A 72089-nucleotide genomic window follows, 5' to 3' on the forward strand; every position below is an offset into this window, starting at 1 on the left:
GAAAACTCAAGGGAAAAAAAACAGGTCAGTAAAAAGTAATTGACAAAAGTCAGCAAGAAGCCTCTCAAAGAACAAGCTAAGGTATATCTAAGGAAGCTTATCTGAGGTCAAGGTAAGCTTATCTGACCAAAGACGAAGACTAAGGTCAGACACCAGGAAGCACTCCCTGAGAACTGCCCAGTCCCTCTAGGAAGGTATGCACTCTCTTAGCTGGAAATCTGTTTGAAATGAGTGGAGCATTCTATTTCTCAGACACAAGAATGCAAGTCTTTACAGAGGTAGGTGGCCTCTCAGAAAATCCATCCTTCTCAATGATTCCGAATCCTCAGCTCCAGCCCCTAATCATGAAGTGTGAGCCCAGTGTAACTTATAAATTATTTTTTTTAAGTTGCAGAGTCTTCACAGAATCAAATTAGTCAGAGCTGCAGTGGGCCTAAGAGGTCACCTAGTCCTGTCCACTCATCACACAGGTAAAGGACAGACAGTTTTTGAGACAGTCCCATGATCCTGCTTCACTTCTCTCATACCAATTCAAATGCACCACACATTCTGAATTAAGATATGGACACACGCAGGCAGCACCCAGGACTAAAAATGAAGTTCATGCATTCAAAAAAAAAAAAAACAAAACACCTGCCTCACAAGTACCATCTCACATTATAATCCTAGTATGTATTCCCTAGCTAGCACCTGCCCAGCCTCCTACAAGGTGTTGGTGAGCAGGAAAGACGAGGAATACAAAGGTGAAAACCACACACAGTTCCTGCCCTCCTAGCTTATCTCTCTAGTTGGCAAGGTAATAGGTTAACACATGAAAAATTAAAATCATATTATCAGAGAAAAATATAAGTTCAGGGCAACAACAGAGGTTGTATGAAGGCTCTACATGACAGGTTGTTCGCAAAAGAAACTGAGAAGAGAGCAGGGTTAGAAGCCGTGAGGTCCAACTGGGCTGGACCCAGAGAAAGCTTCCTCCAAGTAGGTAGGGCAGCAGCCTGCCCTGGAAGGTGATTGGATGAGATGTGCATCTTCAAGGAAGTGGTAGTTCATACACACAGAGCCTCACGGCAGGTAGAACAGTGCTGACATCTGAGTTCCCTCCCTTGGGGAGAAATGCTACTCAACATTTTGACCTTATCTCTTGGATAGCAGAATAAGGGAGTGGAAAAATTCTTTTTTGCTTCCTAACAGGAGGTTAATCAGCCATCAGTAATGCCTTCATTCGGTTGACACTGGCCCATCCCACTACCTTCTACTATCCCATCCACCTAAATGCAACCATGTTTTTCTTGACATTTCTCATTTGTGTGTGTGAGGTGGGGGGGGGTGTGCATGATGTGTGTGCACATACGTGTACAGACCATACTGGGCATGCATGGTTCCATCCACAACTCTTAAGGTTTACTTTCCAACTTCTGGGCATCAGTTACAATTACAATGCAGTCAGAGGCAGAAAAGAGATAGGCTAATTAGTCATTGTCAATACTGGTCCCTACTTTCCAGATGAGTTTTTTAACAGCATAGCTGAGAATAATTTGTATAAGATTGTATTTCCTTGTTTTGTGTCACTGAGAAGATTTATTTGGCATCATGGTCACTGTACATAAATATCCTAGAAGCGATGAGGGGTATAACTGAATGGCACAGATTCATTCATTAGTATTCGTCAAATTACGTACTGAACATCTATACCAGTATGTAAACTGCACTGAACTCAAAATATTAAGTTTCTGGGGCTCTTTAATAACTTCCATAGTGCCCTAAACTTGGCCAGGACTTTTCTGGTCACCTGCACATAAACAGAATGCATAGTTTCACTTCTAGAGACTACAACTGGAAAATTCAACATTATCTAATTCCTTGAAATTCCACTGGTCAGGTGGCTTTCTAATGGCAACCCAGAGCTCTGTGTTTACTCAGACGGATGGTTCACCCAAAGGGACTCTGCATTCATGAGCTGATAAATCACAGCCACTGGCTGGGATTAATCTTTATGACACCAGAATGTGTCTCTGCTAGAGTCACTAGTCTGCCTGCTGTAGGAAGGCCTCCATTTGCCTCAGAAAGGGCAGTGATTTTCAAACACTCAGAAATGTAAGGAATCATCAAGAGACAAAGGGATGCTTGGTCACAGCTATGCATAGCCCTCCTGGAGGCCCTGTTGTGTGCTTTTCCTCAGCCTCATTTCCTATTTTTGTTCTATTAATCCCTGATTCTGTATACATCTTAGTTAACTAGTTCAGTAGGTATGCTACAAATATACTTCCACTTTAATACACATTAATAAATAAGTCACTCTTTTTTTTTTCTTTTGGCCAGGCATCATGCTATCAGTGCAATTATTTACATAATTGTTTCATTTACTTCTCTCAAAATTCCTAGAAGGAACGTAGATATTTTAATCCTATTTTAGGGATGACTTAACAGAGTCACTTGCCCAAGGTTACAAACTTCACAAGAAAGCTAGGACTCAATCTCTGGACTTACTGAGTCTAATGCACTGTTTTCCTTCCTATCAGCTGACCTTTCTGGACCAGCATCTTTTCTGTTCATGAGTACAGTTTATACCATAAGACTTCCTGAATCCTAATTCCAGCTGAGGTCTCCACAAAAACTAGCAGATATCCTTTGAAACTTAGAACTTGTTAAGGAGAGGGAACTGAGAAATGTTTTACCCAAAGGAAGGAATGGGGTGATATCTGTGATCACAATGAATGCTGCGTTTTCAAATAGCTTTTGACAAAAGATCTGCATGAATTTGTAACTTAAGAAAAATCTACATATGAATCCTCCTAGTATTGCTGCCTGTGTAGTCAAGTCAACTCGATGATTCAACATTTGCTTGATGATGCTTGTGCACTGGACCCTGTCAGAGGATGAAGCCCCGCCCAGGGTGACTTTCCAAAGGAAATGAGGGAAATAAAGAAGTTGACCCCCCATGTTTTCAAGTCTTGGGCTTCCTTCTTTGGAGAGGATGACAGCTCAGAAGCATCTAAACACCGCACGATTTTTCTCTGCATCCAAGATACCAGACCCATTTTTGATTCCCAAATCACAAAACTGATGTGGTCTGTGGACACTGACAGTAGTACACTGACTTCATCTCTCACCTCCTTTTGGTTCTTAAGACCTAAAAATTTCACCCATCCTCTTTAAAGTGAAAACCCACTTCCAGAAATACTAACACCAGCTCCTGGTGGAAGGTCAGTCACAAAACAGTTCTGATCAAATGCTCAGAGAAATGGGGTTGGGGACGGATCCTTTCTCCAGACTTTCCACAATTCGGAGGTGCAGGCAGGGCCAGCTGAGACTTTTAACCATATTAACAGAGCACAGATGCAAAGCAGCTGACCCCTGCAGGGAGTTTAGCTGCCCAAGGAGTTCCTGGCTAAGACAACAAAACACGAATGAGGAGAAATGTGGCCCCGAGTGCTGGGGACAACAAGGCAAACGTTGTTGTTCCAGAAGGAACCCTTCTGGAACCATCCTTCTCACCAGCAGAAGACCTCAACACTTCACAAGTAGTTGTTCCACTTGAATGTACACAAGCGCCAGCTCGCCACCATGAGCGCTAGCCTGAGCAGCACATGCTCATGCATCCAGTAGTCCCCTGTCGGGCCTTGGTGCTCAGGCCCCTCACTCTCACCCCCGCCCTGCACCCGTACAGCAGTTACACCCCACGCACTTTCACACTCCTGACAGTCTACCTGCAGTTCTCAGCAGCAGTCGCCTGTCCGTGCATCTCGTCACCCCAGGCAGACTGGAGGTGCCTTGTGGACAGGCCAGTCTCAGTCGTCGGTCCATCCCCCCACTATGCCAGCCCATCCACCCCGCTTTAGGATGGCTTCTGGGTCAGTACAGCCAGTGCTGCTGAGTAGCCATGCGGTGCAGCATTCCCCACAGCTGGGAGAGGAAGCGCACCTTGGCCAACGTCTCCTGTGGGAAGAAGGGAAGGATGTGTGGAGAAGGCTCTGGGGTGTGTACGGGCAACACGCCCTGTCCATCCACCCCCCGGCCTCTCCTCACTGGAGAGGAAACTCAGGAGCTGGTGCATGTAGGGAAAAGCCTCCTCTCCTCAATTTTCCAAGAAGATGGTGGGGGTGGGGCAGGAGAGTGTTGGTGGGGTGGGCACCTCACAGGGTTTCTCCAAGATTTGGGCACTTGACGCTTGCTGTGAATGAGACCAGGTTCCTCAGAACACCCAGTCAGTCGCTCACCAGGCCTCCTTCCCCTCTTCCTCTGCTCCCTCTCAGTGGGCTGAATCCCAGGCAGGTGATGCACAGCCACAGTACTCATGAACATTAGGGGCACCCTGCCAGGGCAAAGTCCACCAAAATGAAAAAGAAAGGAAAACGTCCCAACCAAGAGTCTGTTACGGACTGGCTCTGGAAATAGCTACAAAATCAGAGCAGGGGCAGGGAGCAGGGGTGGGCTCTGTCCACGTGCCCGGTCATCTCCTGAAGTCCCCACTGGGCCGGAGCAGGCCTCTCAGGCGCCAAGCACCCCCGCCCCAGGGCCCCACTCTAAGCAGGCCGGAATAGAGGCCTGCCGTGGCCCTGGCTGGGTCTGGGCTCAGGCCCCCGGCCGGCCCCTCCTGGAGCTCAGAGGCCAGGCGAGCCCGGTGTGCAAAAGCAAACAGGCCCTGCTGCCCTTTGGACCTTTTGCAATTCGCCGGCGCGCTCCGAAGCCAGGGCGAGCGGGCGGGAGGGCGGAAAGGTAAATGGGCCGGGAGATGGAGAGATCCTAGTCGGTGAGGGGAGGAGGACTGAGGGGGCCCGTCCCTGAGGAGCAAGAGAACGCCCGCCGGACACGCGAGGCGAAGCGAGGGAGCCGCCACCGTCGGCATGGGCCCCCCGAGGCCCGCGCTGCTGCTGCTGCTGTGCTGGCGGCCGCCGGCGCCTGGGCGCGTGAGTGGGGCGGGCCGGCGTGCGGGCGCGCGGGGCTGCGTCCTCGGGGAGGGGGCCGGGGGCGCAGGGGACCCGAAAAAGGGCCGGCGGGGCCTCATCCTCGCGCAGCACGGTGGGGGGCGGGGAGAGCACGGGCTGGGGAGCGGGTTCTCCAGAAGCCGCTTCTCCTCTAAAAGCTGGAAGACCCCTGCGGTGCCCCTCCCGGTGAGACGCTGGGGCCCATCATCAGAAGACGGAGAGACCACCAATGTCTTTCTCCTTTTTTTACAGAAGACGAGGTGCTGGAAAACGTCAGCCCCGGCTGCCCAAGTAAGGCGCTTCCCCACTGGGCAGGGAAGGGCACCCCCACCCCCCAGCCCACCCTGCTGCACGCCAGCTCACTAAAATGCTGGGATGCTGGGATGGATGTGCACTGCTCTGAGCCCCAGGAAGCCAGTTCCTGGGGCCTCTGCGCACCTCCAAAGGAGCTCAATTCTCTTCTCCTTGCTGTTCTATTCTGTCCCAAAAGCATGGCCTAGGGCACGGTGGGGAAGGAACTGCCACGCTGTGGGCCCGTGGACACTTTAAAGAGACATCACCATCTGTTTATCGGTGGCTAATCATTAATTCGAAACATATGAGGGTGAGGAAATGCTGACTTTAACCTTTGTGCAGAAGCCAGCCCCCCAGTCCTTCATATTTACCTGACCTCTCGGGGTCAAAGGAGCTGGCCTTGCGGTGGTACTCAGTGTTTTCCTGAGAGCGGGAGGCTGGCGTCCGGTGGGCAGCACTGCCATCTTGTGTCCATCTCGCGTCACTGCATCTGTGCTCATGCCCCAAATGTCCTTTTTCTCAAATTGTTAGGCAAATTCCTCTCCAGCACAACGGAAACCTCCAGATATTCCTCCCTTGAGGTTTTCTTAAGGACAGATACTCCTAAAACTTAATGAACTCTGCCTCATGGATTTGTGAGAACCAAAAAAAGAGCCACAGAATTGTGGTATTTTCAAGCTGAAAAGGTATTAGATGGTATTTGCTGGTCTCTTGTAGACTTTCTGAGCCCCATTGTTTAACATTCCCCTCCTTGCACCTCAGAGGATACATCCAAAATACCATCAAATGTAAACATTATCCTCAATGAAACACAGTGGGGAAGTTAAATCTGTAAAGGGAAAGTAAGGATAATGCAGTCAATTAAAAATAATTTGAGGTCTAGGGGTACCTGGGTGGCTCAGTTGGTTGAGTCTATGACTCTTGATTCAGCTCAGGCCATGATCTCATGGTTCCTGAGTCCTGCTTGGGATTCTCTCTCTCTCTGCCCCTGCCCTCCCCACCTTTCTGTCTCCTCTCTCGCTCTCAAAATAAATAAATAAACTTGAAAATAATAATTTTAGTTTAATACCATTTTTTATGATCTGGGCCACTGCCCCTCTCTTCCCAGAGTTGACTATCCTTGGGAAGTTATCTGCTATGTAGTTGACCTATTTCTCCCCATTTTAGAAGGAGCAACTCGATTCAAGCACCTCCGGAAGTATGTGTACAACTATGAGGCTGAGAGTTCCAGTGGTGTTCCTGGGGCCGCTGATGCAAGAATACACCAGGATCAACCTGTAAGGTATGGAGGGAGAGGAGGAGCCCCAGAGGCACGGAGTCCACGGCTGAGCAAACCCAGCTTATGCTAGGACTGCTGTGACCTCAAAGTGCAGGGACTGGCCCTCAGTTTGAAAGTCAGCCGCTTTGCTGAGTTGTCTGCCACAGAAAATTTGCCAACCAGATTTATTTTTCCATTCGTTTGCAAGATGCCATTGGAATACATATCTAGAATATCAGCATTGCAGGACAGTAGATTTAACATGATGAGAGAAGCCCAGTGGGTGAGCCAAGGGAGGTGGGCATCTCAGGAAAGCATTCTGGAGTGCAGTTTTGATACTCTAAGCCAAACAGTGTCCTTTGCTAAAAGGAAAAAGAAAAAAAGAAAAATTAAACATGCAGTTTGTTCTTGAATAAAATTTTACCTGCGGTTCAGATGACTTTATTCATGCCCTGTTGATATGGAATGGATCTAAGGGCCACTATTGGGATTTGTGTTGGGGAAAGAAAAGTCAGGCTGAGACATTGACCTCTCCTTTCTAGGGCCCCGTAGTCCTGTGCTGTCAACTAAGGTAGCCATTAGCCACATATGGCTATTTAAATTGAGGTAAAACTTAAAATTCAGTTTCTTAGTTACCCTAGCCACATTCAAGTGCCCATGGCTAGCAGCTTTTATGTCAGACAGCACAAATATAGAACATTTCCTCATTGCAGAAAATTCTTTAACAGTGCTAGATGACAACTAGGGATCTCCATAAACGCCAGCTCTACGAGAAGCTCTGAAGAGGCCCTAATAGATAGATACAAACAATGGGGTCTGGGGCCGGAGGGGGGAGGTGGTGATATTAAGGAAACATTTGGTGTTGAAACCAATGATAGCCTGCTTCCTGCTTCCTGTTGGTCTTCCTCTTGCTCCCAGGCTTCATTCCCTCTAACCAGTCATGCCTCTTTAGAACCAATACAAAAATAAGTCCTTCTTACATGCACAGGGGCAGACTTAAAAAACTTGGTACCTCAGAATGCAAAAAAGACTCAAAATCGGACTAAGTCTGTTGATTCATGGGGGACCCAGAAGGCATGTTAAAAACCACGTGGCGTGGGGAGCAGGTATCACAGTCCCCAGTGTATTTCCCGTAGTGTCCTGATTAAAGAGTAAGGTCTGGGCTGTGGACGGGCTCACATTCTTGGTGGAGAGTCTTCAGGTGCTGCTATCCTCTTCCCAGGTTGAACTGGAGGTGCCCCCAACTGTGTAGCTTCATCCTCAAGACGAGCCAGTGCGCGCTGAAGGAGGGGTATGGCTTCAACGCTAGGGGGAAGCCGTTGCTGCACAAGACCAGCAACTCTGAGGAGTTTGCTGCTGCCATGTCCCAAGTAAGGCACGGGCTTGTGTAAACTTCTGACTCTGGGAGTCGCTGCATGTATCGTGCATACACGTGTGTGTGTTGCATGTGTGTGTGTGGTGTATGTGTGTGTCCAGCGAGGGATGAATCTATGTGTTTATAGGAGGCATGTGTGTGAGAATAAGTATTTTATGTATTCACCCCGGATCAGGGAATTGCTAAGTTGTCACAAAAATCAGAAAGAGGAAGCATTACTTACCCTCCCCTAGTGAAGTTCCCCTAATTATCATTTAACTGTGTTTCTCAAATAATCTCGTGCTTTAAAACTCCTTGAGACGATAAGGCTGAGATGGTTGATTTAAGTAAGTGAATTTTTGTTTAAAGAATTAAACGAGACAGGAACCTAGTGCTCTTCGTTGGGGAAGAGGGGGTCCAGCAGGATTTGTTGGTGTGGCTACTCATGGTGGTGCGGGGTCTGTTCAGCACGGAGACCAAGCCCAGCCTCCAGTCTAGAGCGTTCTGCTGGTGCACGCTGACCAGGCCATTCCTGGTGTTTACAGCTGGCGTGTCTTCTGACTGATCAATGTCTATGTGACACCAGTTGTTAAATATTTTGAACAGCACCCCTGCCTCCAGTCCAAATCACAGCTGATGGTGTCCTAAGTGTGTGCAAATAAATACAAGCAGTGATAGAGTTTCGTTGATCTGGTAGCACCAGGAGCTCTCTGCCCATCTTTGATTTCATGAAATCATGAAAGCCAGTCCTTCCTCTGCAGAGTAAGCCTTGAGGCTTCTGACTCCCACCAATAGTTTTTCTAAGACCTAAATGTGTATGAGGGAGAGGGATGCAGTGACAGGAGGGACTAGGAGTTACTTTTTGGTGCTTATCTTTCTCCGAACAAAAGGGACTCCTGCTCTTGATCACCACAAGGCTTTCCAAGCCCACACGGCTGTGTCTGAAACTGTCAGTGAGGATGTCGAGCTGTAGGAGATGTGCCTGGCCCCCTTCTCTTCCTGCTGACTTAACTAGAAAAGGTGCAGCCCTGAATCCCCAAAAGGGAGTCCCCAGAGGGAAGTCCCTAAGATCATAGTTGACATGGGCTTCAGACACGATCTGAGACCACATACGAGTGACTATCCAACAAACGTATGAGTAGAAGCTCAAATTCGCTAGTAGTCAGGAAGTGTAATTAAGGTAACAACAAGGTATTTATCACCTTATGCCCATAAGACTACAGAAATTTAAAACAGCTACAGCACTTGTTGCTGGCAGGCCTCCGAGGAAAAGTGTACATATGCATTGGTGGTAGAAATGAGAGCCGATAGTCAATAGCTATTATAATTAAAAATACTTACTGCCTTTGACACAGCAATTTCAAAACTCTGGGATTCTAGCCTGTGAAAAGAAAAGCAGTAGTATATGCATAAGGATGTTTATTTCAGTGTTGTTCGTGTGGGGAAAAAAAGATCCAGAAATAAAGTGAATGCCACTAAGTAGGAGAATGTCTGAATAAATTATATATAACCATAAAATGGGAATGCTCTATAGCTTTTTAAAAAAAAATCTGTTAGAGCTTTACCAAACGAGTCAAAGGATTTCTATGGAGTATAATTGAGAAAAGTAAGAAAGAGAAAAATGTGGAAAACACAATGTCGTTTGTATAAGACAAGCAATGAAAAAAATCTTTATGTACAAATGCTTCCACCCCCACACCTCTGTATGGGATTGCCTGCGTGTGGAGATAGAAATGAAATACCCAGTGGGTTGTTCCGCGAAGAGCACGTCAGCAGAGACTGATGTGGGTGGCAAACAGATAACGGATGCGTGAGTCAAGCGAAAACAGGTAAAGAAGTAAAAGAATGCCAAAAATATACACATATTTCTATACTTTTTGAAAGATGTGTATATGTGTAGGTACATTTGTAAAGAAAAGATGCAAAATGAAAAAAACGGTAAAAAAAAAAAAAAAAAAAAAAAAAGGCTGCAAAGTGATCCAGCTTACGTCCAACAGGCTCACAGTGGAGAAAAGACACTTCCGTGACCACACTCTCTCTGGAACAGGTACGAACTCAGGCTGGCCATTCCTGAAGGGAAGCAAGTTTTACTTTACCCAGAGAAGGAGGAGCCTAAACATATCCTGAACATCAAAAGGGGCATCATTTCTGCCCTCCTGGTTCCTCCAGAGACAGAAGAGGATGAGCAAGTGTTGTTTCTGGTGAGAGCTCAGAGAGTGGATAATACCGGCCCTTTGAACTCCTCTTCACATATTTCAGCCGGGTCCCACTGTGTATATAGAGTGGGTTATTCATGTGGCTCCATGGCTTGCTACACAGTACCCAAGGCTCCCCCTCTCTCCTGGGCTCACTGGTGGATCCTCGTGAACAGGCTGAGCAAGTTGGCTTCATTTGAAAGCAGTATTTGAGGAGTCCTGGCCTCCCTACTCTTTTGTTTGATTTTTTTCTATCCCCACCTGGTGTCACAAAGTAAAGCCTGTGTGTGTTTTCAACACAGAAAATAATTGAATCTGTTGCCAGCCTCTCTTAAGAATTTCAAGTTTCAATCTGAGAGACAATTCAATTTACTTGAGTCCCAGGAACATTTCTGAGCCCTTACTGAGTTCTAAGTTCTATGCTATACCACACTTGGAGAATACAGAGATGTATCCTGCAGAAGCCTTTCCTCAGGGAGTTCTCGCGGTCTGGGGAGAAAACCAAGATACATTAAATACAAGGCAGATTGGAATACATGCCGTAAATGAGCAATAGAGAAAATGCTCTGAGAGCACAGAATAAAAAGTCAGAGTTAGCTGGGTCCTGGGAGGCCAGGCTGGAGTGCATCAGAACCAGAACCATTCTTAACTGGCTTTCTTACTCTGCCTCTGGCCAGCCAGGCAGCAGCAATGCCCGCACTCTGCCTAAGAGGAAGAAAGTCCCCTCCCTGTCCATATGGCTCCTGCCTTTTCTCCAAGGCTCCTTTCCCACCCCCTCTGACGCACCTAAGGCTGCTTTTGCACATCCATCGGATAAACCTGTTGTCTCTTCTGCTCCCATAGGATACTGTGTATGGAAACTGTTCCAGTGACTTAACTGTTAAAACAAAGAAGGCAAATGTGGCAACAGGAATCTCCATCGAAAGAAACCTGGAGAAGTGTGATCGCTTCAAGCCCATTAGCACAGGAGTTAGCCCACTTGCTCTCATCAAAGGCACGGTAAGTTTCACACCCACATCGCTCCTTGCACTGAGCACAGTCCTCTTGGTTATTAAAATTCTGGAATGTTAGAGCAGGTACGAACCTCAGAGAAGATCCAACCCAGCCTCATCTTCATATAGATTTCAGCAGGAAACTGAGGACCAAACCAGGAAAGGACTGATAGAGGCCACATGGCCTGTTATTAATTAAGTCAAGACAAGAATCAGGTTCCTGACTCTCAGCCCAGAGCTCTGTCTTTCTTGCCGTTATTCTGTCACTGGCACCAAACCTTCTGCCATCGGTGGAGAATAATGACTGTCCATCCATGAGAAGGTTCTAGGGCTTAATGTAGGGCAGCAAAGCCACTTGCCACTCTTTCCTGTAGGAGAACTGGATGTCCCCCCACCTCTAGGCATCTGACCTCTGAGGAAGCCCCAAGACCTGTGTTCTGCTCTCCTCTCCCTCACTCCCATGGAGTGACATTACCAAGACCATTCTAGTGTCATTTCCTTTCATCCCATATACAACCCTGATCAATACCTGGCCCCTCTGCTTCTTGTCTAGGCCACCCCCTTAGTATTAACCTTCTCTGCTGTCACCTCAACAGGGCTCATGCAGCACCACATTACCAGAGCTTGCCCAATGCCTTGTAATATCTTGCGGGACGTGAATCACAGCCTATCTCAGTAAATTGGAAGGTCTTGAGCAATCACTGCCATGCTTGGCAGTGTTCCTGGTCATTGTCCTTGGGGCCAAAAATAGGGCATCTGATGACAACAAGGGCCACAATCAAAAGAGGCCAAGACACTGGCTTATCTTGAGCACCTGCTGTATGCTCAGACTTACTCTAGGCAGCACTGAGGGTCAGAGACAGCGGCAGATGAACCATGGATTTTCCCCTCAGGGTACTTACAGTCTAATACAGGAACAAGATTCCTACACACGCCAATAAAGGACAAGAAATGGCATACTTGATAAAGTTATACACTGAGCAGTACAGACAAGCAATCCTAACTCCAACCAGGAAGGAGAAGCAACTATTCAAACAGCTCACTGGGCAGAGCTGTTGGTAGATCCACTTAGAAGAAATGGTGGGCAAGCATCAATCAGTCTAGACCCAAAGATTCGTAGAGGATGTGGAGCATGAACCTGAAAGATACAAAGGATGTAAAAGTGCAAGAGAGCCTTAAGGACGGGCTTCTAGGCAAAGAAAACTTAAGAAGCAGTAGTTTGTCGAGTGTTAATGTGCAGTGGGTGAGTATGCATACAATACCAGGTTATATACACTTTGTACAGGATGAGAGGTCCATTGGGGTGGAATAAGAAGAGTACAGCTTGACTCAGCTTGGCGTATGCCAAGTTGCTGCATCCTTTTGTCTCAATGTCAAGTACCAAGTTCCCTTCTTTCACTGAGTTTATCTAGTGGTGCAGAACTCCCATCTCCCATCTTCCTCGAAGGTAAATGTCCCTTGCAGAAGAATCAGGTTCAAGCCTCAGGAACTGATCAAAATGCTTTTCCCGATCCCATTCACAGATCGGCCCCTTGTCAACTCTGATTAGCAGCAACCAGTCCTGCCAGTACACTCTGGACCCCAAGAAGAAGCATGTGTCAGAAGCCATCTGTAAGGAGCAACACGTGTTCCTGCCTTTTTCCTACAAGTAGGTTACCTTCTGCACCCTGATTCATCACTTATGGAGTTGGTGTGAGATGAGTGCTTGCCGGGTGCCCTGTTGTAGGTGAGGCTGTGCCTGGAGGAAGCTATGAGGAGCTACAGAGCACAGCCCATCCCTGTCGCCATTTGCAAGCAAACAGACAATTCAGCAGGAAAATCTTAGGCACGCAAAATAATTTCATATCAACAAAACGTATCTGAGACCCAGACTTTAAGAGTTAGAACATTTTATGGAGGATTTGAGATGGGGACCAGAGACTTGGATATACTAATCCATTTTGAAACCTGATCCATCAACTTGTATTTACTGAGTAATTGCTTTATTCTTGGCATTGTGCTGAGGGTAATACACAGGAATTTCAAGGCACAAATTAGTCCCTATACTCTGGGCACTCCAGACTGGTGACAGGTGTAAGGTACAGATGTCCTTCTGAAAGAAAGACAGCTAGCATGTCCAGGTGGAGGTAGGTGGTGTTCATTGGCAGGTGAGGGGATCAAAGAGGCTGAATTTAATGGTTTGAAAAACAGGCAGGATTTGGGTAGAAATGAGACGGGGGAAACACTCAACATGAAAAGAATAGTGCGCTCTGAGGAGCTGACCATCCATGAGATGATGTACTTCCTTTGTTACCAGGAATAAGTATGGGATGATGGCACAGGTTACACAGACATTGAAACTTGAAGAAACACCTAAGATCAACAGCCGCTTCTTTGATGAAGGTAAGATTTTAGGTGCACGCAGTTGCCAGGGCTGGGAAGTCTGCCCAAGAAACACCATGTATCATGGCTTAGCTTCTTGCTGGGTCCTAGGAAGTGTCTGCTGACTAATGAGTCCAGTGGGCTTTGGTGTTCTGGCTCTGGGCCACTCTAGTGAGCAAGCATGTTCCTTTCAGTGGAACATGTTCAGTGGAACATGTCAAGTGGTGATGGAACAAAAGAAAAGGAGAAGTGTCCCAAAGCTACCCAGATTTTCAGAAATAGGAAATTGGCCTCCTAAGTCTACCTTTGGTAGATCTGACAACTTTATACACCCAGTAATTAGGCCTGGAACCTGGATGAGGTAGGGAAGTGGGAGAGAGCGTTTGGGGTCAGGAATCCGTCTTTAGAGTAGGAAGGAACCTTAGCGATCTCTAGTCCAACTCTAGCCCTGCATTTGTCTTGTATTTAAATCTGTCTTATGCATTCCCTCATTGTTCTCAATGAGGGAATGCATAACCTATGGTAGTAGCTATGTGGACTTTCATACCCACTCTACAGAGGGGAAAATGGCACATGGAGAGGTTTGTGATGTACTCAAGGTCTCTGAATATTAGAAGTGATGCAAAATGAGCCCCCAGGTCTAGTCTAAGTCAGAACTCTTTCCATGGTACCACATTTCCCTTGTTATTCCCCCACATTTCCCACATTAACACATATGCTGGCATGGGTCAGAGCAGGGTGATGGAGGAGACACAGAGGGTCATCCCCCCATAAGCTGATCCCTCTGGAAAAGATGGCAGGTGAGCACCAGTGGGTCTAGCCTCAGCCGTAGCACCTCCTCTGCTTCCTTCCAGTAAAGAGGTAATCTGATATCAAATTCAGACAAGCTGGGATTCAATTACGGCTCTGCCTCTTACACTCAGAGAGGTCTTAGGCAAGGTGAGTTGCTCATCTATGGATCTTAGTTTCCTTATCTTTATATTGAAGAATAATAGCAATCCATATGGATAGTATGATGAGCAAATGCATTAAAGTAAAAGACATTGAAGTCAGATACCTAGCACAGAGACAGATACATAATAGGCATCGAGTACAGTATAGTTTTCTTTTCTTCTTTACTGATACCTCCCTACTTTCTAGTTTCTAGTAGACCAAGAGGTGGTTGAAATGTAGATAAGCAGGAATCCCTTTGACGCTTTCCTCCTCCCAGGTACCGAGGAGGTGGGTCTGGCCTTTGAGATCACCAAATCCACATCACCCCCAAAGCAGGCCGAGGCCATTGTGAAGACTCTCCAGGAACTGCAAACATTACACGTCTCTGACCAGAATGCCCAGAGAGCTAACCTCTTCAATAAACTGGTTACTGAGCTGAGAGGCCTCAACAATGAGGCAATCACATCCCTCTTGCCAAAGCTGATCCAGGTGTCCAGGTATTTCTTTAATGGTTGCAACCATATCTTTCGTATGACCTATGGTATCTGGCTGAACTTGCAAACGTTGGCCAAGCAGAAAACCTCAGGGGCCATTAAAATATCAATCCAGCTAATCAACTAGTCAATCAGTTAATGTTTGCTGGATAGAGAAATATCAGCTAACATGCTTAGACTTCCATGGGCCACACACACACACACACACACACACACACACACACACACTGCATTCAAGGCAGATATGCATTTGTGTGTTAATATAGGAGGGAAATACTTCGCACATTTTGATGGATATCTACTAATCTAATCCCTCATTCTATGGTGAGCACCTTGGAAAGTTTGAGAGAAAAAGCCCTCTGGAAGCCTAGGCTAGTGGAGAGAGAATTCAGGCAAACAAAGTAATACCGTGATTTCTCTATACTTCAAGGCACTGGCTCTAAGTGCTGGGAATGTCAGAGGAGGGACTGAGGACCAAAATGAGGCCATGCCAGTGTCTGCCTGGCATGTTCTATGTTCTGAACGAAGGACGGGGATAACTGTCCTCTTTTGGTGATAAATCTGGGGTCCTTCTTCAGACTTTCCTCCATGGTGCTTCCCCAGGGGATAGTGCTTATAGGGAAGGCTTCCTGGTTCCTAGGATACAAGTTGGATTTCGGAAGATGGTCAGATTTGGAGAGTGAATACGGGAGATCAGGGCACTCCTGACAGAGGAGCATCATGAGCCAAGGATAATGGAGCTGCCTAAAGGTGATCTACGTAATCCTCTGCTCTTTCTTTCTCAGCCCCGTCACCTTACAAGCTTTGATTCAGTGCGGACAGCCCCAGTGTTACACTCACATCCTCCAGTGGCTGAGAAGTGAGAAGGCCAACCCCCTTCTGACAGATGTTGTGACCTACCTGGTGGCCCTGATGCCAGAGCCCTCGGCCGAGAGGCTGCAGGAGATCTTCAGCACAGCAAAGGAGCAGCAGAGCCGGACCACTTTATATGCTCTGGGTCACGTGGTCAACAAGTGAGTTTCACACTGGCCCTCCTCGCAGGAGTTGAGGAAGACCCTACATCTCTGTACTAAGGTCATACCCTACCCTCCACTTCCAGACTGTTATGCGTACACTGTTTTTCCACTGGCCGTTTTGAGAGTAAAGCCCCGAAATAAGAAATCTGCACACACAAGTTTGTTAAGGTAAACCTAGCTATGCTTGCTGAGTCCTAACTCTTATTCCGTAGCTATCATGAGACAAACCCTGTGGTGACCCAGGCCCTGCTAGACATTGCTGATTACCTGTTGGAACAGATTCGCAATGATTGCACTGGGAACGAAGATCACACCTACTTGATTCTGAGGGTACTTTTGGTCTTTTGTATAATATACATCATTTCAGAAGCATTTTCCTGGATACCCCCTACTTCTCTTTCTGCACCCTGATTCCCCCTCATTTCTTTTCAATGCAGGTCATTGGAAATACTGGCAGAACCATGGAGACAGTATCCCCAAGACTCACGTCTTCGATCCTGAAATGTATCCAAAGTTCAGAGCCATCACTGCTGATTCAGAAGGCTGCCATCCAGGCCCTGCGGAAAATGGAACTTAAAGATGAGGTTAAGTCCACAGAGGATGTCTAAACGTAAAAAGTTTATTCAGATTAACAAGGACTTGGAATGAGATTCTAAATCTCATCATTCAGCTTACTTTATTTTACTGCTTTCCAGTTGCCAATTTCAGCAAGCCTACTGACCTGACTGTGGACAAGAGAGAAATATTGGACCATGCTGCTACTCTAGCACTCAGAATATGAGACTTTAGCTCCATGCTTCCCCCCTACCAGATCAACCGTCACTCATCTTAGGAAAACATGCCTGATTTCCCCAGTCTTCCCAAACTAGGATTGTCGACCTGGCCCTACTTTGGGTGGAAATGACTCCAGAGTTTTGGAAAATGCCTTATTTATTTACCCCACACTCTCACTACCCCTTCCCACCTTTATTCCCACACTGAAATAATTTGTGTTAAAACAACTTTACTTTCACCTAGTAGCATCCCTTCATCAAGTCACAACTTGAGTATGTTAATATAGTTGAATGCAACATGCATTTGACACGAGTCTTCTGAGACCCTTCCTTGGAGCTTGTTGTTCTGAGGGATACTGGTGAGAAGATTCAGTACCAGCATTTGAAAAGTTATTAGAAAGAAATTCGACTTGCACGTAATAAACCGCTAGCAGACCCCACCAGTGTTTGCCAGGCATGTTCTGTGTTCTGACCAAAGGACAGTGGTAATAGTCTCCTTTTTTGGCTACAGGTCCGGGAAGTCCTTCTTCAGGTTTTCCTCAGTGATGCCTCTCCAGGGGATAAGCGACTGGCTGCCTATCTCATGCTGATGAGGAGCCCTTCCCAGTCAGATATTAATCAAATTGTCCAGTTTCTCCCACGGGAACAGAATGAACAAGTGAAGAACTTTGTGGCTTCCCACATCACCAACATCTTAAACTCAGAAGAACTGTATATCAAAGAGTAAGTAAGCGTAATGTTCCCCCATCTGAAACAAAGTGCTAGAATTCTAAACCTCATTCCGAAGGCCACTGCCTACCCTTATGGAGTGTTCTTTCTCCTGGGCAACATTCATGCAAAAGTGCATCAGACCTGAGCCAAGCTCTTGAGCAAATGAAACCCAAATCTTTTAGTAGCAATTGGCAATCCCTATTTCCTTGGGGTGGGACAGACAATGGATTAGTAATATGACATGTAAGCTAAAAATAACACTCCTTCTTTCCATCTAGCTTGAAAAGCTTAGTGGAAGATGCTTTGAAAGGATCTCAACTCCCAACCATCATGGACTTCACAAAATTTTCCCGGAACTACCACCTCTCCAAATCTGTTTCCCTTCCGTCACTTGACCCGGTCTCAGCCAAAATTGAAGGAAATCTTATATTTGATCCAAATAATTACCTTCCTAAAGAAAGCATGCTGAAAACAACCCTCACTGTCTTTGGATTTGCTCCAACGGACCTCTTTGAGGTATGTGTGATACTAAGAAGAGGCTTACGTCTTCTCTCCTGTTGTATACAACACCACAAATAGGAAATTGAGGGAGCCGTGAGGCAGCCTGGGGAGGAATTATATTCAGGCAGTTCATTCATACCAACTGTTTGAGGGCTTCTTCTTTCCCACCTCCCTTGCCCCGCCCCTGCCTTCCAGCTAGAGGTCACCTGAGGCATGACTCTGTAGTATTAACGGAAATGCAGATGTCTCAGAGAAGTCCTTAGAACCAAAACCCAAGAAAACGCATGGGCTGTGTAATCAGACTAATCTAGCTCAAACCCCAAATTCATTCTCACTCCGAATCTTTTGTTTAATTATTTATCCTCTCTGAACTTTAGCTGCCTCTTCTGGAAAAGGGCAAATAATAAGTTCTGCCTTTCAAGATTCTAGTAAGAATTAAATACCACAACTCCTGTGGAGTGCTAAGTTCAGCTCCTACCCTGTAGTATTCATTAAATACTTGTTTAATTAAATGGACATAAAGAGAGGAATTAGAGGCTGACATACAACAAAGAAACCTGATGGCATTTTCTTGCCTGATTTTCTTTCTCAGATTGGTTTGGAAGGAAAAGGCTTTGAGCCAACATTGGAAGCTCTTTTTGGAAAGCAAGGATTTTTCCCAGACAGTGTCAACAAGGCTTTGTACTGGGTTGATGGCCAAGTTCCTGATCATGTCTCCAAGGTCTTGGTGGACCATTTTGGCTATACCAAAGATGATAAACGTGAGCAGGTATGTTTTTGTTAAGTACTCCCTCAAGGAAGGCTTGCGGTCTCAATGTGAAAACATTTTATCCAAGCCTAGAAGTCATCAAGGAACTGTCTAGCTGAAGTGACAGTTACGACTGTTATTAACCAGTCCTATGGGGATAAGGACTATGTCCTCTGTAATTATAAGCCTCCTGGATATTCAATGTGCCCAGCGGCCAGACTCATTAGAGGAGCTCTCACATGATGATTAAGAGTGTAAACTCGGGGGCATGGGTTTGAATTCTCACCACACTGTCTTCAAACTGCATACCTAGAAAAGCTGTTTGATATTATGTCTGTTTCTACATCCCCAGAGTGTGCTAATAATCCATGCCTCCCAGGGTGATTTAAAAACTAAATGAAGTAAAGTATGTAAAATGCTAAGCAGAGTGCCTGACTGGTACTGATTGATCAATAAGCAGATACTATTACAATTTTTGAACTCATATTTTCATAATTAACTGCTTTTTTTGGCTCTTACTCATATCAGTGTACTAGCTAGTGGGAGCAAACCACTTTGAAGCCAGCATAAGACCCCACTTAAGGAGTAGAAAGCAGATTGAATAACCTGGAGTTTCTTATTCTTTAATTTTTTGCCTTACCCAAAGTGTGGTTCAGGCAATTGCATCACATCAGAATGTGTTAGAAATGCAGGTTCTGAGGCCTCACCAGGATCTACTGAATCTGAACCTACATCTTAAGGACATTCCCTAGGTGACATGTATGCACATTTCAGTTTGAAAGACAGGGCAATAATTTACTCCTAGATGTTCACAGATGGCCCCACCTCCACCTTGTAATTTGACTACCTCCACCTGAGGCTGAGGCTCTTTGCTGTGTTCTGGGTCTATCAACACTCTCTTCTTTCTCAATGACTAAGCATCAATCTATAGAATTCTTCTTAACTCTAAGAAGAACTTGTCTAGGATGGTGTGTTTTTAAAGCATTTGGCCAATTTATACAGCAGCTGCATTTTCTCAAGAAACCCCTAGTATTCATCCCTTATCAGAGAAGAAAGGGGTAAGCTGGGAAGGGGTGAGGGATAGACAATCTTCTACTCCTGGTTAGCCCTATGAATCCTGACATCTTCCTATGCCTGCATTATTCAAATTAAGAACAGTGTGGAAGCATTGCTATCCGTGGTAAGATCTCACGGTCGTTGTTGTTGTTCTTCATCTCAATTTGGAGGAGCTATCTATTTTTCAGTAAAAGGTGGGAGTCTGATTTCAGTGGCTTCCCTAGATCCCCACCTTGAATACTTGTGTTTAGCCCATCATGGCAGCAGCAGATGGGCCCCACATCAGGACTCTAAATGTCTGACAATGCTGACATCTCATTAGACATTTTGTTGTTAAAATCCCAGGACATGGTCAATGGAATTATGCTCAATATTGAGAAGCTGATCAAAGATTTGAAATCCAGAGAATTCCCAGAAGCCAGAGCCTACCTCCGCATCCTGGGAGAGGAGCTTGGCTTTGTCAGGCTCCATGACCTCCAGCTCCTGGGAAAGCTGCTGCTGAATGGTGTTCGCACTCTGCAGGGGATCCCCCAGATGGTAAGTCGGCCAGGTCCCATGATAGGGCAATGAGATTAGCCAGTGCTCTTTTTAGATCTCCCAGACTCCTTACAATCCTGTCCCACAAACCAGAGAAAGTGCTGGTACTTCCTTCAAAGAAGCAATTCAATTGCCTTGAATTTCAGAGAGGAAGATTCTTAGACTGCAAATAATTGGTAACATTTAGAAACTAGGCCATTTGTAACGTTAGGTATATCTTTTAGAGCATTCATTTGTTCATCTGGAAAAAAATATTAAGTGTTACCTCCCCATATCTATGTTACAGGTTCCTTTTAATATTGAAATTATAATGATGAAGGAATGTATTTGACAAACTGTAGTCCACTATCTAAATATGAGCTATAGTTTCCACTATTATTAATTTATTAATAAGGTAGAAAATATCCAAATATATTCCCTGGTATTTGATAAATAACAATGTTGGCTTTAAGAAAACAGACCACAAGTTATTTTCTAGAAATGTCATTTAAAAAAAAAACTAATACGTACTATTATGTCTATCATGTCAATAGCTCATTGGTTTCAAAAAGAAATGGTTTTATCATAATATATTACACTTACATAAAACCTCATTTATGTTGAGACTCCAAATAACTGGAATTAAGCCATGCCATTCAAGGCTACTTAAAGCACATAAAGCTCTGAGACACGGCAATATTCTCAAGGGTCTCCAAATCACTAGTTCAAAATGACATGGTATCTTTCCAGGGAAATTTCTTATATCCCAACCTGTCAAAACTGATAATCATTAATTTTATCAAATACTCAGATAATCAAAATATGCTAGTCTGTCCCTTCTGGATAACAAACAATTATTGTGTGATATGTGGGAAGTCACATTTCACAAACCCCAGTTTGATGAGGCTTACTTGTAGTTACTGTACCCCGTTGGACCCACAGATTGGAGAGGCCATCAAGAAAGGTTTAAGGAGCGACTTGTTTCTTCACTACATCTTCATGGACAACGCCTTTGAACTCCCCACCGGACTTGGGTTACAATTGCAAATCTCCTCCTCTGGAGTCATCACTCCTGGAATCAGGGGTGGAATGAAGCTGGAAGTAGCCAAAGTAAGATCCTGTTCATTGTTTTGATTCCTTAGATCATTCTTTTCCTCAGGGGTGGGTTTCTTGTACAATTTTAAAATGTGTGTCTAGTTGAAGATGAAGTACATCATCATTGTAATCGCCCTACTCATTTTTATGAACTTTAGGATTCCACTAGGAGGCGCCACCTTGCTAGCTCCTGGCAGTAAGGAGACTGCCATTCTCTCAATAAATGAGGATTCCTGTCATCTTTTCATCCTGTTATGCTTAAAGTTAACTGGGGCACTTCCTAGTGCTGGGTATCAGTGTCTGGCTCTAGGGAACTGAGAACGTGGCTTTTCTTCCTCCAAAGAAATCACAGTAGGGGTGCCTGGATGGCTCCATTGGTTAAGCCTCTGACTCTTGATTTCAGCTCAGGTCATGATTTCACAGTTCATGGGCTCGAGCCCCGCATCAGGCTTCGTACTGACAGAAGGGGACCTGCTTGGTATTCTCTCTCCCTGTCTCTCTCTCTGCCCCTCTGGCATGTATGCATGGGCTCTCTAAACAAACAAACAAACAAACAAACATTAAAAAAAAAAAAAAGAAATCACAATAATGTTTCCTAAGGTGTGAGCTATCCAGAGATGTTAGCACATGGGTGGGGAAGGGCACTTGATCTGACGCCAGGGGCCTGAGGTGTTTAATGAACCTGAACAGGTCGTTTTCTGACTTAAAGATGCAGGCAGAGCTGATGGCAAAGCCCTCTGTGTCCGTGGAGTTTGTGACAAATATGGGCATCATCATCCCGGACTTTTCAAGGACGGGGATCCAAATGAACACCAACTTCTTCCACGAGACAGGCCTGGGTGTGCAAGTTGCCATGAAAGCCGGGCAGCTGAAGTTCACAGTTCCGTCTCCTACGAGGCCAATCAGGCTGTTCAGTGGCAGGTAATTCTCTTTCCAGCTCTGATTAGCCAGTGTAAGAGAGAAGGTTGCGGCTGGATCTGTAGGGCTTGGCTGCCCAACATAATTCAAGGCCCTGTGGCCGTGGGGGTGTGGGGGGGAGAGAATGTAGTGAATTACCTACTTTTAACCTAGCCTAGACTCATTACATAATTACAGTTTCCTCAACTGTCCACATTTTACCAAACTGAGATTTAGGACTTGCTAATTAATCACTTCTTATTAGGTGATTTTTGTTATTGTTTATTTGTTTGTTTTGAGAAGAAGAAACACAAACTCTACAAAAATCATCCTTGGGAAATGAACATTTTTTTCACAGGAAAAATACCAGAGGACATACTGATCTGTGGTAACTAGCTCAGCAGGTAGAGCAGGAAAGTCTTAATCTCATGACTATGGGAGGCAGCGTATTTGGAGAGCTCCATTTTCGATGATATCCTCAAACATTGATTTGCCTTAGTTTCTATATCTTGGACACATTAATTTGTCAATTCAAAAATAGTAAAAATGGTATTTAAGTGCCAACTCTATACGAAGCATGTTAAATGAGATACACAAGGTCCCTGACCTTCTAGCACTTAAAGTTCACAGATAGGACATGCAGGGAAGCAAACCCTAAGAATAAACGGAGGCCTGAGAGGAAGCACAGAAGGACATGAAGTTCTGTATGAGGTAGCCTGGGCCACTCAGGGAAAGCTTTCTGAAGAAATCGACATGAAGACCATGTCAGAGATATGCAGAAAAAAGAGAACGGAATAAGTGTTACCAGGCCAAGAGAAGAGAACAGCCCGAAGGAACAAGAATGTGGTTCAGGAGCTGCAAGAAACTCAAAACTCAGTGTGGTGAAGTGCACAGGGGACAGGGAGGGAGGTGACAGAGGCTGGCAAGGGTCAGCCTTCTCAGCATCTGAAGGGTGCTGGACTCTTCTGAAGGCAAAGGAGTTTAAAATGGGAGCATAAATCAAGCAAGTTTGGTGTTTTAGGAGACCTCCTCTGACTCCAGAGTGGGACAGGGATGGAAAGGAAGCATGACTGGAGTCAGAGAGACTGGCTGGAATCTGTCACACCCACGTGTGGGTGAGAACAGGTCGCAGACTGCACAAGAGTGCCAGGGAGGGTGCGGAGAGGAGTGAGCCTACTCCAGAAAGTCTCAGGAGGTGGAAACAAGAGCACTTGGTGATTGACCAGACGTGGGGTTGAGGAAAAAGAAAGAGGAAAAGGCAGTGGGGGTGTCTTTCGCTGAAACAGGGAAAGCAGCTGGTTTGGAGGAAGCTGACAAATTCAGTTTGGGATATGCTGCATTTGAAGTCCTGTGAGACAACCAGTTAGAATCTCCAGTGGCAGTGGGACCAATGGGTCTGAGCTTGGTAAGCAGGCTGGAGCTACAGATACCGATTTAGCACCTGCAGATAGAGGTTGTTGAGGTCAAACAGCGATTGGTGTAGGGTAAGACGTGAGGGACTAGCACAGAAATGTGGGAAATGTTAACGTGTGAAGTGAGAGGGGAACAGCAAAGGGTGAGAAGGAGTGGCCAGAGACAGAAGCACCAAGGCCGTAAAGGGTCATAGAAGCCCAGAAGTGGCCACCAGGGTGGATCGCCCCATTGGCAGCCAAAGCTGGCACTCAGGGCTCCGGTCCCCCAGAAAAGCTAGATTTTAGGGCACCCCTAAAAGGAGGACACAGTACTGAGGAAAGAACATGATATGTCAAAGAAAGCATCCTTGGAGAAATCGGGACATTGTTGAACTTTGTCGCACTTCCTAACGTGTTCAAATACATACTTGAGAGAAGGGTGGCTAAAGTCTTAATCTGACCAGAAGTGAGAAGCTCTACTAAATACTTCTGGGAGATCAAGGAAAATAATGCCTAAAAGTGGCTATTGGAGTTGGAAGCAAGACGGTGATTGGAGATGCTGATGGAAGCAATCCCAGATGCACGGTAACAGTTCAGTGAGAAGTGTTTTGAAAGGATGGAGACCACAAAGGCAGACAGGTTTCTTGACTGGGAGGTAGACAAGAAGGGGCTAGCAGGGAAAGAAAGGGGTGTGAGTGAGTGTGTGTGCCCAGGCGTGCATTCACTCAATGGGAGAGGTGACCTGGACAGGTTTCATGTGGGAAAGAAATGGAAAGAAGCCAGTATAGTAAGAGTTCCTTCTAGCCTTCTTTTCATGGGAAAAGACCTGAGTTTAGGTCCCAGTGATCATTATTTAACATCTCTGAGTCTCTGTTTTCTCTGTAAAAGAAGGCGCCTCCTGATGTCTGCTGTTGTAGGGATCACAGCTAACAAAAGTAAATGACTTGTACAATGTCTGTCATGGAAAAGTCACTGTGTTTGTTAGCCTTGCTGATGTTCATACTGTTAGTTGTTTCTGTAAATCAAATAATTTGGGGTGGGTATGGACAGAGAGGAGAGAGAAAGTAGGTTAAGGGGGCAAATATTAGCACTGAGAGAATCAGTGATGTTCACTTCAACTCATGACTTGAAGGTAACTAGGGTTTGTGCTTTCTTCACCAGTAACACGTTGCATTTGGTCTCTACCACCAAAACACAAGAGGTTCCACCTCTCACTGAGAACAGGCAGTCCTGGTCGACTTGCAAGCCTCTCTTTACTGGCCTGGACTACTGCACCTCGGGCTCTTACTCCAACGCCAGTTCCCCAGAAGCCACCTCCTACTGTCTGCTGCCCAGGGGCACCAGGTCAGAGATGATTGATGTCCCACCCAGCTTCTGCTCACCTCCTACGTTGTGGCCACCTGGCAGGAAAGGGGAAACCTGCTGTGTGTTCTAAGAGGCTGTGCCACCAGCTTTAGGGGTTTGCACCACCTTTTGATTAGTTACGATAGTGGTCCTCTGTCCCAACGCACATGAAGTGTACTTGTATTCCTACTAAACTTTGAGTGTAGGATGGAGTTTCTCCATAGGTGAGGAAGGGTGGGGCAGGAAGGTAAGCAGTCACAACCCCTAAGGAAGTCTCAGCTCAAAAATTAACAAAGTGATTCCATCACACTCCTTCAAGGGAGCTGTAGCATTGCCAGTGAGAGATATTCCTTTAAAAGCCTCTCTTTGTAGATGGTGTCCCCTTTTTCTCCCTTATGCATTAGATAATGGGATCACAGCACAGATTCCAATTTGCTCCTAATCCAATGTCCATGTTTCTGAGCCTCGAGACACGTTAGCACAACTTTTCCTGGAGCCCACTGGTGTGTTCAAAGCCCTGGCCATGCTTAAGGGCTCCTTGCCTTCAACTCTCGGCACTTCTACTTGTCCTCAGCTTTGCTAACACAACCGGCCAGCTCCGGCTCTGTTTGTCCAAACACCCTGGGGGTCTTCCCTAACCGTGGCTTTTGGAGGGACTGAAAGGGATCAGAAGGGTCATCATTAGTTAGGGACAAGAGCCAATGTTAAGGAAAATTTTTTTTTGTTGTTGAAATAGAGGCTAAATTGTTTGGGGGTCCTTAATCTCATTGCTGAAAGCTCTAACATTATGCACCATACACACTGTGACACCTTTAGGTTTGCTCTGGAACTGAAGCCCACTGGAGAAGTAGAACAGTATTCTGCCAGTGCAACCTACGAACTGCAGAGAGAGGGTGGAATCTTGGTGGACACCCTGAAGTTTGTAACTCAGACCGAAGGCGAGTATCTAGAAAAGGGCTCCCACATTTCTGCCTCAGCCTCAGGTCCAGGACTCACAAGGACAACTTATTTAATTTTAACGTAGTTAACAAATATTTACTGATGCCTGAAAAGTGTCAGGCTTGTCTACAAGCTGAGGCTGGAACAATAAACAGCGGTGATAAAGTCTCTGTCCTCATGCAGTTTACGGCAAGAAGCCAAACAAGTAAATGTTCAGAATGCCATATGGGTGCTATAGAAAAAAATAGAGCATAAAAGGGTGTAGGGAATGTCTGGGAGTGACAGGGAGGAAGAAGGATGGGGGAAGACGGTGCCATTTGAAATGACAAGGGAAAGTAGCACTGGTGAAAGAGAATAAAAAAGAGACTTGAAGGAAGTAAGGGGATAAGCCATATGGAAAGAGTGTTACAGGCTGGGGGTTAGCCAGTGCAAAGGCCCTGAGGCAGGTTGTGGCTGCCATGTTTGAGGAAAAGGAAGGAAGCTGGTATGACTGAAGCAGAGAGATCAGGGAGGAAAATGGTAGAAGATGAGGTCACAGAGAAAGGGGGAGGTAGGGCAGGGATGGTCTTGTAGGCCATGGTAAGGACATTGGCTTTTACTCTGAGTGAAATACAAAGCCACTAGAGAGTTTGCATGAATTGATTTATGTTTATATTGAGGAAAGACTTTAGGGGGACAGGGACAGAGAAACTAGTATTTAGGTTCTGGCAATAATCCAGGCCAGAGATGTTGGATTAGAGCAGTGGCAGAGGAGATCTAAGAAGTAGTTGGATTCTGGGCATATTGTGAAGATCAGGCTTCTCAGGATTTGCTGATGTGGTATTGACTGTAAGAGAAAAAATTGAGTTGGGATGACTCTTGAGTTTTTTGGCCTAAGCAACTGAAGAGTGGGGTTGCCATTTACTGAGATAGAAAAGGCTGGTGGAGGAGCAGGTCTTAGGGGATGGGGCGAACTTAAATGTTCGCTTTGGAAGATTTTGTAATGTAGAAATGGTATGTCACAAAATCAAGTGAGGAAAACAAAACCCACAGGAGGGGGGTGCATGCTGAAAAACATGTCATGTAACAATGTTACAGAAATGTAAAAAGAACACACCTGGGAGTTAAAGAAAACCTAGGAATCTCGTGACAAAGGAAGAAGTCTGGGAGAGGGGAAGGCGGGGCAGGGGTGGCAAGGAGCCAGGAAGACACAGGTGGAGGGTCACACAGAGATGTCATGTCTGCTGACTCAGAAGGACTCGAGCCTTTGTTGTTCTCTGACCACACCAAGTGTCTCCCATGTCAGGCAGGGCCTTTGCATTCCAGGTCCGTCCAGAACATGGCATAGCTCAGCCCTTCTCTTCATTCTGGTCTCTGCCCACATATCACCTTATTGCCACATATCACCATCTGCCATAAATAATGTGCTTCCTGACTGTCTGGACACCCCCCACCAGAATGTAAGCTCCATGAGGGCAAGGTCTCCCCAGTGCCAAGGGCAGTGCCAAGCACATGACAGGCAATCAATAAATATTTGCAGACTGAACAAATGCACGAACACCCGTAAAATCCTGAACTGTGTCCTCATTGAAGCACACTGAATGCTTAGCGTTTCTCTGCCTCTTCCTCCCCTTCCTTCCTAAACATAGCTTCTGAATGCACATGTCTTGATTCTCTTGTACACCCTTTCAGGTGTGAAGCAGTCTGAGGCTACTATGATGTTCAAATATAACCGGCAGAGTATGACTTTGTCTAGTGAAATCCAAATTCCAGACTTTGATGTTGACCTTGGGACAGTCCTCAGAGTTCGTGATGAATCTGCTATGGAAAAAAAGTCTTACAAGCTCACTTTGGACATCCAGAACAAGAAAATCACTGAGGTCACTCTTACCGGCCACATAAGGTATGAAGGCTCAGGGTGACCTGATTTGAAGTCTTGGTTCTTTCCTTTCTTCCTTTTGAGCTTTAAAACTGACCAAACCTGGGGTGTCCCCAGTCTGTGCTCCAAGGGGCAGATAGAGCCCTCAGCATTCTGACCCTCTGTACAATGTCCAGTTGGATCTTCCTACCATTCATTGGGCATTTACTATTCATCAGACACTGTGCTAAAGGAATTATCTCAGTTCTCATAATAAACTGCAACATAGGTCTGAGTTTCCCTGTTTAATAGATAAGAAAATGGTGCGCAGAGTTAAATAATATGGCCAAAGCAACAGAGCTAGTAAATGGTACAGCAGGATTCAAACAGGTTTTGAAACCTTGTCTTTCCCCATACCTTCCTGGAAAGTCCTGAATTTGTGCTGAAGTTGGCCTCAGAAGTTAATGAGTTTATTTGGCGGGGGGGGGGGGGGGGGGGGGGGGGGCATTCATGTATCTCCTTTTTATCACCACCAATGGTTCTTCTGTTTGATCCCATGTGTCTCTTTGGCATGGGTAGTCATTGACATCAAATGATTTTTTTTCCCAATAGCTACGACAGAAATGAAGAAGGCAAAATCAAAGGTGTTATTTCCATACCCCGTCTGCAAGCAGAAGCCAGAAGTGAAATCCTCACCCAGTGGTCTCCCACAAAACTACTCTTCCAAATGGACTCGTCTGCTACAGCTTATGGCTCAACAGTTTCCAAGAAGCTGGCATGGCGTTATGGTATGTCCTTCCTCTCCCCATGGGTACTTCCAGAGAGCATCTGGACATGGGTTAGGGGCTGACCTAGTACCACTGACAACTGTTTCATACGTGCATTTTCAGATGAAGAGAAGATTGAATTTGAATGGAACACAGGCACCAACGTGGATACCAAAAAAGCAGCTTCTAACTTCCCCCTGGATCTCTCTGATTATCCTAAAAGCTTGCATATGTATGCCAATAGTCTCTTGGATCACAGAGTTCCTCAAACAGACATGACTTTCCGGCACATGGGTTCCAAATTAATAGTTGTAAGTACAAATCAGTCAGTCAATAAATACATGGTTATAAGGACTAATTACATACTCAACCCTGAGTTAGGTGAAAGAGGGTATCCAGAGATGGATAAGGTATGCTTCCTACCCCAGAGAATTCCTGAGGAGCGAAGAAACACTCACGGGTGTTTAGTTACCCAGTTACACCAGGCTGTGTGTGATAAATCCCTAATGAATAGTACTAGGCAGAAGAGTTTACTATGCGTATAATATGAAAGGAAGCTTTAGGACCCTGGCTAGGAGTTTGGCTATGTTATATATTCTTTTTATAAAATACAGGAAGAGATCAATGACTAACAGCCAAAATTCACAATTTTCTGTGATTTGCTTTTCACCTTCAGTGCATCATCGTGCTTAATGATTGATGTGTCAAATATGGATTATCACCTAATGTTAATTGTACTTGGAGGCCCATCCACCCATACCCATTGCTCTAAAAACTTCTATTGTTTCATAGGCAACGAATACATGGCTTCAGAAGGCATCTGGGAGTCTTCCTTATGCCCAGAACTTGCAAGATCACCTCAGTGGCCTAAAAGAATTGTACCTCCAGAAAATGGGATTGCCAAACTTCCACATCCCAGAAAACCTCTTCTTGAAAAGGTAAAAAAAAAAAAAAAAAATTTCTTGAACCATGAAAAGTAAATGAAAGATTTCACTTAGCGTAACTTAGACTGTTTATAAATTTACATTTTTAAGGGAAATAATTTAAGCATCTTAAGGAGATTAATAACTGTAGCATAAGCACTGTGGCATTTTTGCATTATTGAACATGGGATCTGAATGTGAACACCAATCCAATCGGAAAGAACCTAAGGAAGTAACTGGGGGGTTCTGGTATATTCACCCAAAGAGGTTTTATTCGCTGCAACCTGGATTTGAAAGCCATCTAATTTTCCTCCGTTGTAAGTGAACTCCCTTTGTTCCGGATCAAGGTATGCTCGTAATTGGTTGTGGGGATTTGAGAGTGGCTAGAGAAATTGCTGACTTCAGGATGGCTGTGGAGCTCTTGAGGGTCAGAACAGCCCTGGAGCATTGCAGGAAGGCAGTGTCCCGAGGGGATATTCACTTTCGCAATATGGCCCCATCCTTGTGGGGAAGTCAGTTCCAAACTGCTTTGTCCACTTCTCTATTTCCAAAAATACGTGGGATGCTTTGCTTTATTTCATGACAGAAAAAAAAAAAAGAGCAGGAGCTAAAAACACTGTAGTCTTTTCTAGATTGACTATTCTCTGTATGATCTTCAGGGTTAAGAAAACAAGTGATCTGGGGGTGCCTGGGTGGCTCAGTTAGTTAAGCATCCAACTCTTGGTTTTAGCTCAGGTCATTATCTTATGGTTCATGAGTTTGAGCCCCGTATCAGGCTCCATGCTGTCAGTGCAGAACCTGCTTGGGATTCTCTCTCTCTCCCTCTCTCTCTGGCCCTCCTGCTTGTTCTCTCTCTCTCTCTCTCTCTCTCTCTCTCTCTCAAAATAAATAAAAACACTTTAAAAATGAAAAAAAAAGGGGGGCGCCTGGGTGGCGCAGTCGGTTAAGCGTCCGACTTCGGCCAGGTCACGATCTCGCGGTCCGTGAGTTCGAGCCCCGCGTCAGGCTCTGGGCTGATGGCTCAGAGCCTGGAGCCTGCTTCCGATTCTGTGTCTCCCTCTCTCTCTGCCCCTCCCCCGTTCATGCTCTGTCTCTCTCGTCCCAAAAATAAAAAAAAAAAAAAAAAAAAAAAAAAAAAAAAAAAAAAAAAAAAAAAAAAAATGAAAAAAAAAGGTAAGAAGTGATCTGTGTCACGTGGGCCTTTCCATAGTCTATGGCTGAGCAGCAAAATTAAATAGGCCAAGTAAGTGTAAAACAGCTGAAGTCTACCAAAGTCTACTAAAGAGGAAAAATTGTCAGCTTCAGACGACCCAGGACTCTCTTCTTTCACTGCTAGTATTTCTGACCAACAGTCTTCTTTGTGCTGTACAGAAGATAGGCCCGTGTGACCTTAGAAATGGACAAGGCTTATTAAGCATCCTCCCACTGAGGATTGGGGTCCCAGATAGGCAGTGCTAGTCCCTGTTGGAGTCATGCTATCAACAGTTCATTGCTTACAACATTTAAATTCTGCTCTTGTCCTTTATGATAACTTATAATAGTCCAGGAGCAGAGTACATATGCATATGCATAATACATAGTACATATACATATGTAGAAGCATAGTATTAAGAATATTACAAAGTGCTTTTAGGTATCTTGTGCCAGCTCTGTGAGGTCAGCAGAAAGGGTACTGTTAGCCTCACGACACAGATAACATCCCTGTGACTCAGGGAGTCAAAAACACAGATGTGTCATCACCACTCAGTGGAAGCTAAAACTGTAACCCCCTATCACTGCTTTCCACACCTGCACCTTCCACATATCCAGCTGCCTCATTTCAGTTTAGCAAATATGAAGTATCAAGCGTCACATGTGTGTAAGATACTAGAAGAGGTGCATTGAGAAGATAAAAACCAGTTAAGGTATCATCCTTCCTCCCAGAAGACACCATGTAGACACTGACAAATGAACAAATACGTACTAGCTATGTAGGCAGAATTGTGGCATGTTCTTTGAGACTGATGTAAAGGACTGACTCTTGGAAGGATTTTGAATGGATTTGAGTGTTTGATGAGCAGAGTGGTAAAAGGCACGATTCCGGGCACGGGAGTAGCAGGAAGAAAAGTACGGTATGGGATTGGGAATGGGGCACATACACCATTGTTTGGAAGGTCAGATGGCAGAGAACTTTGAATTCTTGATGCCTGACTGTTGCAGACATTGTCCTTATTGTTCATTTCAGTGATGGCCGGGTCAAATACACATTGAACAAGAATAGTGTGAAAATCGAGATTCCTTTGCCTTTTGGTGGCAAATCCTCCAAAGATCTAAAGATGTTAGAGGCTATTCGGACACCAGCCATCAACTTCAAGTCGGTGGAATTCTACCTGCCGTCTCAGGAATTCCAAGTCCCCACTTTTACCATTCCCAAGTCGTATCAACTGCGAGTACCTCTCTTGGGTGTTCTAGACCTCTCTACGAGTATCTACAGCAATTTGTACAACTGGTCCGCCTCCTACACTGGCGGCAACACCAGCACCAACCATTTGAGGCTTCAGACTCAGTACTACATGAAGGCTGACTCTGTGGTTGACTTGCTTTCCTACAGTGTGCAAGGTGAGCCGTGGTCGGGCTAATTCATCACAGGCTCTGGCGGGATAGCCTCCTCTGGGAAGGAAAAGACTTGGGCTTTCTTACAGATGTTTTCCTTGCTACTTGAGAGCCTATTTATTCATTCATCTAATAGAAGTATTTATTAAGCATATAATATGTACCAAGTATCCTACTAGGGCAGTAACAGAGAAAGCAGATAGCTAACCTGGCAATGAAAATTCAACGTAGGAGGTGCCATGATAGGGTATAGTGGATAAGTATAAGGCACAGAGAAGCCCTTGATAAGGGAACCCAACAAGATCTGCGGTGGTCAGGGAAGTCTTTTGCTTTCAGATTTTATGCTTGTGTTATCAATGGAGGAGACTTGTACAACTAACCCAGATCAGTGGAAGTTTATTTATTTTGGTTGGGGGGAGGGGGACTTTATTATTGAAAGACTCTGAACATAGAAATTGCTCTGGAAATTTTATTACTTAATGTAACTAATGTGTTTTAATTTTTATGTCAGGATCTGGAGAAACAACATTTGACCACAAGAATACATTCACATTGTCATATGATGGGTCTCTACACCACAAATTTCTGGATTCAAAGATGGTATTCAGCCACACAGAAAAAATTAGAAACAATCCAGTCTCAAAAAGCTTGCTAACATTTTATGCTTCTAGTGCCTGGGGTCCTCAGATGTCTGCTTCAGTACATGTGGACTCAAAAAGGAAACATCATTTGTATGTCAAGGAAGTCAAGATCGATGGGCAGCTCAGAGTCTCTTCATTCCATGCCAAAGGCACATATGATCTATCTTATCAGAAGGATTCTACCACTGGCCAGTTAAGTGGAGAGTCCAACCTGAGCTTTAACTCCTCCTACCTCCAGGGCACCAACCAGATAACAGGAAGATATGAGGATGGAATTGTCTCCTTAACCTCCACCTCGAATCTGCAAGGTGGCATCATTAAAAATACTGCTTCCCTAAAATATGAGAACTATGAGCTGACTATGAAATCTGACACAGATGGGAAGTACGAGGACTTTGCCACTTCTAACAAAATAGATCTCACCTTCTCTGGGCAAAATGCATTGCTACGTTCTGAGTATCAGGCTGATTACAAGTCATTGAGATTCTTCACCCTACTTTCTGGAACACTCAATTCCCATGGCCTTGAATTAAATGCTGATATTTTGGGCACTGACAAAAGTAATAGTGGTGTTCACAAAGCAACACTAAGGATTACCCGAGATGGAATGTCTACCAGTGCAACGAGTAACTTGAGGTATAGTCCACTGGTGCTGGAGAATGAGCTGAATGCAGCACTTGGCCCCTCTGGAGCATCTGTGAGACTAACAACAAATGGCCGCTTCAGGGAACACAATGCAAAATTCAGCCTAGATGGAAAAGCTGCCCTCACAGAGGTGTCCTTGGGAAGTGTTTATCAGGCCATGATTTTGGGTCTTGACAGCAAAAATATCTTTAACTTCAAAATCAGCCAGGAGGGACTTAAGCTTTCAAATGACATGATGGGCTCTTATGCTGAAATGAAGCTTGACCACACAAACAACCTGAACATCGCAGGGTTGTCACTGGACTTCTCTTCAAAACTTGACAACATTTATAGCTCTGACAAGTTTTATAAGCAAAATTTTAACTTACAGCTACAGCCCTATTCTCTTGTAACTACTTTAAACAATGACCTGAAATTCAGCGCTCTGGATCTAACCAACAGTGGGAAATTACGACTAGAGCCCCTGAAGCTGAATGTGGGTGGGAACATAAAAGGAGTCTACCAAAATAATGAAATAAAACACATCTACACCATTTCTTATGCTGACTTATCCACAAGTTATAAGACAGACACCGTAGCTAAGGTGCAGGGTACAGAGTTCAGCCATCGGCTCAACACAAACATCGCTGGGCTGGCTTCAGCCATTGACATCAGCACAAACTACAATTCTGACTCACTCCATTTCAGCAACGTTTTTCACTCTGCAATGGCGCCATTTACAATGACCATCGACGCACATACAAATGGCAATGGAAAACTGAGTTTCTGGGGAGAGCATACTGGTCAGCTGTATAGCAAATTCCTGTTGAAAGCAGAACCTCTGGCCCTTACTGTCTCTCATGATTACAAAGGATCCACAAATCACCATCTTCCATTGAAGAGCAGCATCAGTGCTTCTCTTGATCACAAAGTCAGTGCCCTGCTCACTCCGGCTGAGCAGACAGCCACCTGGAAACTCAAGACCCAGCTGAACAGAAATGAATACAGCCAGGACTTCGATGCTTACAATACGAAAGACAAAGTTGGTGTGGAGCTTAGAGGACAAGCCCTGGCTGACTTTGCCATGCTAGACTTCTCAATTCAAGTGCCGTTTTTCCTCAGTGAACCCACCAACATAATCGATGCTTTAGGGATGAGGGATGCTACTGACCAGCCTCAGGAATTCACTGTTGTTGCTTTTGTAAAATATGATAAGAATCAAGATGTTCACACCATCAACCTCCCATTCTTTAAAATCTTGCCAGAATATTTTGAGAAGAAACGAATGGTCATTATAATGGCACTGGAAACCATACAGAGAGAATTGAAAGCCATCAATATTGATCAATTTATGACGAAATACAGAGAAGCCTTGGACAAACTCCCACAGCAAGTTAATGATTATCTGAATGCATTCAACTGGGAGAGTCAAGTTGCGAGTGCCAAGGAAAAACTAAGTGCTTTCACAAAAAATTACAGAATGACAGAAAATGATCTACAAATTGCATTGAACAATACCAAAATCAACCTCAATGAAAAACTATCTCAACTACAAACATATGTGATACAATTTGATCAGTATATTAAAGATAATTATGATTTACATGATTTTAAAACAGCTATTGCTGAGATTATTGATCAAATCATTGAAAAATTAAAAACTCTTGATGAACATTACCATATCCATGAAAATTTAGTAAAAACAATCCATGATGTATATTTGTTTATTGAAAAGATTGATTTTAACAGAATTGGAAGTAGTCCTGCATCTTGGATTCAAAATGCGGATACTAGGTATCAAATCAGAATCCAGATGCAAGAAAAATTGCAACAGCTCAAGACACAGATTCAGAATGTAGACATGCGGCACCTTGCTGAACAGTTAAAACAACAAGTTGAGGCTATGGATGTTAGAGTTCTTTTACATAAGTTGAGAACTACAATTCCATTTCAAAGAGTAAAAGAAATTATTGAGCACATCAAATACTATGTTATCCATCTCATGGAAGATTTTGTAGTAGTTGACAAAATCAGTGCTTTTGGAGCCAAGGTCCATAAGTTAATTAAGATGTATAAAATAGACCAACACATCCAGGTTTTAATGGATACATCAGTACAGTTGGCCCATAAATATCAGTTGAAGGAGACTGTTGAGAAGCTAAGTAATGTCTTACAACAAGTTAACATAAAAGATCACTTTCAGAAATTGGTTAGGCTTACTGATGATGCTATCAAGCAACTTAAAGCACTGTCTTTTAAAAAAATCATTGAAGAAGTAAACAGATTCCTTGACATGTTGATAAAGAAATTAAGGTCATTTGATTATCACCAGTTTGTAGATGAAACCAATAACAAAATCCGCGAAGTGACTCAGAGAATCAATGGTGAAATCCAGGCCCTGGCACTTTCAGAGAAAGCTATAGCACTAACACTGTTTGTGGAGGACATCAAGGCCATGGTCTCAGTCCATTTGGAAAACACAAAGGACATCCAAATAACCTTATTCTTTGATTGGTTACAGGAGGCTTTAAGTGCAGTATTTTTAACTTCCATGAAAGCCAAATTCCAAGAGACTCTGGAAGATATACGAGACAGAGTGTATCAAATGGACATTCGGCAGGAAGTTCAGCGATACCTGTCCCTGGTTGGCCAGGTTTACAGTACACTTGTCACTTATATTTCTGATTGGTGGAGTCTCGCTGCTAAGAACCTTACTGACTTTGCAGAACAGTATTCTCTCCAAGACTGGGCTGGAAACCTGAAAGCATTGGTAGAACGAGGGTTCACTATTCCTGAAATCCAGACCATCTTTGGGACCATCCCTGCCTTTGAAGTCAGTGTCCGTGCTCTTCAGGAAGCTACATATCAGACTCCTGACATCATAGTCCCCCTGACAGATTTGAAGATTCCATCAGTTCAGATCAACTTCAAAAGTTTGAAAGATATAAAAATCCCATCCAGGTTTGCCACACCAGAGTTTACTGTCCTTAATACATTCCATGTTCCTTCTTTTACCATTGACTTGGTAGAAATAAAAGTTAAGATCATCAGAACCATTGACCAAATGCTGTCCAGTGAGCTGCAGTGGCCAGTTCCGGAAATATACCTGAGGGACCTGAAGGGGTTGGACACCATTCTTGCTGGAATCACTGTGCCAGACTTCTATTTTCCAGAAATTGCAATTCCAGAATTCATAATCCCAAATCTTGATTTAAAAAATTATCAAATTCCTGACCTTCACATACCAGAATTTCAGCTTCCCCACCTGTCACACACAGTTGAAGTCCCTTCTTTTGGCAAGCTGCATGGCATTTTGAAAATCCAATCTCCCCTTTTCATATTAGACGCAAATGCCAACATTCAGAATGCAACTACTTCAGGGAACAAGGCGGAGATCGCAGCTTCCATCACTGCCAAAGGAGAGTCCAAATTAGAAGTTCTCAATTTTGATTTTCAAGCCAATGGACAGCTTTCAGACTCTAATATTAATCCACTGGTTATGAAGCAATCCATGAGGTTCTCCAGCAAGTACATAAAAACAGAGCATGAGAGTGAAGTGCTGTTTTTTGGAAATGCTGTTGAGGGAAAATCAAATACAGTGGCGGGTTTACACACAGAAAAAAATATGCTGGAATTTAGTAATGGTGTGCTTGTCAGGATAAACAATCAGCTTACTTTGGACAGCAACACAAAGTACTTCCACAAATTGAACATCCCCAAATTGGACTTCTCCAGCCAGGCTGAGCTGCGTAATGAAATCAAAACCCTGTTGGAAGCTGGACACGTAGCATGGACTTCTTCTGGAATAGGGTCATGGAAATGGGCCCACCAGACATTCTCAGATGAAGGAGCACATGAATCACAAGTTAGCTTTACTGTGGAAGGACCCATCACATCCTTTGGATTGTCTAATAAGATCAGTAGCAAGCATCTAAGACTAAGCCAAAACTTGGTTTATGAATCTGGCTTCCTCGACTTTTCTAAATTTGAAATCCAGTCACAGGTTGAATCCCAGTATGTGGGCCGCAGTGTTCTAGCTGCTAAAGGCACAGCATTGCTTGGAGAAAGGAAGGCAGAGATAACTGGTAACCATGACGCTCATTTAAATGGAAAAGTTATTGGAACTTTGAAAAATTCTCTTTTCTTTACAGCACAGCCATTTGAGATTACTGCATCCACAAACAATGAAGGGAATTTGAAAGTTAGTTTTCCATTAAAATTGATAGGGAAGGTAGACTTCCTGAATAATTATGCACTGTTTTTGAGTCCTAGTGCCCAGCAAGCAAGCTGGCAAGCAAGTGCCAGGTTCAATCAGTATAAGTACCATCAAAACTTCTCTGCTGGAAACAATGAGAACAGCATTGAGGCCCACGTAGGAATAAATGGAGAAGCCAATCTGGATTTTCTGAACATTCCTCTAACAATTCCTGAAATGACTCTACCTTACACAGTGCTCACAACTCCTCAGGTGAAAGATTTCTCCTTATGGGAAAAAACCGGCTTGAAGGAATTCTTGAAGACAACAAAGCAATCGTTTGATTTAAGTGTAAAGGCTCAGTATAAGAAAAACAAAGACAAGCATTCCATCCCAATCCCTTTTTATGTAAAAGATTTCCAGGCAGTGAGTACCCCAAACAATATTTTAATTCCAGCCATGGGCAATATTACCTATGACTTTTCCTTTAAGTCAAGTGTCATCACACTGAATGCCAATGCTGGACTTTATAACCAGTCAGATTGTTGCTCATTTTGTTACCTTCCTCTCTTCCGTCACTGACACACTGGAGTACAAATTAGAGGGCACCTCAAGTTTGACAAGGAAAAGAGGCTTAAAGCTAGCCACAGCTTTGTCTCTGAGTAATAAATTCATGGAAGGCAATCATGACAGTACTATTAGTCTGACCAAGAAAAGCATGGAAGCATCAGTGACAACATCTGCAAAAGTCCAAATTCCCATTTTGAAAATGAATTTCAAACAAGAACTTAATGGAAATACCAAGTCAAAGCCTACTATGTCTTCATCCATTGAGTTAACATATGATTTCAATTCTCCCAAACTTTACTCTACTGCTACTGGGGCAGTTGACCACAAGTTCATTTTAGAAAGCCTTACCTCTTACTTTTCTGTTGAGTCATCTACCAAAGGAGATATCAAGGGTTCAGTCCTTTCACGGGAATATTCAGGAACTATTGCCAGTGAGGCCAGCACTTATTTGAATTCCAAGAGTACTAGGTCTTTAGTGAAGCTGCAAGGGGCTTCCAAAGTCGATGGTATCTGGAACCTTGAAGTAAAAGAAAATTTTGCTGGAGAAGCCACTATCCGACGCATCTATGCCATCTGGGAACACAATACGAAAAACCATTTACAGCTAGAGGGCTTCTTTTTAACATCTGGAGAGCATACAAGCAAAGCCACCCTGGAACTCTCCCCATGGAAAATGTCAGCCCTTGTTCAGGTCCGTGCAAGTCAGCCCAATTCCCTCCTTGATATCAATTACCTTGGCCAGGATGTGTCCCTGAATGCTAACTCTGAGCATCAGAAGGTCAGCTGGAAAAGTGAGGTCCAGGTTCATTCTGGGTTTTTCCAGAACAATGTACAGCTTTCCAGTGACCAAGAAGAAGCACGCCTTGACATTGCAAGTTCCTTAAAAGTGTCTCTGTGGTTCCTCAAAGACATGCCCTACAGTTTATGACAAGAGCTTATGGGACCTCCTAAAGCTAGATGTAACCACCAGCATTGATAGAAAACAGTATCTTCATGCTTCGACTTCTCTCGTGTACACCAAAAACCCCAATGGCTATCATTTCTCTGTCCCTGTGCAAGAATTGGCTGATAAATTCATTGTTCCCAGACTGAAATTAAATGGCCTAAGTTCGGGTCTTGTCATACCTACATTCCAAGTCCCATTTACTGATCTTCAGGTTCCATCCTACACATTTGATTTCAGTGAAATAAAAATCTACAAGAAGCTAAGCACTTTGCCATTTGCCCTCAGTATACCAACACTACCCAAAGTGAAATTCCCCAAAGTTGATGTGTTAACAAAATATTCTGAACCAGAAGATGCCTCAGTTCCCTTTTTTGAAATAACTATACCTGCATCTCAGTTAACTGTGTCCCAATTCACCCTTCCAAAAAGTATTTCAGTTGGCAGTGCTGTTGAGTATCTAAATGAGGTGGCCAGCAAGATTGCAGACTTTGAGTTGCCAGCTATTACCATGCCTGAGCAGACTATTGAGATTCCTTCCATCAAGTTCTCTGTACCTGCTGGAATTTTCATACCCTCCTTTGGAGCACTGACTGCACATTTTGGAGTGGCCTCTCCCCTGTATAATGCTACTTGGAGCACTGGTTTGAAAAACAAAGTAGAATACGTTGAAACATTCCTGAATTCCACGTGCAGTTCAACCATTCAGTTCCTGGAATATGATCTAAATGGTAAGAAAATGTCCTGACTCCTCTTCTAGATGCTATATATTTGCAATGAGAGTTGTGAATAAATAAGAACATACTGTATATGACCGGAAGCACAATTATTCTCCATAGCAAAATTTTAAAAAGAGAGAAAGATACATACTCCACATGTAAAAACCACCCTGTAGAAAACCTACTGGCATTCAAGGGGAATAGATTCAAAGAAAGTATATTTTTTTCTATGATGATTTTTTAGGACCAATAATATCTCCTTCTATTTTTTTCTTAAATGTGGGCTGCATGTTTCAAATATGTAAAGCATATAGTTAAGATAGAATTCTCCTGGCTTTTACAATGAAAATACTTATGTCCTGCGGTTACTAATCTAACGAAATATAACATCTCTCCTCTACAGTTGTGGGAACACACAAAATTGAAGATGGTGTGTTATTCTATAGGACAAAGGGAACATTCGCACACCATGACATCAGTGCGGAATATAAAGAAGATAACAAATATCGAGGACTTTGGTATGGAACTTTTGTGGAAATCTCATGCCTTTTCAAATCATTCTGATTTTTTCCATGTCCATACCCCTTTCATGATGGCGCATCTGCTTTTCTCCTTTCAGGGACTGGAAAGAAGACATTCGTCTTGACATCACCAGCCCAACATTCACTGATGTCCATCTGCACTACCAACTAAATAAGAATAGCCTCTCCTCCTCATTGTCCTCCCCAGCCATAGGCACTGTGGCCTTGGACTTGGAAGGCAATAACAATACCTTAAAATGGAACTTGTACTACCACCCTCAGGTGAGTCCCATCTAATGGATTACTCACCCCAAGAGTGAGTAGAGAATTTGGGCAGATCAGAAAGCCTCTCCAGGCTTTCCCAAAGTAGATGAAACCAAGCAATGAGCAGGTTCAAATTTTTCTCTGAGAAACTATTCTCCAGAATGTATTACAATGATTTTATTGATTATAATTAGATGCACACACAATCCTATTTCCACAATTATTTTATTAGTTTTCGGCAAACTTATAAAGATGAGGTTATGGAGCACCTGGATGGCTCTGTCAGTTAAGCATCCAACTTTGGCTTAAGTCACGATCTTGTGGTTAGTAAGTTTGAGCCTCGCATCAGGCTCTGTGCTGACAGCAGGCCTGAAGCCTACTTCAGATTCTGTGTCTCCCTCTCTCTCTGCCCCTCTCCTGCTCGCATTGTGTGTGTGTCTCTCTCAAAAATAAATAAACATTAAATTAAAAAAAAAAGAAAGATGAGGTTATGTCTCATCACCTAAATCATGAGCAAAGTCTGCCATGTGCTGAATACATTTTTCAAATAGTGGTTTCCAAAGTATTTGAGGCTTCAGAATTCTTCCCCACAATAGAAGTGTTAGTTGAGATATGCCAAATTTCTCTGATATACTCTACAAGCTCTGCTGGGCCAAATCAAAGATGCTATTAGTAAAGAAGAAGCAATCAGGTTCTACTGCTAAAGTTTGTCATAAGTTTGGAGAATGAATGGCTCCTGATACTGGTATTCTAGGGCTCTGCTAGATAAGCTCTGGGATTTTTCCTTTTTTCTACTTCTCCTGTCTCTTTCTCAACTTTTTCCTCCTCTTCCCCCTTCCCCTCCTCCTCCTTTCCCTTTTCCTCCTTTTCCTCCCCTCCCTCCTCCTCCTTTTATAATCTTCAGTTCTAAGAAAGCCTTAATGTTAAGTGTTACTCTGTAAATGCCATTCATAATTTTATTCTTTTTGAGGCATACGATAAAGAGGAATTAACAGCAGTGAACTTGTTTAACCATAAGACAAACACATGAACTGACGTATTAAAGATAAACCCCCTTCAGAATATGAAAGATCCTCTGATCTTTATTTTTAACTGCTAATGAAGTTTCACTATAGTATATTATGTAATCAGGATAATTGAAAACATCTTCTTATCATCCTTTTTTTTCTGGTTTTAGTCCTCTCTGGATAAAAAACTCAACATATTCAAAACTGAGTGGAGGTACCAGGAATCTGATGATAAAAGTCAGATCAAAGTCAGCTGGGAAGAAGAGGCAGTGTCTGAACTACTAAGCTCTCTCAAAGACAATGTGCCCAAGGCCACCGGGGTCCTTTATGACTATGCCAACAAGTATCACCAGGAGTACACAGGACTCAATCTGAGAGATGCTTCTTTAAAATTGAGAAGAAGTCTGCAGAACAGTGCTGAGTGGGCCTATCAAAGCACCATGAGGCAGACTGATGAGGTAGATATGGGGCTCCAGAGGGTAGCCAGGGCCACCACTAGAACCTACCAGCAGTGGAAGGACAAGGCCCAGGATCTGTACCATGAACTGTTGGCTCAGGAGGGCCAAGCTGATTTCCAGGGACTTCAGAATAAGGTGTTTGACAGATTAATGGGAGTCACTCAGGAATACAAAAACAAAGTCAGTCATCATGTTGACTCATTGATTGACTTCCTAAAGTTCACCAGATTCCAGCTCCCAGGAAAAGCCGGGACATACTCTAGAGATGAACTCTTCACTATGGTCATGAGGGAAGTAGGGCAGGTGCTGTCACAGGTATATTCAAAAATCCATAGTGGGTTAGAAATACTGTTTTCCTATTTCCAAGACCTGATGGAGAAATCTGAGCTAATCAAGGATGTAGAGATTAAATTTCCTTTTAATTCAGAGAGCTATAAACTAAGAGATGTTGTCTTGGAGTTTGGGAACCTGTTGAAATCTTTATCACAAAAGATCCAGGATGCACTTAATAACCTTCAGTCTATCAAGACTACAGAGATGCTAAGTCATCTTCAGAGATATTTAGAAAGAGCTTTCCAAGAGATAGAAGAAGAAATTCAACGCTTAAAGGGAAAGAAATTTACTTATCTCATTAATGATATTCAACACGTGATCAATAGAATCTTCAAAAAATATATTCCAACTGCTTTTACATTCCTGAAAATTAACTTTGACAAGTTTAATGAACTTGTCCAAAACCAACTCCAGGAAGCTTCTCAACAGTTACAACAGCTCCATCAGCTCATAAAGGATCTTCACAAAGAATATGTTGATCCAACTGTGGTCAGCTGGACATCAAGGTATTATGAACTTGAAGAAAAGATCATCAGCTTGATCAAGAACCTAGTGGATGTCCTTATGGACTTCCATTCCAAATACACTATCAGTACTGCTGGTTTGATTTCCCAACTCTCAAATCAAGTTGAGCAGTTTTTGCAGAAAGATATCCAGGAATACCTCAGCATCCTTACTGATGCAGATGGAAAAGGGAAAGAGAAGATTGCAGAGCTTTCTACCAGTGCTCAGGAAATAATTAAAAGCCAGGCCACTGCAATGAAGGAAATCATTTCTGATTACCACCAGCAGTTCAGATATAAACTACAGGATTTTTCAGACCAACTCTCTGATTACTATGAAAAATTCATTACTGAGTCCAAAAGATTGATTGACCTGTCCACTCAAACATACCACATGTTTCTGAGATATATCACTGAATTGCTGAAAGAGCTACAATCGGCCACAGTCAATAACATGATCCCCTCCATAAAGGTTTCTCCAGGAGAATTTACTATCACCTTTTAATTTCTTATGCAATTCTCATTTATTCTTCCATTCCTATTAAACTTTAATATAGTAGGGGGAAAACTCAAACTGTATGTATTAATATAACTATACAGTGAGCCAGCCTCGTGGCAAGCAGCTGACTATAAGCAGAAGCACACATGAACTGGGTCTGCATTGAAGCTGGCGTCAGATCGCTAAAGGTCTCTGAACTCTGGGAAATAACTTTTTTTTGCAAGTTAAAGAAAATCAGTATCTGAGTTGTTTTACTAAACTTGGGGGAGGGAAAACAAATAAATGAACTCTTTATTGTGTATCATAGCACTCAATTTGGCTCAATCATATTGAAAGATAGCAAATGTCTGGCATTTCAAAACCTGTCAAAGAATACATACTGAGTTTAGAGTAATAGAATAAAAGGGGAAGGGAGAATTTGAGGAGAGAAATATTTTGCCACCTAAAAAATAAAAAGGTAACTGATATCAGGAATTGTATTTGCCAACTGAAAAGGAAAACTATTTGCAAAACTTTCACATAATTTGATCCCAAGAAGCATCTCATTTGTCTTCATGTGCCGCACAGTCTTCCTCACCCACAGTCTGCTCTTTCCAGGCAAGGCTCTCTGCTAGGCTGAGATCAACCAACAGGCTTTTTATTTCACTTAGCCTGCCAGAAATTGAGAAAGGATGACTAGGAAGTCCTGGCCCCCAGGGCTTCATGATAATAGGGACCTCAGATGTCTCCCTGCAGCTTAGCCAGGATCCATTCAAGGCACAGAAAGTAAGTGTGGAAAAGGGGGCATGGGGATATGTACTCCTAACATTTCTGGGATCAAGCATACATTTATGTTCTTGAATTTCCTCATTTCTCCACATTTAATATCTAACAATCCAAAGTATAATCAAAACCCAAGGATTTCTCCTGCCGCATCCACTTATCTCAAGCTCTGTTTTTAAACACTGGCAACCCCCAGGCAGAGCATCCAAGCTGAGATCTATTAAGGGAAAGCTACAAAGAACCTATGTATCACTAATATCTTTGGGAATATCTAATATCTACCATCACTAATATCTTTGGGATACCTTTCCTTTCAACAGTGTTGAATAACAAAAGAAGGGTGTAACCTTTGGGGAGTAGGAAATTGGAGATTACTAGCCCCTCCAAGTCCTATATGAGGTTTGTTTGGAAAAGACCCTCTACATCCAAAAACGCCTTCAACCTCCACCATATTTCATAAAGCTTTCACATTCCCTTCATGAAGGTCACTGTTAAAATACACAAGCATTACCTGTAAAAGGAAAACACATTCGCATATTTCTGTCTTAACAGGATTCTTTGGAACTGAGGAGCCAGAAAGAGTCCTAAGGAGGTAAAATATATGGTAGTGATGAATCTTGTACTCAGGGAAAGTCTGTTGGATAGTCAATCAATGGATGGCACTGATTCAATGGATGTCCATCTGATGGGTGGACAGGTGGATGGATGGATGGATGGATGGATGGATGGATGGATGAATGGACAGATAGTTGAGAGAATTGATGAGTGGGTAAATGAAGGCTCAGTTCCAAATGTGATAGCAGGAGGAAAATTAGGCCCAGGTCCCAGGGCATCACATGAGTGGTCCTAGGCATAGTCCTAGGAGAGTTTCCCTGATAAGCAAGAATGTACTGAGTAGCAAGAATGTACTAAGAGTTCAAACTGAAAGGTGGTCTTGACTTATGGCTTAAATTGGAGGGGAAGAAGGAATCCAAGGTATCTGGTATTCATGTAACAATATCTGTATCTAGGGCATGAGAGAAAGAAAAAACACAAATTCAAAATGACCATGTAATCACACAATGCGACCTATTCAGTTCCCTGACTGGTATCCTTTTATGAGGTACTCCTGGGTGGCTTAGAATATCTTCATTATGCCATCCATAAAGGTGGAATAAGAGATACTTGGGAGGGCTTGGACTTTGCTTGGTTTCTTCTTTGGTCTTCTACTACAAATCAGGATACACCTCTGGGTTCAATTACTGGCTACATTCCTTATTTGCTTATAGCTTTGTACAACTTATTTCCCCTCTGTGAGCCTATTTTCTTAACTACAAAGTAAGGCTAGTATTTATCCTACCTGTCTTTGAAAGGCTATTCATAAAAGTCAGTTGAAATAATAGATATGAAAGAGCTTTGCAACCTTTAATGTTGTACAGATAAGAAGTGCCATGATTATTAGGTGATAATGTAAATGCGTTTACGGCAAGGAGATATAATAGAGGGAAGGAGACCTATCCGGTTCAATAAACATTCATTAAATGCTTCTATACGCTAAGCACAAAGGATCTAGAGAGGAGATAAAGGTCATTAAGATGCAGTTCCTAGATATCTGTCCATTTATCAATCATAGGTGGAATGTGTTCTCTCCTGATGGGTATAAACAAAGCAACTACGAGGGTCTATAATAAGAAAGAATGAGAACCAAGAAGTTTTCATGGAGAATGTTGGAATGAATCTTGAAGATACATTGACAAGTGATAAGGGAGAGAGGGTATTCTACATGAATAAAAACATGAGGAAAAAAAGAATAGGTGGGTGTGTTTGAGAGACACTGGATCATCTAGTGGCCAGAGCACAGGAAAAGTAAGGGGAGGCGGGATTGGAAAGGCAAGATTGGCAGTATTGCAGAGAGCTCAAAAGCCAGAGTTAAAGGTGGTAACTTGTTTGCTGGACAAGGGCATCCAATGAGGGTTTTGGAGCAGGAAGGGTGATAGGAGTTGTGATTTAAGAAAACTGATAGGATAATTCACGCAAGATAAATTGTAATGGGATGAACACGGATATGAAGCTGTGCCAGGGTCCAAATGAAAGATGCTGAGTGCCTTAGTTACCCAAGTCGTAGTTTCTAGGAATGGTGAGAAAGGATAGAATATGAGAAGCATCATGAAGTCCTAATTGATAGAACCAAGGGGCTCATTGTTTAGAACAGAAGGGATGGGTTCAAAAGCTATAAGAAAGGGAGCTGCCTTGGCAAATCTCTGGAACCAAGAGGGTACCAAGGGGTACAGGGGACACCAGAAGAAGAAGGAAGAAGAAAGAGTAAAGCACACTTGAGAGTTGTGAGATTTTGAAACTGCATGATCTGTAGGAGCCATGGGGCATCAATAGAAACAGGAGGAATGTGTTGGGGGCAGATTATTGGTGTAAGGCATGGACTCATAGACTATCACAGCTGGAAAGCAACTGTGGTAACTTTCAAGTTGCAGTGGTGTGCCTAAGCAGAAATAACTAGCAGGATATTAAGCTGCAGATGTGGGCAAGAGAGACAATATTCAAAGGAATAGCAACAAAGGAGAATTTTAACTGAATGTTGTATTAATTTTATGACCTTATAAGTATCTTTAGAAACTTAACAAGAAAACAGAGTTTGTTTTTCTCATGCAATTAATTAGGTATTATCTTGAGACTGAACCAACATATACATCTAACTTTTTTCTGAAGAAGTAATTTAAATTTATTGTGAGAAGAAAAAAAGAATGAAATATTTTTTATGAAATATAATCTTTTGTCAAATTGGTTTCCATAAAACACCCAGTGCTCATCCCAACAGGTGCTCTCCTCAATGCCCATCACCCACTTTCCCCTCTGCCCCACCCCATCAACCCTCAGTTTGTTCTCAGTATTTAAGAGTCTCTTATAGTTTGCCCCTCTCCCTCTCTGTAACTTTTTCCCCCTTCCCCTCCCCCATGGTCTTCTGTTAAGTTTCTTAGGATCCACATACGAGTGAAAACATATGGTATCTGTCTTTCTCTGCCTGACTTATTTCACTTAGCATAATACCCTCCAGTTCCATCCACGTTACTGCAAATGGCCAGATTTCATTCTTCTCATTGCCAAGTAGTATTCCATTGTATATAATAAACTACATCTTCTTTATCTGTTCATCAGTTGGTGGGCATTTAGGCACATGTACCCCAATGTTTATAAAAACGCTTTCAACAATAGCCAAATTATGGAAGAATGAAATATTTTACTGCATTTTTTAAATTGTGGTGAAATATATGTAACATGAAAGTTGCCATTTTAACCATTTTTAAGTGTACACTCAGTAGCATTAATTACATTCACAATGTTGCACAGCTATCACTATTTCCAAAACTTTTTCATCATCCCAAATAGAAACTCTGTACTTATGGAGTAATAATCTTTTAAAAACATACTATGAAGATGCCTGGGTGGCTCAGTTGGTAAAGCATCCAACTCTTTATTTGAGCTCAGGTCATGATCTCACACTCCTGAAATTGATCCTTGGGTCAAGCTCCACACTAGGTGTGGAGTGTGCTTAAGATTTTCTCTCTCTCCCTCTGCCTCTGCCCCTCCCCTCTTCGAGCACTCATGAGAGCATTCTTTCTCCTTCTCTCAAAAAACAAACAAAAATGCTATCAGATGATGTGGAAAATCCTACTATAAACACAGATATTCTTTCTGTAAAACCAACCTTTCAAACCAAAGGAGAAATGAAATAATGGAGCCCAGCCTGAGGCCCTGGAACTTTGGAAGCATGATCAAGCTGTGTGCTTTAGTTTGACTCCCAGTATCTGCTTGGAGTAGTCATGCTGTCCCCACAATATTGTAATTAATGGGTTAACTGGGAGTGGGCCCCACCAGATGCATTTAAAGCTAACTCCATTTTTTTTTTTTTTTTGCTTTTCACTTGAAGGCTGGTTAGTTGAAGAGCCCAATGGCCCTTTATTGGTGAGCTGAGCAAAGCCCCCTTCACTTCTTATTCTAGGTCCCCTTCCTGGCCCTAATTGATGACTTAGTCCCCATTAAGTCAGAGAAGGGACCAAGCTGGCCCTCAAATAGAGCCTGCAATATGGGAACCAGAGTGGACAAACAGATGTTCCCTCTAAAAATGTCTAATAACCAGAGATAAACGTGCAGAAACAGACCCTACCTCTTAGCTCATCTCTCTGTCTTGCTGTTTCACATTAAGAGGTCAGCTACAACTCCCTTCATAGCACTCCATTTGTTGGTGGGTTGGTTGGGGGGGTCACCAACAAAAAAACATTCCAATTCCTCATAAAAGTTGGTAGGGTAGATACACATGTTTCTGTGAGGAGAGGGCCCTGCCCTTCTCCTCCTATACAAACTGGCTCATACCTTCTTTAGGTCTGAGCAGTGCTTCAGGTCAGTGATACCAGGGACACGAATGCCCTAAGATCTGACCTTTGCATCAATTTTCCACCCTCAACTAGCACCACTGAGGCCCAGTTTCAGGTGAGAGGAACAACTCAGGCCTTGGAGGTGGCCTGGTCCATGACCTGTAGATTCATGTCCTCACCCTTGTTTTTAAGCTATGGCTAGGGCTGTGGCTATGCAGCATGCACTAAGCTGCACTAAGAAGAGGTATTTAGAGTTTAGACTCTAAACTAGAGAGTAGCCTAAGGGAAGGGTAATCAGCAAACCACCCAACTTCACCAACTCCCCCTGGCTCCCCAAGTGAACTCCACTGCTTCTCTGCTTTTCCATCAAGTGGGATCCACTCAGGCTGACATGTATGTCCCTCTAGAGCAGTGGGGAGGCCAGAACAGCTCCAGGAGCCATTTATAGTGGGGCTGTGCTGGTTGGCTGGGCCCGTGGCCATTAGAACATTCTGGAATTACATGATGTACTAGATGATCATAGAAACAACAGCAAGAATAGGGTAAAGTGTTGCCTATAGCTCTACTCAGCTGAATCAGGGAATCCTGGGGCAGCCTGTATTTCCCTCTTTTCACACAAAGCCTAAGCACTGGAGCCAAATTCAGGCTTTACCATTCATGAGTTCTGTAACCTCAAGAAAGTTACTTGGTTTTTCTAGTTTCATCTTTAAAATGGAAGAACAGGTTGAGCTATTCAGAGCAGTAGTAGAAAGTGGTTTCCTCTCATTCAGAGGGATGTAATGGAGATTAAATGAGATAATGTATATCAAGTGCCTGGCACACAGAGAGTGGATAAATTAATAGTGTCCTATTGGCAGAAGTAAAAATGAATGATGTATAGTTATAATTATACACAACTATTTAAAAGGATTTTGCAGATACAATATGGAATGAAAGGTAAGTCTCAGGAGATTAAACACAGCACAATACCCCTTTAATAAAGTTAAAATCAACTAAAACCACATAATTTGTTTTCTAGGATTATAGTTTTAAAGAAAGTGAATAATAGGGGCACCTGAGTGACTCACTCAGTTAAGCCAGTTAAGTCAGTTTTGACTCTTGATTTCAGCTCAGGTCATGATCTCACAGTTTGTGGGATCGAGCCCCGCACTTGGGCTCTGTGATGACAGCATGAAGCCTGCTTGGGATCCTCTCTCTCCCTCTCTCACTGACCCTATCCTTCTCATTCATGCGCTCTCTTTCTCTCTCTCTCAAAATAAATAAACATTAAAAACAGAAGAAAGTGAATGATAAACTCAAATTCAGGATAGGTCATACCTGGTGGAGAGGGGCAGGGGAAAGGAAACATATATTAGAGTCCTCCAGGAAAAATGGAACCAACAGGGTATGAGAAATTTACTATGGGAACATAGTAAATGGAGAACAAGCAGTCCCAGGATCTGTCATCTGCAAGCTGGAAAACCAGGGAAGCTGGTGATGGCCAAGTGTGAAGGCCTGAGGATCCAGGGACTGGATTCTCATCTCCTTGTATTGCTGTTTCTTTTATGCATACTGGGAAAATCCTTCAGGGCCCAGTAAACAATGTCTCTTAGCCTTCAAAGGCTGTTCCAATCATCTCTAAAGCACACCCGGGCCATGTACTTGCATTGGTTTCTTATTTCTTGCTGCCCCATGTTGTTGCCCCAGACCAAACCCTGAAATCAACCAGACCATTTGCAATGGGCTTCCGCTAAGGCCTTGTCAGTTTTCGTTTAAGTTTTACTTTACTGGCTGGGGAGAAGATGGGCCCAGCCCTTCTTGGGGGTCCACCGAGTGTGCTGAAGCAATCATTCCCTTCTATGAAGTCCTGTGAAATAACTCACTCAGCACTGGCATGCACTGTTTGTAGACTGACTAACCATCTTGCTGAAGTGACACTGAAGGCTTTTCTGTGAGAAATAAGGGAGATGATTCATTTTCAGAAATATCAAATAAAAGCTGTTCTGTCTAATTAACAATAGGTTTACAACCTATTGGAAATAGGTACGAACCCTCCCCATTCCCCACAATGGAGTCCCAAACCCTTAGACATTTCTCTTCCTGGTTCTTCCCCTCTCCCTTCCGAGGGCTGGTTTTTCTTGGGCTTTGCAATGAGCACGCGCCAAACAACAAAGGGAGGAGGGACTGAAAGTCTCTGTGTTGCCTCAGGGAATGTACTTCTGTTCCAGTCAGACCACTTTTTTTGCCTTACATGGGCATAGGGGACCTCTGGGTAAGGCTGTAACCTCTGTAGTACTCAGCCAATGAGGAACCAGGGGCGGGACTTGCACGCTAGGAGATAGGCTGCCTGATGAAACTGCCCCAGGTGTGCCTGTCTGACACCCACTCTTGCAAGAATGTTGATTAAAGCCTCCTTTCAGTGTGTTATGAGTCTCTGGGTCCCTCCTTTGATAGGGTTGATTGGGCTTATTTCTAACATTTTCCTCTCACAAAAGCGTTTGGATGGTGGGAGGAAGGAGTTAGAATCCATGAGTCCTTCAAAGAGAGACTATCCACGTCCTCCAAGGAGGCTGAGCTGCCGGTGGCTGCTCAGGGTGGTGGTGAGGCAAAACTGCCCCGTTGTTTCCTCTACAACTGCTCCCAGCCCTGGAACTGCCCCTGTCCCCCCAAGAACTGGCCTCCTGCCTCCTGACCACCCCTCCATGTCCTGGGAAGCCCCAGTGGAAATCTAGTCTCCCAGTTCTCCAGCCAGCCAGTGGGGCAGTTGGCGGTTTCTGGGGAGACCTCTACTCAGAAGTTCCTCCATGGTTGTCAGGGGGCCTGGCTCCTGCTCCATCTCTGTTGCTGACCTAACTGCCTCTGTGAACTGGAGGCACTGCCCTTAGGGTCCTCCCCATACTGACAAACTGTGGCCTGAATATGACCACAGTGTGTCCTATTTTAAGCAAATCCTATATACACAGAATGCAAGCCTAAAACTTACTCTGCAACCAAGTGTTGGCAGCCTGGATGTGCCCAACTTACCCAGCCTTCAAGATCTTCCTCTTTAACATCTGAATAAACCAGTTGGGCCCCATTTCACATGCTTTCCTAAGGTTTCTTAACACATGGCTGTCCTGTGAGCCATGTGCTTCTGTCTAGGTCTCTCACTCTCTCTGTCCACCCCTTTAACTTTCCCCAAGTCCTCAAACCCTGTCTATCCTACCTAGCAGAGGAAGACTCTTGTCACTGTGGAAAGAGAAAGAATTCAACTCTTCTGTGGTTATATCTAGGAAGGGGGTGGGGTGTCATGTTTTATAACCAACAGGCCCATTGACCTATTTTCACTTAAGAAAAAAACAAGCAGTTTTCTTACTAGGAAACATTTTTCCTTCCTTTTAGGCCAGCAGGTTCCAAGTGCATGCAGCCAGCTATAAAATAATTTTTTTCACTCTTCACAAATAAAACAAGGCAATGACTCATCCTACCATGTTTTTTAAAGAATCTTCTTATCAAAAACTCTGCACACAATTTTCCTGGGACAAAGTGGATTGGTAAAGGCAGGCCCCCGTGTACTTGCTTCCTCCTAAGAGGTCACGATGAGAACCCTGCTCAGGGGAAATTAGTAAAGTCTTTGGTTTCGCTGTGAGAGTTGGGTCCTGGGGATTCAAGTTCCTGGTAGAACATTCTCTGCCTATTCCTTTTCTGTGCCTAAAGAAAGAAAACAGATGGGAGATGGTGGAGGATAGAATTTGCAAGCAATTTTCTGCTGCTGCTGCAAAAAAAAAAAAGTCACCTAGGTTGTAAGCTGATTTCTGAGCCGGTCACAGCCTTGCCTCAGTTTACATACACATTTACTAGCTTAAATAAGATTTGGGTATTCACTTTGATAAATCAAAGAGTATTTGAAATTTACAATATATGAGAACCTGGTGGGTAATGCTATTGGAAAGCAGTTTCCTCTTCTCCAATGAACCATTGTACCTAAAATGAATCTTCGTTGCCAATTTCACGTTTTTTTATGGAGTGTGCTTCACCCATAGTCATGTTGGTACCAAGCCAAGTCCTACTGAGGCTACTGGAAGCCTGTATGTGGTAAACCCACCTTGTAGCAAGAAGGATTTGGTTCAATTGTTACAGAAATACTTCCAGTCCGGGAAATAACCAATCAAGGTCAATCAAGCAAGTTGCTTGGTATGCATGCATTGAGCATTTCCTCACAGAGGCCAAGACTGACAGAGGAGCAGGAGATGCTTACTGTCACCTCATCATCACGGACACACACATGAGAGCAAGTTTTCCTTGGAGAGTCAGTCACTGATTCAGGCTCCACTCTCACCTCCAGCGAAGGCTCTTCCCGCTCCCTTGACTATGCATCATGCTTTGCCACCTGCCTCCGGCGGTTCTTACTCCTTGCCCTGTGCCTGAAACACCCTCCCTGACCCTCTGTGGAAATAGTCAAGGTTTTCTCAAGGAAGCCTTCTAAGACCAGACAGCTCTGGCCTTGATCACCTGTCTGCCAACAACGGAGGCCCACTCCACCTGACACGAGCTGGGATGCCACCACACTTCAAGCAGCCCCAGCCTGGGTCACTCTGGTCTGCAGGCCCTCTCCTCAGAGTGGGGATGAGGTTCCTCTGTCCACTTTGGGGACAGATTTTGGTTGTGCTCCCCCAAGGGAAGCCATGATGGCATTCCCCAGTCCTGGATGTGGCCCTGCTTCTAGCCAGGCAGCAATTCCATTGTGGTAGAAAGGGCAAGTCACATCAAAAGGAGCCTGGACCTTGAGAATCATGAGGACCAGGTTCTCATTCCAGCTCTGACCCAAGGCTAAGAAGTCACATAACCTCCAAGACTCCTGTTCTTCATCTTATAAAAATATCCCTCTCACAGAAGCACAGGAGCATCTGGTGAGGACTGACAGCACTGCACACTCAGGCTCGCACACTGCCTGGCACGTGACAGATGCTCAGTGAAGGTACGTCAAATGGAAGAAGGATCCTCAGGAGTCCATACTTTCCCAGATCAGTGACCCTTCCCCTTGTGGGCTCTGACTTCAGGAACGAGCCTGGCTCACATGCTGGTCCAGCTCAGGCCAACTCCCTGCACTATCTTGATTCTTGCAGAAACTTTCTCTTGTCGGACAGAACACACGCTTCCTGTCAGCTTTTATTTCTGTGAGGGCTTGCTGACGAGAAGGGCATTCTGTTCTTGGAATTTCTTGTTAAAATATTTCATTTAATTAAGTTTTTACAACCAGCTCTGCTTTGTGTCTGTCAGAAGGTAGGGGCCAGGGCGGCCCTCTCCTCAGCTCTCTGGGAGGCCAGGTCACAGAGACTCTGGGGAGAGACGAGCCCAGGCCTGGGGGCTGTGTCCCTAGGTCTCCAGGCATTCCTATGCAGCTACAGGAGCTGGGATCATCAAAGGGTACATCTCCATAGCAGGCCCCACCGGAGACCTAAGTGGAAATCTCTTTCAGCCCAAGAACTGCGCTATGTCTGTACCATAAGCACAATCCAGAGAAAATGTGCTGTGGATAATCTTAGCCACCTCTTAGCACCCCCCCCAGAACTCCGGTCAAGACCCACACCTTGTCCCCTTCCTTCTCAGGACCCTCCTTGGCCCATCCTTCTGGTCTGTTGAAGCCTCTTCAGGCCCTCCTCCCTTGGGAACCCTACCCAAGTCCCTTGGTTATAACTGATTTTCTCCTCCAGCCACACACTGCATGGAGGTGGTATCTCCCAGGCCAACCTGGTGATTCACCCACCTTGGTCCCCTACCATTGCATACGCCCAGGCCACAGTCAGAGCACCCCTCCTTCCTCCCCAGGCCCCAGCTGGGGACCTTGCTGTGGAGGCCTCAGGAGGTGAACTCAGCTGAGCATGTCCTTCCTTCTCTCCACAGAGCCCAGCTGCCACCAGACAGGAATTTGTGGTCAGGGATGTGGCAGAAGATGCTGTTCTCCTTCACTGGTGTTTTGAAAGGTTACAGACCATGTGCGCCTAACAGGCAGAACATGAGGTCACTTAGAACAGAGGGAGAGAAGGGGACCCAGGGGGGCTGGTGGGTTTGTACGGAGTATTCGCAGCAGGGATGTGGCTGCACCCAACATTCGGCATGGAGCCTTGGTAAATCTTTTTTACAAGAGACAAACCAGTGCTTCCCCATTAGTCAGTCTCCAGTATTCCACGGCAGAACTCCCCACACCTCTTCTCCGTCCCCCTAACCACCCCCACCCCCGCCAGTGCTACTGGAAAGCTACTGCTCCCAGCCCTGGTCCTAGCCTACGACCGACCCATGACCCATGCCGTGGGGGCATGGGAGGTGGGCTGCTTCTGGGCCCTTCCCAGCCCACCGCCAGGCTAAGGCTGTGCCCTGGCCTGTCACAGGGTGGCACTGGAGGCCGAGGTTCTGCCTCCATGGGCTCCTTCCCCCTAGCCGTCCATCTCCTGACCTGGCCCATACCTGGCCTAAGGAAACCACTGTGGCCCCTCAATAATTCCAGGCTCCTTGTGGGTTGCTAAGAGCCTGGCTGCCACCTGTCAGGAATTTGCGGTCAGGGATGTGGCAGAATGCGCTGTTTTCCCACACTCATATTTTAAAAGGTTACAGACCATGTGTGCGTAACAGGCAGAACATTAGGTCACTTGTCTCACTTAGAACAATAATCCGTTTTGCTAGGGGTCAGGTTGACACAAAGAATCTGTCCAGACCAGGTCTCTGGATGGGACTTAGCCCTCCCCTCAAACTAATGAAATTTTCAACTCGTGGGTACTTGAGTTAATAAAGTGTGCCACACATCTGCTCCGGCCACCGGCAGAAGAAAGCCCTGGGGTTCAATTTTGAGATCACTGACATAATGTTTGAGTGGCCTCCCGCCGGCACCCAGTGGGACACCAAATTAAGGAAAGCCGCACAATGAATGTGTGAGAAAAAACATTAGTGTATAAACACAGAGGCCAAGGTTCCCCAAGGGGAGAGTGAGGGAGGGGAGGCCTTGGAATTACAGAGAGAGGGTCAGTGGGGGCTACCGCTGGGATTTCACGCCAATGGCCCGCAGGTAATGAGTTATTTTAAAGGAAATTGGCACCAACATGATCTTAGGTCAAAAAGATGAAAAAAAGTAAAAAGAGCAATATTTTCTATGGCTGTTGAATTAAGTGCTGAAGTATAATGTGAGTGATTCTAAACAAAATAAAAACCTGGAGGTGAGAATATAAAACAGCCCCAGGAGAGGTTACAATTCAGGCCCAGGGACCCCTGAGAATCTAGCCACTCCCGCCCCCTGTCACCGCCCTGGCTGGGGCAGGACCGTCAGGTTGGATTCAGGCCTGCTCTCGGCCAGAGAGAAGGGAATCCATCGCCCACTGGGACAGGAATGCCTCACTGGCTTTTCCAGCTGCCCACAGACAGAAAATCAAACTGAAAATCCCTTAGGATATGTGCTTCCTGATAGTGCCCCTCCCCCAGGACTCACAGACTCTGAAGAGGAAGAGGACAGAGGGCACCCCGAATTTTCTGTGGTCTTTCCTTAGGGAGAAGGGAGAGGCCTTCTTATTTTCATGGCCTAGCTCCCAGGAAATGCCATGTGCTTGCTCTGAGGTCAATGCAGGTCAGCGCTGAGACTTCCTGCTGACACTTCCCTGCATCTCCCCCATCCCACGTGGTGGGAGGGGGTGGGCGGGAAGGGGGCTGAGGGATCCCTAAGGCCTAGGCTGCAGGTGGGGTCCTGAAGGACGATGCAGCGTCACCAGGGCGGGTCAGTGTCCCCGCCTAGACACAAATCCAGAGGCTCTGCAGTCTCAGGAGAGCCTTGCCCAGGACAAGGTGAAGGCCACACTGAAGCCCTCCAGGCTTGTCCAGCCTGCTGCTTCAGGTGCTCTGCCTGGCACTAAGGTCCCAGCGGGGAGCCAGCTGGTTACTTGCCTTTAGCTTGCCTACCATGTGCTTTGGGGCCCTGTCCCATGGGGTACACAGAGAGGCCAGCGTGAACTGAGCACAGGAGATGAAGAAATAAATCTGCACTGGGGGGTGGTGTTCAGCCCTCCTGACACATGAGGAAAAGGGCTCAGCAAATGTGGCCCCCAGGGCTTTGCCAGCAGGACCCCCCCCCCCCCGCCTTTCCCGGTGACATGCCACATCTTGTCTTTCCTCTTCCTCCGGGAAGTCTTCTCTGACCCCAGACCCCCAACCTGCAGGGCCCTTCCAGTCCTCTGAACCATCAGCCCTCTCCTCTCCTGACTGTGTGGCCAGCCTGGCTTTCACACATCTGGTCCCCCCTGTAGCCTGTGACTGGGTCCCAGGTCCTTGGCAGAGGCGGGGGGTGGGGCAGCAAAACCTTGTAGATCAACTGTGGGGCAGAATTGGTCCCAACTACAAACCTTCAAGAATGCTAGGAGCCTACCCACCAAAGGAAAGCCATGGCCCCTCTCAGTGAGAATTTAGCAAGTGAGAGGAGAGAGGCTGGGCGAGGTACAGCTGGTCCCCATGAGGGGCCACATCATGATTAATGATGCTCCCCAGAGGCTCTCCGAGCAACTGCACATGGCCGCCGTGGAATGCAGAGCAAGTGCCTTTCCGCGCAGCCCAGCCACGCCGTGGCGCTCCAGGGCTTTCCTCTCTGCTGGGAGAAATGTCCACGCTTACAATTTCCCAGCATTCAGCCCAGATCTCCCCCAGGGGAAAGAAGAAGCTTTGTCCTTCAGTCCCATCTTCTAACAGAGGACACAGGAAAAAAACAGACTCCAGGGTCCAGCCACCCAGATCTCATTCCAGCTCCCTCCTGAGCCAGGGATGTGGCCTTTTGAGGTCACTGTATCTCCATTCCTCATATGTAACATGGGGATGATAATAGCACCTACTTCAGAGAGTCCGTGTGAACATGATAGATATCACTGTGTGTCAGTTGCTCACAGTAGTGTCTGACACAATGAAATGTTATATAAGTACGTGCTATTTTTATTATCCGATTATCTGATTTCAGAAACTTGCTACTCGTTGAGAACCATCTGAACATCTCATGGGACAGCAGCCTTTACCTACCTCGTCAATCGCCAAAAGTAGCAATAAGTTTCTGTAACATTCAGTACCCAAGATGTGGGGAAGCCTGGCCTCGCCTTAGTTTTTTCCTCTGCCACTAATTTAAAGGCAGCATCTATGCAGGCCTCATAATGAGTGGAGGTTTTGCAGGTGATGGGGCCAGTGTAGCCGACAGACCCGCACAAGCCAGCCAAGCCACTGCTGCATCCAGCAGGGAAGCAGCCCAGTGACACCCTCCTCCTTCCTCTCCTCTTCGCAAAGTCACTAGGAGCCTGGGTTGCAGGGAGGGTGCATGAACAATGGGAGCAGACATCCACACATTTATTTTATATAATGAAAGGTGTGTGTGGCACCACCATCTTGCAAGGTCCAAGGGGCAGCGTCAGAGCCCAGGGCTCAGCAAAGTGAAGAAGGCCTTCCCAGCTAGAGGCCCACTAGCCTGATGCCTCAGCTGGTTCCTCAGGCTGCTACCCCCAGGGTGGCCTGAGGCCAGTCACACATCACACTTCTGCAGACCACAACACTCCCATCTGTACAATGAAACGGTTGAACCAGATGATTTCTAAAGGCCTTGGGTTCTGACAACTACAGAGGGGTCCCTCCTGTTACCACCACCATCATCATCATCATCATCATCGTCATCGTCAGGAATTCATCTCTAATTACTTACTTTGTGCAAAACGGTGTTAATAGTATTAGAACAAACCCATAGTAACATATTGTGGTTTCTATGCGGACTATAGGTGGGGAAACTGAGATTCAGAAAGGCTGAATAGCTTCACTTTCACAAGCTATAAATAGCAAAGTGGGCTTAAAATCCAGGTCTACATGGTCTCCCAAACCATATCTGGTGACATATACGATGTCATTTTCATAATAACAATGATGACACCAGTGGTATTAACAACTTCTATGTGCCAGGCACACTGTGTTGACATTATCTCGTTCTGTCTTTACACCAACCTTACGTAAAGGTAGGTATGTATGGTCGTCCCAATTTTCCAGGGGCATTAAGTAACGTGTCTAGAGCCAACAGTGTCTAACATGGAAATCTGATTCTGTCATTCCCTTTAATTTCCAGAACATATTTCTTTAATTACTCACCCAACTTTATTTTTGGTGTCAGCAGAACTGGTGTTCTAACCATTAGCACAAAGAAAACTATACTGGTTATTAAAATATTGAAATACACCTGAACCAGTTGGTACATGGCCACTGGCCCAAGCTCCCCATTTGTTCCCTGCTCTGTCCCAGTCCTTGCAGCCCCTTCTAAAGGGATCCGTGGGCCTCGCCTGAACTCTAGTCATGCTGTGTTACTGACAGTGTCCCTTCTGATTGGCCAGTGCCCACATCAAGCTGGGTGTCACCCCTTGGTGACAGTAACCTATGTACATGCACAGGCAGGGATGGGCACATTCCTTACACTGACACCTGGCCAAATGCATTGTGCACAGGGGACATGGAAACTCAGAAATGCCTATGTTAAATTAATTAAACACAGAAGTCATCAGATGGAGGTGGTTGTGATGATGCTTTAGCAGCTGACATATGCAAACCACAACCAGCCTGCGAATGCCTCAAGCTTAAGATATCAAAACCTAAGGACAACCAATCACAAGCAATGAGACTTTCCCAAACAAGGCAACTACTTCAGCTATAGCCAATCAAATAATTTCCTTACTTTGCTTCCAGGTCTTCTCTATAAAAGTCTCGTGACTAGTTCTGTCAGCGGCATGTTCACAAGCGCTTCTGGTTTGGCACTGCCCAATTTGAATTGATTTTGCTCACATAAACCCTTAAAATGTTTAATATGCCTCAGTTTATCTTTTAACAGCAGGCCTCTGCCAGGTGTCTATGTACAGACACCAGGCACATGCACATGTACACACACACATACACACATCTGCAGGAATGCACACATACACACACACATACACACACGAATAGATGCACCACCCCCATACATACCCTGGTTCATCCTTCTTGGTGCCTACCTGTAGCTACCAGGGATACCCTTTCCAGGCTTACTGCCAGCCTCTGCTTCTGGAATTCTCTTTCCTGCTCCATGTTGCCTTCTTTGAAATCCAGGGTAGTGCAACTTGATCTGTGGAGGCAGAGAGGGGCTCAGTGACAATGGTCAGATGACTGCTCTGACCCTTTGAGAAGGAGGGCCAAGAGCAAGTGTTTTTTCAGCCTGGCCTACAGCTCTTAGCACACACCAGTGCTCTGCTTGATAGACATGACCTCATCTACAAAAGAAGTAGCCTGGTTACAGGCAGGCAAGTGCTATCGCCAGCAGTCTTCAAGGTTCTGGTAAGTCTACACATTCAGCTTCTTGCCACAAAGAGAATGAGGAGGCTTTGGTTTCACTGGCTCCAGGTGAGCCCCAGCTTGGCATCGGCTTTGGTGAGGGTCCAGGGCATTCCCCACTTGGCCTGATGCTCTCCATGGGGTGCTCAGAGACACCCAGGGAGGATGGCCTTCCTGTAATAGTGATAGAAATCCCCACGAATGCATCACAGCACTTTCCTCTCAAATGAGCTCCTGTATAGGTGAGCCCACACCTCTTGACCTGAGCACAAATTGGAGGCTCTCTCAGCTCCCTGCCCCCCACTCTAGCCAGAGCCAACATGGTGCTGAGACAGGCCCAGGAGTGGAGAAGGGCTGTACTCGTTCATCCAGCAAACACTTAGTGAACACCTTCTATGTGCCAGCTGCTCTTTTAGAAGAGAACAGAACACACAAGTCTCTTGATTCTGTCTGGAGTAGCTCTGCCTACAAGGCTGGTCCCTTATTCCCAAGTAACACAGTGACATTTTGGTTATTGGCCTCTGTGACTTCTACTGGGGCTGCAAACTTCCCTTCTATTCTGCAAGGTATTTGAGTCTTCGAACCTCTCATATCCCTTCTGACTTAAATTTGTTTACCAGGATACCTTCCAGAGACATCTAATGTCTCATGGCCAGGATAACAACTGAGACTTCAAGGAAAGGCCTGCAGTGTCTGAGCATGGTGGGCACAGCAGCAACTGTGGTCTCTGCTGGACAAAGCGCTCCCTCCCAGCACGGGTTCCAGGCTTGAGTTTCTCCAGGGAGTGTCTCACTTCAGTAAGATGCCCTGACACAAAAATCACACAACCTGAAGAACTTCATCCAAAGTTTGGCTCAGGGTCCTCTCTCATGGGGAAGTGCTCTTCTAGCGGCCCATGTGCTGTCTCTGTTTCATTCTGTGTGAGTGGCCCCTGAGAACTTCAGAGGTGACCCTGATGAAGGCACAGGGCCTGACTGCCAAGACCAACAGGGCTGTTTGGGGAGCCTTCCAGGCGAATTTCTATTCTCCAGTTGTTCACTAGAGGTGCCACCCGTGGACCAAGCCACTCCCAATGGGGGCCACCCACCTGCCTGTAGCCTGAAAGAACCCCGTGCCCTCCCTGTGTGCCACTGTCATGTCCCATGGCATCCTCACACCCAGGGCAGGAGCAGGCACAGAATAATGGCCTCATAAACCTACTGATTGTATTTGTCTCCAGCAGAATCAGCTCAACAAAAGGCAAGATCTGTCTCAGACGCTTTCCTTTCCTGAACCCTCATGTGTTCTTCCCCCCCACCACCCATCACCTGTATACTTGTGCCCGCTTTCTCCAGGTGGACATCAGCTGAAGGGGTCAAGGCAAGGAGCCAGTTTTCTGGATATCTCCTGCCTCCAGGGAGCTGGACTGAGTCATCCCCACCACTCACCTCCACTTCCCCATGCAGCTGCAAGCCACTCTGAGCAGAGAAAGCAGCATCTGCACACCGGCTGTCCCTAGCCCAAGGAGACAGATATTCTATATGCAGCCCTGAGGTCCAGGCTAAGGCCCACTGTTGGCTCCAAACCAAATTTCTAAATCGAGTTAAAGCTCAAAATGGGCCAAAAATGCTCAGCCCAAGAGAGGGATTTACAGAGCGTTGCCCAATCCATGGGTGTTAAGCTGACAGCACCTTCCTCACTGGATGGAGGACCAGTATGGAGCAGACCCTAGAGCTACTCTCAGACCCTCAAGTCCTCTCTAGGATAGGGAGAGTCTGCCCTAGCCTCACCACCCAACTCTGCAGTTCTCAGGGGCTCTCCATGTGCTGGACCACAGCCAGCTGGACACGAGGGAGTCTCAAGAATGGCCAGTGGGAGAAAACTCTGCCACAAAGCCTGCTAGGCAGAATTGATTTTTTGCTCTCTCCCCCATTCCTGCACAAGGAGGAGAAAACAAGCACAAAATGTTGCTTTGACTCGCCTATAATTTCCCCAATTACCTTGCATCCCTGGAAAACACACTTAGAAAAATTCAGCAGCAACCCCCTCAGTAACATTAAGAATTTGCACAACATAAAGCATTGACATGACTGCATCGAGGCCTGAACTACATACCCTGTGATCTCAATATCCAGAACAAGGTGATCATTTGGCTAGTGTTCTCTAGTGAGTGACAAGAGCCATATTGTTTCTGGTTTGTTTGGGGTTTTTGTTTGTTTGTTACTTAAGTCCCCTTACCATGTTTTGTTCATGCCACACCAAGAAAAGCCCCAGATGTTCAGACCAGCTGAGAAGAACGGCATCCTGGGCCAGTGAGAACTCAGTGGTTCACAGGAAATCTGCAGAACTACACATAAACCTGGGCTGAGGGCCCCATGCCACACAATCTGCTAAGGTGAGTAAGCATTGCTTCCTTTCTCTTCCCAAGGCTATTGGTGCTGGTTGTTACTGTGGTCTTGGCTGTCTCTCTCTCAGGTTCTTCCTGCTTCTAGCTCTTTATTCAGCTGTCTTCCAATGCCTGGGCAATAACTTTTGTGGGGATGAAAAAGTCATGGCACCGTCTAATTTATCAAATGTCCAGGGGGCCTAAGAAAAATACTCATCTCCATCTGGCAGATAGAGGGGTATCAGGAAATATGGAACTGGGGTATGGGCAGGAATTCTCTTTTAGGTCATAGTTCTGCCCCCAGAATCCCATGAGATCTTGAGAAAGTCTCCTTCTCCTTCTAGTCTTCAGTGTCCTTAGTCTCTTTGGAGGGAGGCCAAAGGACAGAAAAACTGAGGGACCCAGAGAGCTACCCGGTTGGAAGAAGATGCCGAGGTAAATGGAGCCCACCTATTGACTAATTGGTGAGGCTGTTGTCCTGGCTAAGGGGCGAAGCTAGAACCCTGCTCCTCAGCCCTTGGAATCACACAAGTAGCCAGGTTCCCTAGACCCACATGGAGGTTACAGGGAAATACAAGGTAGGAGAGCCCAGGCAGGAGCCCTTTCTTCCAACTCTGGGGCTCATGGCAGACTTCCTAAGTCACCGCATGTAGCAAACTGCCCAGGACAGCAAGCCAAGCTACACCTAGGCTTTTCTCTCACCCTGAAATTTGCACTCCTCCGTGAGGGAAGTTGGCTAGCACGGCCCAGCCCTGCCTACTCAGTGCAGGCTTCTACAGGACAGAGGTCCAGCCAACCAGCCCTGAGGCAGTTGGCATGTTCTATGACTTTGTCTGAGCCATCTGAAATTTTAGGGTCATAAAGACTAAATCATCACAACTCTCTAAGAGTGAGAATGGGTGATAATCTCCACATCCTGGGATTCTCACCATATTCCTTTGAGTTGCCAGCACTGTGACAACCACATTGTCCTCCCTGCCTTCCTTCCACCCTGGGAAACAAGGCTGGAGATGTGTTTGAGAATCAAGCAATGGGAAATTGGGCTCCAGAGAGACAGGTGGAAGGCAAGTGGGGAGCAGGGGATTGCTCACCCACACAAGGCTAGGAAACAAACTAAGCCAACACCTTCCAAATCCTCCCTTTGGTCCCTTTGCCTCAACTGAAGTCCCAACCATGAGGATTCCAGAATGTGCCTCACAGGCATCCCAAGACCCAGGTCCTTATTAAACATTACCATACTCATTTGGGCACAATCAGAAGTTTTAATCATCTTCCTTATGGGCAATATCCCCTTATGGGGATAGATCATTTCCAGATGTGATCCAACATACCAAAAAAAAAAAAAAAAAAAAAAAAAAAAAAAAAAAAAGCACACTCATTGATTAACAAATAATTTCTAGATGGTGAATACACGTGACTAGCAATTCCCAGTTGCAAGTTCCATCAAATTTTGTTTGAGTGGTAGAGAAAGCCAGGTGTACCCCCAGAGAAGTCTATATCTTTTCAGTTGAGTCTATCTCTTTCCCAGGCTGGCTCCAGGTACATCTGTTTCTGACCAGATCAAAGAGACACTGGAGAAAGAGCTCTGGCCTTTACCAGATCCCCTCTCCCACTTTTATTGATGACTTCCCACAGCCGCCATGTTTCAAGGCAAGGGCAAGAGTAAATGATACATGGAGGAGGAGTTCAGAGCTGCCAATCAAAAGAAAGCTGTCAGTCCATGCTGTACAACAAGCTGCCTATGTGAGCTTCAGGAAGACACTTCAACTTGTCTGTTGTGTTTATTCTTCATTCAGCTATTTGATTTACAAACATTTTTCAATCACGTATTGTCACTAGTCCCTGATTATCCTATGCTGTGTATGCCCTTGCCCACAGTAGACATTGCTAATCAATGGCTGCACACTTTCCCAAAGATCCTTCACTTGATGCACCAGGCACCCCCTAAAAATCTACTTCTGCCTTGGGTAAGGACTCAGTACAAGTCTGGTAGGACTTGGTGTCCTCAGCTGAGCTGGCAGTTCAACAAAAGAGGCATATCCAGGCGCAGCTGCTCCAGAAGGCAGCCTAACAGCAAAGCCACAAGGCAGTGGGAACTTAAGATTCCAGAAAGGGAGGAATTTGGGCTTGGTGTTGGATCCTGACGTAGGAGCTTATGAGTCCAAAGAGGGGGGTGTCCATTCTAAAAACAAAATAAGAAAACTGAGAATTTGGAAGGATGACCCAGAGCCAGTCAAAAAGCCACTAGACTGGCTTTAGCTCTAAGCAAACTTAGCACTGGCAGCTGACTCCTGTGCACATGGGGACCCACTCTGCTGCTTTCTGTGGCCTTCCAGAGCCCCTACAGCTCCCCTAGATGCTCCACATTCCATCAGTTAATTGGTTTGTTCCTTCCATTCTGCGGCAGCAGATATCACGTGACATTTGCATTATTCTCAACACTCTTTCAAGGGGTATCAATTCCTCCAGTGACCGTAAGTGATTCTCCGTTCCTGCATGTTTCACGGGGCCACTGGAAGGGCAGATGCGCCTATCAGAAAGGAAAATGTCTGCATCTTGGGCTGCAACCAAGCCACAACTTAATTTCCTCCTCTGGCTGCACTTCTTGAGAAGTAAATATGAAAAACGGGGCTGGGGTGACTTTGTCTCGGATAAATAAGCCACACTCTGTAGCTGGACAAACAAGGTTCTTGGCTAGAAATAAGATATTCTTTGGCTGGCATCTCCAAAACGTGACAGATTCTTCCCAGATGCTATTTAAGGCATGCTACAAGCTATCCTTGCCTCAATGCATTGCCTACGCCAGACTAAAAATCAGGTAGCATGCAAATGTAGCACAAGCAATGCTGACACTGAAAAACCTAATGTTTTCCAAGCACATGCTAGAGAGCAATCATTGGGAGAAGCATTTTGCTGGCGTTTTCTCACTCAATGCTCACTGCAATCATCTGAAGTTGGTGTTATTATCCCCATTTTACAATAAGGAAACTGAGGCTCAATAAAGTCAAGCAAATTGCCCAGAGACATAGTTAATAATGGATGCAATAGAGGTTTGAACTCAAGCCTAACCTCAAGAGGCATGGTCTTAATTGCCAAAGGCCATGTCTATGGGCTCTCTGTCCACCCCTCTCCTGGCCACCCCATACCCAGAGGATCCTGGCTGAAGCTTGTCACCATGACAACAAGCACTGATCTGGGCCACCATGATTCAAAGATGCTCAACAAATCAGAACTTTCTGTACTTCTCCTGGGAAGTCTGGTGGCCATTTTCCACAGGTGGAGACCTCTGGCTGACAGAGGGGCTTGAATGCCAGATCTCAGCCTTGGTAGAGTTGTCATTGCTCTGAGAGAGAGACAGGCATGTTTTTGATGAGCACAGAGCAGGCTGAGAGGAGGTATGTGGCTGGTTACTGTGTCACAGCAGGGAAGGAAATGCAGTGTGAAGGCCAAAATATAGACAATTGACAATGTGTTACTTTTACAGCCAAAAGCCAATGTTTCGGGCAAAGCAGAAATTCTATATTGAACACACCCCTCTGTCAAAGCCCAGGATGATGACTTTCAAATGCAAATATAAAATAACACACAGAAATTTGTCATGGATCTCAGTTAATGACTCTCTTTTGCCCTCCAGATATATCCGTTACCACTGGCAGGCATTTCCGGCCATGATTTCTTTCCAGCTTCTACATCTCTACATTAGGCCAGTTCTTCATTTCCTGCAGAACAGTGGTCCTTATCCTATGGGCCTGGTTCTATATCATATCCCAGAGCTATAACAAGAGGTCCATGAGGCTGTTTGCACATTAATGCCTGAAGCTTTAGTATGTCTTATTTTGAATAAATGTTAACTATCTTTTTAATGCATATTGATGCTGCTATCACTGAAAGACACACATTTATTTCAAAACTTTCTCAAATTTGTGGTAACTTAGTTATTAATTAAATTTTCAGTTAATTGGATTGTGAAAGTCCATCAACTATTCTGTGGGGTTTTTGAAACGTTTTGACATTAAAAGGGAATCCTTATAATCTCCCAGACACTGAAGTTCTTCTCAGATTTTCTTTTCACAAATTATTGTATGGACTTCAAAGGGCTGGAAGGAAATCCTTAAAGCTACAAAAAGCACAGAGGACACCTGTGGTTGATTGCAAGAATCAACGCCATCAAAGGTGGCTTCTCCCATCAAAAGGTGGAATCTATGTCTTCACCTGGTGATTGAGTTTGGCTAATAGAACTCAGAGAGCACAACATTACAGAAGGTCCAAGCCTGGGCCTCAAGAGTTTTGTACACTTCCATAGGCTCCCCTGGGACCTTGCCACTTCTGTAATATAAGAAAGTCTGGCTTTGCCTGATGGAGGATAGGAAAGCAGCTTGTAGGGCCCTGCCACCTCTGGGGACACTATATTCTTGACCTTGGCTAACAGTGACCCCTGTTGTAGTCAGCTATTACAAAATACCATATGCTGGATGGATTAAACAACAAATATTTATTTCTCACAGTTCTGGAGGCTGAGAACTCCAAGACCAAGTTACTAGCAGATATGGTGTTTAGTGAAAACCTGCTTCCTGGCTCATGGGTGATGTCTTCTCATTATATCCTCATATGGCACAGAGCAGAGAGGAGGGAACCAAGCTCTGTGTCTCTTCTAACGAGGGAACTAATCCCATTCATGAGGGTTCCACCCTTGCAACCTGATCCCTTCCCAAAGCCCACTTCCTAATACCAGCACATTGGGAGTTAGGATAACAACATACGAATTTGGGGGGAGACACAAACATTCAGTCCCTAACACCTCCTAATGGAAGAGCTGTCACAATTGCCAAAGGAAGGGGTCTGAAATTTCAGAATGAAGTTAGGAGAGTTAACTGCACTTAATTTTTGGCATTTCCTACCTGTTTGCCGCACTCAGGCTAGCCAGACAGGAGATGCCGCTTCAGCATCTGTCCTTCTTCCCCCAACTCTTGTGTATCTCACCCTGTGTTCCTCATGAACATGAGTTTGTTTCAGTCTCTCATTCCTCCTACTGGGATTTCCATTTTGACCCATTCTGCCTAACTAAGGTTGAGATTATACCCAACCATTTTCAGAAACAGATCTTTTTTTCAGATCTTTTTCCATAATAAAGTCCCTAAAGCAATGGTGAGCAAAGTTCCCCAGGCCATCTGACCACTTCAGGAGTCTAGGGTCCCTGGAGAGCCAGTCAACAATACACGTAAATCTTCTAGTTAAATCAGGTCAGATTAGTAATAAAGACAAATGTTAGGAAGATACATGTTCCCATACTGTTATGGTGCTAAATCATCTCTACAGTCACCTGTTGTAGGGGGTAAGAACCAAAAGACAGTCTTCCTAGGGAAAGGCTCATCCTCAGATTACAATGCTCAGTCTCTGGCCCAGATCTTAATCTAGGGCCTTCTCTTTTGACTATTCCAAAAGCTCCTTTTCCTCTTATGAAGTCACTGTCCATCAGTAAATACTTGAATCAAGGAACCACAAAATTTGGGAACAGGCTTCTGAGAGAGAAAATCAGAATTTAGATAAAGTTTGCTTTAGTCCAGAACCCAAGTAGCTGGGTGGGCCAGCCTCCCTCTGTGGGACCACTGCCAGTCCAACCTAGTAGGGTCTGGCCTCTTGCTGATACAGAAAATGGAGGTTTTCTTTAAAAAATGAAATAAAAATTTCCCTCAAAGCAAACCTGTATACTGGTTCCAACTACCATTCTCGAGACACAGAGGCTAGGAGTGGAAAGTGACCCTTTTTGTCCATCCCACTGACTGCCCTGGTAACAACTTCCAAAAATTTGGATTCAAAGATATTTTGGGGGTGCCAGAGTGGCTCAGTCAGTTAAGTATCCAACTTTGGCTTAGGTCATGATCTCGCGGTTGGTGGGTTTGAGCCCAGTGTCGGGCTCTATACTGACAGCTCAGAGCCTGGAGCCTGCTTTGGATTCTGTGTGTGTCACTCTCTCTGCCCCTCCCCCACTTGTGTGCTCTCGCGCTCTCCCTCTCTCTCTAAAATAAGTAAATAAGAAAGAAAGAAAGAAAGAAAGAAAGAAAGAAAGAAAGAAAGAAAGAAAAGGAAGAAAGAAAGAAAAAGAAAGAAATGTATTTTGGTTATTTTCACAATAATATGGGCAGCTACTCCTAGGAAGGAGTAAGAGCTCACGGCCAAAGGAAGGAGTGTCTGTGTCATAGTAATTGTCACCATGTGTGTCAGTTCAGCATTATGTGGGGCCCTGGGTGTCCCCACAGCCCCCGCAGGTCAACCCTATCAGGTTCTGCTCACTGTAGCATTAGCATAAACTCTTCATCTGCCATTGCTTCCTAGGGGTGACCCCTGACTGTTCACAGGAAAGTGTCAGCTCAAACATTGCTACCACCTCTCACAGAGACCTCAAAGCTAGCTCAGGTCCAGGCTATGACAAGCAACAGATCTTTTGAGACCAACCAACTCTGTGCACAGACCTGTCCTGGGTGCTGCTAAGCAAAGAGAAGAAAAAAAATCATCGTCATCACTATCATCACCATCATTACCACCACCACCACTGCTGCCACCACCATCATCATCACCATCACCATCATTATCATCACCACCACCACCATCACTATCATTATCATCATCACCATCACCACCATCATCACCATTACCACCATCACCCCACCACCACCATCATCATCACCACCAGCAGCACCACCACCACCAGCACGAGCAGGAGCAGCAGCAGCACCACCACCAGCACCAGGACCACCAGCACCCCACCACCACCAGCAGCAGCAGCACCAGCAGGAGCAGCACCCCCACCACCAGCACGAGCAGGAGCACCAGGACCCACCAGCACCCCACCACCAGCAGCAGCACCAGCACCAGCAGGAGCAGCACCACCACCAGCACGAGCAGGAGCAGCAGCAGCACCACCAGGAGCAGCACCACCACCAGCACGAGCAGGAGCAGCAGCAGCACCACCACCAGCACCCAGGACCACCAGCACCCCACCACCAGCAGCAGCACCAGCACCAGCAGGAGCAGCACCACCACCAGCACGAGCAGGAGCAGCAGCACCACCAGGAGCAGCACCACCACCAGCACGATCAGGAGCATCACCATCACCACCACCATCACCATTACCACCATCACCCCACCACCATCATCATCACCATCACCATCATTATCATCACCACCACCATCACTATCATCATCACCATCACCATCATTATCATCACCACCACCACCATCACTATCATTGTCATCATCACCACCATCACCCCACCACCACCATCATCATCATCATCATCATTATCATCACCACCACCACCACCACCATCACCATCACCACCATCACCACCATCACCACCATTACTACCATCACCACCACCACTATCATCATCACCATCAGCAGCACCACCACCACCATGACCACCATCACTATCATCACAGTCACTATCATCACCATCATCATCACCCCCACAAAACTTACATAGTGATCACTACATGCCAGGGAGAGTTCAGTATTAACTCATTTAAGCCATAGCAACCATATGGGACAGGTGTTAGCAATAGCCCTCTTTCACAGGTGATGAAGTTGAGGCCTTGAGAGATTAACTGGCTCAGGGTCACCAGGTGCTAACAGTAAAGCTGTAATTCCACCCCAGGCAACCGACACCTGTGTCCGTGCTTCGCCCTTCTGGGGAATGATTTCCCATGAAAAGAAATGGACTTCCTGCCCTTGGGATGGATGGAAGGTTGAGACCAGCACACAAGGAACAAAGTGAGAGCAATACAGCAGATGGCTGAAAGAGGGATGCAGGGAGTAAGGACTGTAGCAGGCAGAAAGATAGCCTACTGCTAGAGGAAGCCTCTCCACCTTCCAGCCACAATATGGTAAAGCTTCTACTGGGTCAGGCACTGTGAAAGTCCTGGGGATATCATAATTTCTCTTTAAAAGTTGCCACCTGTATCACACTTTGTCCTGAGACATCACACATGTTGTAATGACTGAGTTAATCCTAAGCTTGTCCTATTGGGAAGAACTAAATCATCCTCCCAGAGCACAAAGCAAGCTTGGTGCTTTTTGGAGTTTAATACAAGGAAGGAACAAGGAGGGTGGGAAGAGGAAGGGGTTTAGGTTGGCATTCATGGGACCCCCCCCCCACCACCTCACCAGGCTACACAATGGACCCTTGACTAAGAACCTAGCTGACCCATCAACTTCCTATCACAACTGTCACTCCCTTGCTTGCACAAAGATATTTCCAAAGGACCCAGGCCTACACATTCCTAAGGAAAGGTATTTCATATCCTTAAAGCCGAGCTCCATTTCTCTGGATCTCAAAACAAAGTTGAGAAGTTGGTCTTAGATTCACGAGCAGCTCTGAGATAATAGGACTTGGGATATGAGTTGCCAAAAGAAAATCCAGACCAGGAAAAACAGTGGCAAATGGTAAGTGCCAAATAAAAGAGACTGTGAACTCTTGAAACTCAAATCAGCCCTTTGAGAGATAAGACAGGAATTAGCAAGCTAATTGGAGCTACATGTTATTTAGTGCTTAATGTTTACCAGATTCTGTATTAAAATTTACACACAAAAAATCATATTTAATGCACATTTAACACTCACAACCACAGCGCAAATTCACCTAACTTGAATAAAGTCTGACTTTTTGGCTCTGCTTTTAAGAGGACCATCACATTCAAAGGAACCTCTGTGGAGCCATTAAAATGATAGAACAGACTCCATCAACACTGTAGTCCCTCAAGGAAATACCAAAGTGGCATTACTGTCCTAACGCACAGGGAACCTTCTTAAAGATTGTCTTTCCCCAGTTCCCTCTCTTACCATGGCTCACGTGCTTGACAGATGCCCTGGAATCCTCTTTCTTCCCTCAGCCCAGAGGGAAAGAGACTCACTCCCAATTAAGTCTGCATGACTCTATCTCCTTCTCTGCTTCTCTGCCCTGGTTCCATCTTTGTTCTTCAGCCAGCACCTGCCATTTGCAATGGAAATCCTACAAGGCTCCATGTTTTACCCTTACCCACACCCCCAAATCTGGGTAATAAAGACCCCAAAACTATTAGGCAAGGATAGCAGACGCTTCTTAGCCAGCAAGGGGAGGGCAGGGGGAAGGTAGAGACAGAGTTTTGGTAGTTTTTTGACCATCATAAATGAATTGTGAGCCATAATTTATAGATAAGAACGAGGCTCAGAATTAAGTACTTTTTCAAAAGAAGCTAGTAAGTGGATTTGAACTCAGGTCATTTGCAAACATATAATAAAAAGCTACAAATAGCTGCCACTATCCAAATGCTATTAGTTCATGTGAAATAAATGTGCAGTTCCTACCACTCTTTCCTGGGTTGATACACAAAATATCCTTTCCCGTTTTTTAATTTTTTACCTCTGGGATATCATAGACACAGAGACCCACCTACTGCATACACACAGACCTGTGCAAACACACTCACCACGACCCACACTCATGCATGAGAAACATTCCCACGACCTCACCTACTGTGGGGGTGAAATCTCAGGCTGCCTGTATGCTGGCCATTGGTAGCCTGCTATTGGAAATAGCTCCTGAGAATCCAGCATTTCTGCTTTTACCCTTCTCTGCTAATTTGCAAGGAAGCAAATTCTTTTCACCAGCGTAGAAATAGCCCTAAATATGTTTGTGCTGCAGGAAAGGAGGCAGCTGACCAACATTCAATTACTGGGGCCAGTGCACGCAGGCCAACCAGCTGGGGCACATCTTGCTACCCACTGGGAAAAGAGAAGGGAGGGTGGGGGTTGCTGCCTCAGAGAAGTGGGGTTTCTAAAAATAACAAACACTGTTATATACAGTGTTCTGTTATATATAACAGAAATATTTTGAAAAATAACGATTAATTTTTTTTACCCTTTTGCATTTCCTCATGCATGACATGTGCTTCAGCCAGCTAAGGAATACACTAGTTGGGTGAGGTAGACTGGGGGAGGCTGGTATGGTTATAGCAGGAATGCAGAGAGAAAGAGTTCATGCTCAGCTCATATTATTGAAATATGATTTCATAGTAAGATGATAGCCTGAAAGCTAGGCATTGGCAAGAGAGAAAAGATGTT

At 45.0% G+C, this 72089-nt stretch overlaps 1 protein-coding gene across 1 annotated transcript; it reads left to right on the forward strand.

Moving 5' to 3' along the window:
- The first annotated feature begins 4844 nt into the window (after positions 1-4844).
- APOB (apolipoprotein B) lies at positions 4845-43498 on the forward strand. The gene is given in 32 exon segments (XM_030311575.1): positions 4845-4878; positions 4881-4907; positions 5178-5216; positions 6387-6501; positions 7700-7864; positions 9879-10032; positions 10870-11025; positions 12542-12666; positions 13315-13400; positions 14590-14809; positions 15592-15819; positions 16035-16152; positions 16260-16406; positions 17107-17318; positions 17585-17822; positions 18400-18576; positions 19957-20148; positions 21070-21237; positions 21932-22143; positions 24672-24854; positions 25671-25792; positions 27465-27675; positions 28243-28418; positions 28521-28708; positions 29190-29335; positions 31545-31918; positions 32424-37914; positions 37916-38857; positions 38859-39616; positions 40008-40122; positions 40224-40407; positions 41567-43498. Coding segments are annotated over 32 exon segments (13332 nt in total). The 3' UTR covers positions 43196-43498.
- The last annotated feature ends 28591 nt before the right edge of the window (positions 43499-72089 follow it).

This window comes from Lynx canadensis, chromosome A3 (genome assembly GCF_007474595.2).
Source record: "Lynx canadensis isolate LIC74 chromosome A3, mLynCan4.pri.v2, whole genome shotgun sequence".
Lineage (NCBI taxonomy): Eukaryota > Metazoa > Chordata > Mammalia > Carnivora > Felidae > Lynx > Lynx canadensis.